Source organism: Pelobates fuscus, chromosome 5, assembly GCF_036172605.1.
Source record: "Pelobates fuscus isolate aPelFus1 chromosome 5, aPelFus1.pri, whole genome shotgun sequence".
NCBI lineage: Eukaryota > Metazoa > Chordata > Amphibia > Anura > Pelobatidae > Pelobates > Pelobates fuscus.
Window position 1 is genome coordinate 273639277 of NC_086321.1, and position 72089 is coordinate 273711365.

Sequence of the window (72089 nt, forward strand, 5' to 3'; positions counted from 1 at the left end):
TAGACGAAGGGTCCTCCATCTTCGAACCATGTTCACCAGGTATGCGCTCCGATTTTATCCCAAGATCGTAAAGACCGGAGAAGTCAAGACAAACGAGGATTCCTGATTTACCATATGACCCATACGTACGGTTTTACCTTCAGACCGGGCAATAGTCCTTCCTTAATGTTGTTACCCGAGCAAGGCGGTGCCTGTTTGCTCCATGAAGGTCTCCGTATCTCCCGACATCTTGACATGGGGGAAACTTTCTGCTCAGTTTGCTAGTAATGGTCTGGATATCTAAAACAGAAAGCAAACTCTGTATTATATGGTGCCGAATATGCCAAAAACCTGCACTCTCAAAATACCGGAGGACCATCCGTTAGTGTACCATCTCCAGGAGTGTGTGTAAATAAATGGGAGACCCGTTATACCTCTGAGTATTTCTCGCGTGTTTTACAGCAGCCCGGATCCAGTAGATCCATCACGGGAGATAGAATAGAGGGATCTAGTCCAAACATGTAATACTTGCATGACCAGGCAGTCCTCTAGGACGAAGCCAGTAGCGTGGATGGCAGCTCTAATTGAATTCCGGAGGGACGCCCCTCTATGTAGTCATCAATGTCTTGCACAGGCACAAGCCTGTGTGATGAACAAATGGCCGGTACTGTAGAGCGTCGAGTGCATGAAAGAGCCGCGCTCTCTACTACTGTGATCGCATACCGTGAGAGCGTCCGGGTGCTAGCCTGAGCGGGCCGCACCCATTAGTAACCAACAGCAGAGTCTACATCCGAGACCGGTTCTCTCTATGAGAATGGGTCCACCAACTTGTACTTTGTATCCAGCCCAGTATCTGGTTGATGACGAGTGAGGGACTGCGCCCTCTAATAACAAATCAGTATCCGGTTCCGTATGAGAGGATTCGCCCACTGCTCCTGAAAAGAAATATACTCGGATCGAGGTGATGGAGGGCCGCACCCTCCTGTGGTGCAAACTAGAGTCCCTAGAGATTCAGGGTGACCAAAACCGTAGGGCGCACCAATCACAAATGTCAGCATAAGGCTGAGGGCAATCTGGGAAACAAGGAATGGAAAACTATCAATCGACTATCCGGATCCCGTGCGCGCGCGCGCGGGGTCCTGGTAGGCTGTTGGTAGTCCGAGGAAAGCTGGAGACGTTCTCCGCAATCCACGAGTGCCCGGGAGGTCGGAGGAGACCAAGTCAGGCCTCACGACGACCCGAGCGAATAGGAAAAGGAAGTCATGAAAAAAACAAAACAAAACAAAAAAGCAACAATAAACGAAGATAAGAGAAAATACACCCATTCTATCTCGGATAGAATGTAAACAGCAGGCCGGAAGGTAAGAAAAGTAAATCCCACTGGACAGGGCCAGGAGCTAACCTAACGCAGGAAAAAACTACCGAACCTATAGGGACTCCGGGAGGCATATACAGAGTAGATGGTAAAGACAAGGGAAAAACACAGCTTTCTCCTGAAGGAGTCTGAATACCGGTCCCTGCCGGTGCGAAGTTCTCCTTGGAGACGTGCAGTCGCCGGTTTGGAGTAAACCGTGGATGTGTCCGGGGTCTTCATAAGAAACTTTGCCCTTCAGGCATGAGGTTTAGGGCCTTCACCCTTCCCGCCATATTCAGATGGCCGTATACTGGTGTCCTCTCGAACACTATGGCAATGGTGTTTGCCCGGACACCTGCCTATCTCCATGTCACTGGTGTGCACTGGGTTTTCCTCAGTGATATTACCCCAGGCCTGCGGCCAAAAGGGGTTCGGTACCAATAGCGTAGGCCCGTCCTTAGGGCATAGTCTCAGCAGGTCAAACGAATGGACACAGAAAGGTTAGCCAAGCAAATAGTCACAGGCATAGCTGGCCATCCAAGTAGGCACCGACATAGCAGGCTATCCAATGGGGCACAGACATAGCAGGCCCTTTTATTGGGCACCGGTATTGCAGGCCAATCTTATGGGCCAGACCTAGCAGGCCAATCTTATGGGCACAGACATAGCAGGCCAATCTTATGGGCACAGACATAGCAGGCCAATCTTATGGGCACAGACATAGCAGGCCAATCTTATGGGCACAGACACAGCAGGCCAATCTTATGGGCACAGACACAGCAGGCCAATCTTATGGGCACAGACATAGCAGGCCAATCTTATGGGCACAGACACAGCAGGCCAATCTTATGGGCACAGACACAGCAGGCCAATCTTATGGGCACAGACACAGCAGGCCAATCTTATGGGCACAGACACAGCAGGCCAATCTTATGGGCACAGACATAGCAGGCCGTTCTTATGGGCACAGACATAGCAGGCCAATCAATGGGGCACAGACATAGCAGGGCATACCCCGGTGTTGTATTCCGACAATAGCAGGGGGTCAATCTGTGTAGAGCCCCCTATATGTGTAATGAAAACCAGGGAACCTAGGGTGAAATAACTCCAATATGCAAACCCCCCTAGGCAGAGGTAATGTGTCTACAGATATACAGGAAACTGTTAGACCTTAATGCTTGTGGCCAAAAATAAGGATATCCTGTTGCAGGAAAACTCAGAAGTACAGGGTGTATTGCCTACAGGCTGATCTCCAGCCCTTGAAGAAATATAGAAGTAAAAATATATAATATATATGTTTGATCACATAATTGCTATATGTCTCTATATGGATATGCACCCTGAGCAGGGTGGGAGGTGGTCCTCCCAGACTGCCAGCGAATTAGGTTGGGGTCTGAATACACCCTGCCTATAGATGGGGGAGGAGAAAGCCCCTCCACAGACCTCCGCCAAGAACGGTACTGGCGGGGAAGGAGCTGCGCGTGGGCACACCCCCCGCACACACGCGGTCCGCGGGCGGAGGCGGCCGCAGTGAAGCCTCTACGTGGAGGAAACGATCCGACCACCGGGTACTCGCGCTCCTCGCGAGTACCCCTGCGACCGGGTAAAACACACGGGACCCACGGGGGGGGGGGGACGGCTGCAGCGAAGCAGCCACGTGGGAAAGAAGATCCGGCTGCCGGGTGGTCGTGCTCACTCGCGAGCATACCGGCAGCTGGAAAAAACACACTGGGCTGGCGGAGATTAACTCCGCGGTCCCAGATCTCGGGGGACAGAGGAGGCAAATGCTTTGGAGGTAGAAGCAGCGATGATCCGAAGTACAGACACCGAAGAAAAATCCCACAAGGCCTATAACCTACTGCATTTACAGGAAAAAAATCCCATAAGCACAAAACACACTGCATTATAAAAAATAAAATGCCACAAGGCCTATAACCTACTGCATTTACAGGAAACAAAAATCCTATAAGCACAAAACACACTGCATTATACAAATAAAATGCCACAAGGCCTATAACCTACTGCATTTACAGGAAAAAATCCTATAAGCACAAAACACACTGCATTATAAAAAAGTAAAATGCCACAAAGCCTATAACCTACTGCATTTACAGGAAAAAATCCCATAAGCACAAAACACACTGCATTATAAAAAAATTAAATGCCACAAGGCCTATAACCTACTGCATTTACAGGAAAAATCCTATAAGCACAAAACACACTGCATTATAAAAAATAAAATGCCACAAGGCCTATAACCTACTGCATTTACAGGAAAAAATCCTATAAGCACAAAACACACTGCATTATAAAAATAAAATGCCACAAGGCCTATAACCTACTGCATTTACAGGAAAAAATCCCATAAGCACAAAACACACTGCATTATAAAAAATAAAATGCCACAAGGCCTATAACCTACTGCATTTACAGGAAAAAATCCCATAAGCACCAAACACACTGCATTATAAAAAGTAAAATGCCACAAAGCCTATAACCTACTGCATTTACAGGAAAAAATCCCATAAGCACAAAACACACTGCATTATAAAAAATAAAATGCCACAAGGATAAAACACTGTATATAAAAATAAAATGCCATAAGGATAAAACATACTGCATTATAAAAATAAAATGCCATAAGGATAAAACCTACTGTATATAAAAATAAAATGCCACAAGGATAAAACACTGTATATAAAAATAAAATGCCATAAGGATAAAACCTACTGTATATAAAAATAAAATGCCATAAGGATAAAACCTACTGTATATAAAAATAAAATGCCATAAGGATAAAACCTACTGTATATAAAAATAAAATGCCAGAAGGATAAAACATACTGCATTATAAAATAAAATGCCATAAGGATAAAACATACTGTATTATAAACATAGAATGCCATAAGAATAAAAATATAGCATTTACATGAATACAATCCCACATGGATAGAACATACTGCATAATAAGAATAGAATCCCACAAGGATATAACATACTACATATAAGAATAAAATCCCCAAAGGATTACAACAATACTGCATTTATAAGGCTAAAAGACTGAATATAAGCAATAAAAACCCAAAGCCACCCACTATAAGCAGGAGGCAGTGGTACTCTGACCTGTACTGACTGCAGAGCAGCAAAGAAAGAGGAAATGATGCATGGGGAGGGGAGTTTTATAGTACCTAACTTTTTTCTGATTGGTTGTTTTTTCTGTGCTGCTGTGGAGTTCTAGTAAAGAGAGACTTAAGCAAATACGAAGCCTCCTGTCATGTTATAAAATTGCATATACCTCTAACATTACTCATTCACGAGTGAAGAGAAAGTATTCAGACCCTACTTTTTTAAATTTGCAGCCTTGTGCTACATTCGTTCAAATTTACTTTTTTTCCATCAATGTACAGTTAATACTTTATAATAACAAAGCAAAAACAAGAAATGTGTAAATCATGCAACGTTATTAAAAAGAAAAAACATAAATATCACATTACCATAAGTATATAGATCCTTTCCAATGACACTTGAAATTTAGTTCAGAACCATCCTTTATTCCTGAATCATCTTTGATGTGGAGTCCACTTGTGGCAAATTCAATCGACTGGACATGATTTCAAAAGGCACGTGCCTGTCTATATAAGGTCTCACATCTGTAAATATATCAGACCAAAAACCAAGTTATGAGGTCAAAGAAACTGCCTGCAGAGCTCGGAGACAGGATTGTGCAGACTGCATTGAAGGTTCTCAAGAGCACAATGACCTCTATTATTCCATGACACTTCATAGACTTGCCCCCCCCCCCCGACCATAATCCTAGGTTTAGAGGCAAAACAGAGTAGGAAACGTAACCTCATCCATATTCAAGTCAATCCTTAAATTGCATTCATTTATCTCCTTCATTTTCAAGCTCACAATATATCTCCTCAGCTCCCCATCTTTCGCCCCTTCTGATATTCCCCATATAATTCTGATACCTTCAAAGTCTTGTCTCTAATTGGATCTTTCGTGCTCTCTAAGTAGACTAATTTCTCAACACTTCAATCTTGTTTTCTTCTATGTGTGATCTGTGACAAAAATCTTTAATACTTTTTATCCCCAACCTTTTTATCTCCTAACCTTCATTCTTACTGTGGAACTAATGCCTTATCCTGCCTTTCTATTGTGCTTATAATGCTCTTCTATTGTGCTTATAGAGCTTCAAATTGTCAGTCTTTTTCAAATCTCAGATTCAATTATTATTACTGGTATTTGTATAGCAAATACAAGATAAAAAAGGTACGCTATACCTTTAAAAATATAAAGTGCAGCAAGGTGAAATCAGTGTCAGTGCAATGCACAATATAGATACACAATATCAAAATGCAATGATATTAAAATAGATGTGCAAATTCACAAGTGTATACTGTGATATAATGTACTAAAATAACTTACAAGAAGAGTAGGAATATCACACTACTCATTCCAGGGATATGTAGGAGCATAGTGCATAGAAAGAGACAAAAAGAAAAACCATAGCATAATACTGTATAGTATAAAATAAATAAATCAATGGATGAAATGAAATGAAACTCACAAGGAAAGAGCACTGAAAGTCTGCTCTAACTTTTCAGGCTTTAGTCCACAAGACAGGACTGTATATTGGCAGGTATTCAGGATTACAGCTGAATGTAAAATAGTATTTTATTTTCCTATGGTTCAAAATTCACAAAAAAAGTGTTATCGCTCTCTGTTCCATACCGAAGTTCATAGCCCTTAGCAGTACAATTCAAAAGAACCGCGTTTAGCATTAGCGGTCTTACACCTTCCTGGAAAAATTGAGCTACGTACAGTCACGTGATAGCGTGATGACGTCGTGCGTACATGGACGTGATGACGCGTTTTGCCTGGGCGGCTTCCTCAGATCACGTCACAGTTCAGCTGTCCAGTTCTTTTAAGGCTGTCATTATGGGCGTGGTATGTGATAATCCCTTCGCCATTGGTGCTTTTTGAAAACTCCAAATTTGAATGGCATATATTAGTTCTAAAGTCCACAATCTCTCTGGCTTATGAACTAAAGCCACAAAAACACTCACAAATCTCAGACATTACACAAGAATACATAGTATATATATCACAGTTTAAAAATAAATAAATACAAATCCCTCAAATATTTCTTTGTCGGTACAGTTCCTACAGAACTATCAACAATTATCCCAGAGAAACCTTTTATTACTTTTAGAGGTGCACCCAGTTTAAAACAAATTCTAACCTATAATCATCCTGGCGAAAGCCAGATTGAAGAGGATCGAGGAGGGAGTTGGAATTTAGGAAGTGAGTCATACGAATATAGACAAGTGTTTCTAGAAGCTTTGAGGAAAAAGGAAGCAGGAATATGGAATAGTTGGAAGGGGAAGATGGGTCTAGGGATGGCTTTTTTAGGATTGGTACAACAGTAGCATGCTTCGGGGAGCAGGGACAACACCAGATGAAAGAGAGCAGTTTAGGATGTGTACTAAGGATGGTACAAGACAAGGGGAGAGAGATCCAATAAGGTGGAAAGTTACTGGATCAAGCAGACAGGTTGTGGGACGAAAAGAGAAGCGAAGCAACCTCCTGTTCTGTAGCTGGGGTGAAGGCCTGTAGGGTAGGGAAGGTACGGTCCATGTGTGGTTGTGAGATGGAGGAGCAAAGGGGGGAGAATTCTTTCCTTAATTGTTCAATCTATCCGGTAAAGTAGCATGCAGGGCTATCTGCTGAAAGGTCAGTCTGAGAGGTGGCTTGAGGTGGGCAAAGGAGAGAGTTGAAGGTATTAAAGAGATGCCTGGGATTGCGTGAGCATGAACTGACAAGAGAAAAAAAGTAGGATTGTTTAGCAAGGGTGAGGGCTGTGCTATATGAACATAAAATTAATTTATAATGGGGAAAGTCAGACAAGGTGCTTCCTCCAGCAACGTTCAGCTGAACGGGAGCATCTCTGTAGGTAGTCGGTTTAGTGTGCCAAGGTTGGAGGCGCGTCTTCCTTGAGGTGCATCTTTAGAGCAGGGCTGCAGTGTCCAGGGAAGAGGTGAGAGTAGCATTATATTAGGATAAGAGTTTGAAATGGAGATCAGCTGAGAGTTGCTGGATATCAAGAGAATTCAGGTCCCTTCTGAGTTGAGGAGGGTTAGGGTGAGGCTGTTGGGTGAGGGGGCTTTCAAGAACAAATGATAAGAGGTTGTGATCTGAAAGAGGAAATGGAGTGTTGTGGAACTTAGAGATAGTGCATGCATTAGAAAAAATAAGATTGAGGGTATTGACAGCTACATGTGTAGGAGTATTAGCTCACTGTGATAGGCCAAGGGAGGAGGTAATATAAAGGAGTTTGGAAGCTACTGAGGTCAGGGGTGGGTCAATCGGAATGTTGAAATCCCCAAGAATTAGGAAAGGGATATTACTTGAAAGGAAGTAGGGAAGCCAAGCTAAAAAATGGTAAAGGAACAGACTAGGGGGGGCGATAGATAACAGCTATGTTAGCAGAGATGGGTTTGAACAGACGAATTGAGTGAATTTCAAAGCTGGAGAAAGATAGGGAAGGCGGGATAGGCAGAGTTTTGAAAGGAGCAGTGGGGTGAAAGCAGAAATCCTACACCACCACCTTTACTCTCAGCCTGTCTTGGGTTGTGGGTAAAGTGAAGACCACCAAAGGAAAGTGAGGCAGGGGTAGCGGTATCAGTTTCTGTTAGTGCACATAGGGTTAGTGAGTGTAAGATAAATAGGTCATGGATGGAAGTTGATTTAACGGTGCTGCACACAGAGAGTACATTCCAGAGGGCAGCTTTAAAGGAGAAATTATAGTGAGAGTTACATGGAATGGATATGAGATTGTTGTGGTTTCTGGTGTTAGCACCAGGTGGGTTAGTAGAGGAGGGACCAGGGTTTGGAGAGACATCACCATTTGCCAGGAGCCGTACGATGGAATGGAATAAAACCTCTACAAGCTCTTTGAGTCCCAAAGCAAAAACTGGCACTCTATTCAACAAAGGCTGTATCCCAAGCACTCAAAATTGTAGCGTTACTTACCTTATCCAGGGGCCGGTCGCGGTCCTCTCTTCGAGCCGCACGCGGTCCTGCTGCACAAGCCGCGCGCGACTCATCTGACGGCTTCAATACAACAAGCGAGAAGCGGTCACGTGTCCCGCCTGAATCTAAGAGCGCGCCGCGGGTCTCGGGCGCGCTCTTAAAGAGACAATGGGAGCCTAAATTGTCAAAAGGCTCCCATTGGCCCCTGACATGCCACACAACCCATACACTTACCTTTTGGGGGTGTGGATATGACAGGAGCCAATCACATTAGTTTAGAAGCTATTTAAACGTACCTTTCCCTTTACTCCCTGCCTTATCGTGGTTTCTGTTTCAGTTCCCTTTAGCGCTTGTTGTGTCAGTTGTGTTCCTTCGTATTGACCTTGGCTTTGTTTCTGACTACGTTATCTCTTTATCCTTATTTGTTCTGTTTGCCGGCTTGCTGTTTACTGTGTACCAGACCCCGGCTAGTCCTAGTTTACGCTGTCTCTCTGTGCCCTTGACCTCGGATTGTTTCTGACTCTGTCTCCTCTCATATACGTCGAGTCCGGCCATTCTAAGGTCCGGTAGACATATCTCTCCTCTGTGTTGTCTTTTGACGAGTTGAATCTGCGAGTTGGGGTATATATTCGTTACATTACGATAGGGCCATGGACCCCGCAGCTTTGGCTCAGAAAATGGCTTCTCATGAGGCAAGGTTTGTAGAGCAGGATCACCGTATGGATCAGATAGCTCAGGCTCTCCAGACGCTATTGTCTAGAACTATTCCTGCAACCGCACCTAACCCTCCTACACCTCTTCTTCCCGAAGTATCCAATTTACCTAATACTTCGCCCCATTTAACACCCCCTCCCAGGTATGGAGGGGAAGCTAAGACATGCAGAGGTTTTATTAATCAAATAGAATTCCACTTTGAGATGTATCCACGTTCCTTTCCCACTGATAGGTCTAAAGTGGGGTTTTTGATGCATCAACTTACTGACAAAGCACTTGAGTGGGCAAATCCTATTTGGGAGGCCAATGGACCTATGGTGCATAATTTCAATAGTTTTCTTACGGCTTTTCGTAGAACTTTTGACACAACAAAAAGGTCAAAGAATGCCGCACGAGCATTAATGAGAATTAAACAGGGTTTTAGGTCTGTGGCTGATTATGCTATTCAGTTTCGTACCCTTGCTTCACAGGTAGATTGGACCAATAATGGGTTAACTACTGCGTTCATGGAAGGTTTATCTGACACTATATTGGATGAGGTAGCGGCAAGGGAGCTTCCTATTCCATTAGAGGACCTTATTGACTACCTCATTGATATAGATAATAGGATTCGTGACAGGCTCTATACTAAAAACAGGAATAGACGTTTGGTTACACCTATTAACCCCAGAGTTGATAAACCTGAGAGTGTTAAAGTATCTGAGGAGGAACCCATGCAATTAGGGGTTGCCAAACTCTCGGATACTGAAAAATTACTTAGGAGAAGGGACGGACTCTGCCTATACTGTGTTAGGAGAGACCATATGGTAAAGGAATGTCCTTTGCTTCCGGAAAACTCTCGCACCTTATAGGGGGACTGGCCTTGGGTGTAATATCTAAGTAATATCTAAGTCTCCTAAATTGCCTCCTAACCGTTTGCTTCTCCCTGTTTCTCTTCATACGGGAGAGAGTTGTATAGCTGAAAGCATACTAGCCTTGGTTGATTCCGGGGCTACTGAGAACTTCATAGACTCTGGTTTGTTACGAAAAAACAACATTCCCATCAGAGAGAGGGAGATACCCAGTGGCGTACATACCAGGGTCGCAGGGGACGCGGCTGCAACCGGGCCCGGCCCACCAGGGGGCCCGGCCGCCCCTGCGACCCTGTATGTACCCACTGGGCCAGCCTCTTCTCCTGGGGGCCCCAGGAGCCGGCCACCTCAGGGCCCCCCGAGGCTGGCCCTGCTTACACCCGGCGGGCAGTCAGGCTGGCCGTTGCGCGAGGGAGCACTCTCCCCTGAATGCTTCCTCTTCAGCTCCCTTGCGCACCGCACTGATACCAGAGCCGGAAGATGACGTCATCTTCCGGCGACGGCATCCCTACGCGGCGCGCGAGGGAGCTGAAGAGGAAGCACTCAGGGGAGAGTGCTCCCTCGCGCACCGGCCAGCCTGGCTGCCCGCCTAGGAGCCCAGCAGCACCACTGGACCCCAGGGAATCACCTCAGCACTCCAAAAGGTAGGGAGGCTGGGGGGATTAAATTAAAAAAAAAAACGTGTAAGTGTGTGTGAGTGTTAGTGTGTGTGAGTGTGTGTGTGTGTGTGAGTGTTAGTGTGTGTGTGAGTGTTAGTGTGTGTGTGAGTGTTAGTGTGTGTGTGAGTGTTAGTGTGTGAGTGTGTTAGCGTGAGTGTTGATGTTTGTGTTAGAGTGTGTGTGTCTGCTATTGAGTGTCAGTGAGTGTGTTACTGTGTGTGTCTGTGTGTGTGTGTTAGTGAGTCTGTTTGATGTCTGTTAGTGAGTGTGTGTCAGTGAGAGTGTATGTTTTGTAAGTGAGTGTGTATGTATGTTTGCCGCTGAGTGTGTCTCTGTCAGTAAATGTGTGTGTCTGTTAGCTAGTGTGTATGCATTTGTTCGTGAGAGTGTGTGTGTCTTCAGCACTTACCTTTCTCCAGCACCGGACTCCCATGGCGCTGGGGATCTCTCCGCCTCTCAGCTCCGAATGCGCATGCACGACAAAAGCCGCGCACGCATTCAAACCGCCCATAGAAAAGCATTGCTCAATGCTTTCCTATGGACGTTCAGTGTCTTAAAATGGCGGAAGCGCCTCTAGCGGCTGTCAGTGAGACAGCCACTAGAGGCTGGATTAACCCTCAGTGAAACATAACAGTTTCTCTGAAACTGCTATGCTTTCAGCTGCAGGGTTAAAACTAGAGGGACCTGACACCCAGACCACTTCATTGAGCTGATGTGATCTGGGTGTCTGTAGTGGTCCTTTAAGTGTGTGTCGTAAGTGTGGCGTACATACCGCGGTCGCAGCCCTGCAACCCCTGCGACCAGGTGCCCGCCGCCATGTGTTGCTGCCCCGGCCCGCGCAGAGTAAGCGCGTGGGGGGGGGGCCCACGGATCAATTTTCGCACCGGGGCCCCATGGGTCATGTGTACGCCACTGGAGATACCCTTGACCATTGAGGCCATAGATGGTAGACCTTTAAGTACTCCAGTCGTTACCCATGAAACTGTACCATTATTCATGTACACAGGCGTTTTACACTTTGAGATCATTCAGTTCCAGGTTATCACCTCTCCCTCTTCTCATATCGTGTTAGAGTACCCATGTGTCACGACTAGTAATGTGGTCCAGCACGCAGAAACTATGTAAACATATACATAGGTAAGAAAAGGAAAATAACAGGATAGAGCGTAAACCGGACCTTAGAATGGCCGGACTAATACGCTAGAGACAGAGAATGGTCAAAGGGAAAGCCGAGGTCAAGGAAGCCAGAAAATACTCAATACCGATAAAACAAGCCAAGTCAGGGAAACCAGAGATCAGAATAACCAGGGAAACGCCAAGGATCAGGATACCAGGAAATCAGAATCACGGAAATAGCACTCTCAGGAAATCAGGAAACTGAAACCACGACATGGCAAAGTAATGGGAAAAGCTAGGGGTTTAAATACCCCTCTCTAGGCTATGATTGGTCAGAGGGCGACCTCTGACCCCAAAACGTGCGTGTGCGTTGACGTCGTGACGTCACGCACACGTTGGTATAATTTTCGGGGGCGGAGCTACTCTTAGGCGCGACCACGTGGTCGGCGCCATGTTTGATTCGGGCGTGATGCCCGGAAGAACGGAAGGAGCGGTTCCCGGCTCGCCGACGAGCAGGTAAGCTCGTGTTGTCGGCGTGGCCGTGCCGGTCGGGCACGGCCGTGAGGCTCGGCGGGCCGGTGACCGCAACAGTACCCCCCACTCGAAGACCGCTCACCGGGCGGGAAGGACCCGGCTTAACCCCTTAAGGACACATGACATGTCTGACACGTCATGATTCCCTTTTATTCCAGAAGTTTGGTCCTTAAGGGGTTAAGAGGAAAGCGGTTGTGAAATGACCGGATAAGACGGGGCGCATGGACCCGGTCAGCAGGAACCCAACAACGTTCCTCGGGACCATAACCCTTCCAGTCAACGAGATAGGACAAGACACCTCTGGATAATTTGGAGTCCATGATAGAACGGACTTCGTATTCTTCTTGATCACCCACTACCAAGGGCGGAGGAGGAGTGGATAACCTGGTGTAGCGATTGCAAGTAAGGGGCTTGAGCAGAGACACATGGAAAGTATTTGCAATTCTCATATGAGCCGGAAGTGCCAAAGAATAGGTCACTGGATTAATACGTTGGGTAACTCGAAAGGGACCTATGTACCGAGGGGCAAATTTCATGGACGGGACCTTAAGCTTGATATGTTTTGTGGAGAGCCACACCCTGTCACCTGGAAGATATACAGGATTAGCGCCCCGTTTTTTGTCAGCTTGGGCCTTTGCTCGTAATGAAGCTTTCTGCAGAGCTGAATGGACGGAATCCCAGGTATCATGAATTGATTCCAAACGGGTGTTCAAGGCAGGAATTTCCGTGTCTGAGAATTCAGAAGGAAAAACAGCGGGGTGATAACCCTGATTTACAAAGAATGGACTATGATTAGAAGATTCATGAGTGGCGTTGTTCCTGGCGAACTCAGCCATGGGTAAGAGCTCACACCAGTTAGACTGATTGGCATTTATAAAGCAACGTAAATAGGCTTCTAGAGACTGATTCGCCCTCTCTGCTGCTCCATTAGTTTGAGGGTGATACGCCGACGAAAAGGAGAGTTCAATGCCTAATTGCTTACAAAAGGAACGCCAAAACCTAGAAACAAACTGGGTACCTCTGTCAGATACTATGCTTTTAGGTACACCGTGCAACCGAAAGATCTCTCTCAAGAATATTTGAACTAGATCTTGAGCAGATGGTAATTTTTTAAGGGGGACAAAATGCGCCATCTTTGTGAACCTATCGATAACCATAAGGACTGTATTAAACCCGTTTGAACTGGGTAGATCCACAATGAAATCCATGGCTAAGTGGGTCCAAGGAGCACTGGGTATGGGCAGTGGTTGTAAGAGTCCAGGAGGCGATCTAGGAGGAACTTTAGAAACGGCACATATTTGACATGCCCCAACATATTCTTTGATATCGTTTCTAAGAGCAGGCCACCAAAACCTCCGGGAGATGGCAGAGAGGGTTTTATGGACTCCAGGATGGCCTGCTGTGAGGTTGTCATGGAACAAATCTAGTACCTTCTTTCGAAACTGAGGTGACACATACAGTTTGTCCGGAGGTTTTCCCACAGGTGCCTGAGTTTGATCTGCTATTATGGCACAGAAGAGTGGAGAAGACACTTCGGTAACTGTAGTGGCAATGAGGCATTCAGGAGGTATAATAGGATATATCACCTGTTCCGGAGCTTCATCTGTCTCAAACTGCCTAGAAAGTGCATCTGCCTTGGTGTTTTTAGTACCAGGCCTGTACGTAATTATGAAATTGAATCGGGAGAGGAACAATGACCATCTAGCCTGACGAGAGGACAGTCTCTTAGCGTCCCCAATATAAGCCAAATTCTTATGATCAGTAAAGATCAAAAGTGGCTCTTTGGAACCTTCCAAGAGATGCCTCCATTCCTTAAGGGCAAGTACAATGGCCAAAAGTTCCCTATTCCCTATGTCATAATTCTTCTCTGCAGGTGTGAGTTTGCGAGAGTAAAATCCACAAGGATGTAAAGGTGTATCAGGACTTTCTCTTTGAGACAGAATGGCTCCAACTCCTGTCTCTGATGCATCCACCTCTAGGATAAATGGTTTGGTTGGATCAGGATGGGTCAGGACAGGTGCTGAGGAAAATAAAGATTTTAACAGTTCAAATGCCTCTCTTGCTTCTTTGGGCCAAGATGTACAATTTGCTCCTTTTTTGGTTAAATTGGTTATAGGGGAAATCACGGAGGAAAAACCCTTTATGAATTTGCGGTAGTAATTCGCAAAACCTATAAAGCGTTGAGTGGCTTTAAGGCCCTTGGGTAATGGCCACTGTAAGACTGCCTCCAGTTTACGGGGATCCATCTGGAAACCAGACGGAGATATAACGTATCCAAGGAATTGTATCTCCGTTTGGTCAAACTGGCATTTCTCCAGTTTACAGTAAAGGCCGTTCTGTAACAGGGTTTTCAGTACAATTCTCACATGTTCGTGATGTGTCTCTAGGTCTGGGGAATAGATGAGAATGTCGTCCAAGTACACTAGAACGAACATGTGAAGGTACTCTCTTAGGACATCGTTAATAAAATCCTGGAATACCGCTGGAGCGTTACATAATCCAAACGGCATAACCAGGTATTCGTAATGTCCCATTCTGGTGTTAAATGCGGTCATCCATTCGTGACCATCCTTAATCCTGACTAGATTGTATGCGCTTCGGAGATCGAGCTTGGTAAAGACTCGAGCTCCCCTCAATCTGTCAAACAGCTCTGATATAAGGGGAATAGGGTAGGCATTTTTTATGGTAATCCTATTCAAACCCCTATAATCAATACAAGGGCGTAGGTCTCCTTCTTTTTTAGAGACAAAGAAGAATCCAGCCCCGGCTGGTGAGGAGGACCTACGGATATGACCCTTTCTGAGAGCATCTTTAATATATTCCTCCAAACAAAGATTTTCCTGGGGGGACAAGGCATAGACTCCTCCCTTGGGAGGCATAGTCCCTGGTAATAAGTTTATGGTACAGTCATAAGGTCTATGAGGAGGTAACCCTTCTGACTGGACCTTGTTAAATACCTCTTTCAAATCCATATACTGCGGTGGAATTTGTGTGGTCAAGGGAGGTGCAACAGGAACATTAATGGTACCAATAGGTTGTGGGATTTGCTTAAAGCAAACACCTTTGCATCTCTCACCCCAACTCACAATCTCTCCTTCAATCCAATCCAAACGTGGATTGTGTTTCAGGAGCCAAGGGAAACCGAGTATTATCGGAACTGTAGGTGAAGATATGATTTGAAAGGTAATTTCTTCAGAGTGGAGAATACCCACTGAAACAGTGATTGGCAGAGTTTCGTGTGTGATGAAAGGCTGGGTAAGAGGCCTTCCATCAATGGCCTCGACTGCTATCGGTTTCTCTTTATGTCTTAAGGGCAGGAGATGTTTTGCAGAGAATTCTTTGTCTAGGAAATTCTCCGCTGCCCCAGAGTCAATCATAGCCTCACACTGAACAGTAGTGTTCTTGAAAGATAAGGTTACTTTGACAAGGAAACGGTTCTTAGTCAATTTAGGGGACATATACATCACACCTAAGGTCGGTCCCCGTACGTGCCTTAGGTGTGCAAGTTTTCCGGCCGAACCGGGCATGACGATCTTAGATGTCCCTTCTTGCCACAATACATACATAACCCCTCGTTACGTCTGTGTTGTCTCTCTGCCTCAGTGAGTTTAGCGCTACCCAATTGCATGGGTTCAGGTTCTGGAAGAGGCGTTTGGCTACTCACCACTGGGTTAGAGAAACGAGGAGCTATGGACAAATTAGAACGTCTGTTACGTTGTTTGTTTTTCTCTCTCTCTCTGAGCCGGTTATCAATGTCTATCATGTAGGCAATAAACTCATTAAGATTAACCGGAAGGTCTCTAGCTGCAGTCTCATCTTGTATACTCTCAGCTAGACCTTCAGAGAAAGCAGCCACCAGACCACTATTGGTCCAATCAACCTCAGACGCTAATGTCCTGAACTCTATTGCATAATCGGCTACAGAACGACTGCCTTGCTTGATTCTCATAAGGGCTTTGGCAGCGTTCTTCTCCCTGCCTTTAGGTTCAAACGTAGCCTTAAAGGCCGTAAGAAAAGTACTGTAATCACGGGCTACTGCGTCACCACTTTCCCATAAGGGGTTAGCCCAGGTCAAGGCTTTTCCAGTTAATTGGTTCATCAGATAGCCTATTTTTGATCTATCTGTTGGGAATGAACCTGGGGAGGCCTCAAAGTGGTATTCAATTTGGTTTAAAAAACCTCTGAATTCCTTAGAATCACCTCCATAGCGAGGGGGCGGTGACAAGGTTATGGACGGTGGTTTATGTGGTACGGGAACCACTACAGGTGGCGGAACCACAGGTGGTACCGGAGGGACCTCTAAATAGGCAGTCCTCTGTAGCAAGGTCTGAAATGCCTGGGCAAATTGGTCTAACCTGTGGTCCATATCCTCCACCCTACTCTCACAGGCGATCATATGCTTGCATAGTTCTGCAGGATCCATGGCCATGTCGTAATGTCACGACTAGTAATGTGGTCCAGCACGCAGAAACTATGTAAACATATACATAGGTAAGAAAAGGAAAATAACAGGATAGAGCGTAAACCGGACCTTAGAATGGCCGGACTAATACGCTAGAGACAGAGAATGGTCAAAGGGAAAGCCGAGGTCAAGGAAGCCAGAAAATACTCAATACCGATAAAACAAGCCAAGTCAGGGAAACCAGAGATCAGAATAACCAGGGAAACGCCAAGGATCAGGATACCAGGAAATCAGAATCACGGAAATAGCACTCTCAGGAAATCAGGAAACTGAAACCACGACATGGCAAAGTAATGGGAAAAGCTAGGGGTTTAAATACCCCTCTCTAGGCTATGATTGGTCAGAGGGCGACCTCTGACCCCAAAATGTGCGTGTGCGTTGACGTTGTGACGTCACGCACACGTTGGTATAATTTTTGGGGGCGGAGCTACTCTTAGGCGCGACCACGTGGTCGGGGCCATGTTTGATTCGGGCGTGATGCCCGGAAGAACGGAAGGAGCGGTTCCCGGCTCGCCGACGAGCAGGTAAGCTCGTGTTGTCGGCGTGGCCGTGCCGGTCGGGCACGGCCGTGAGGCTCGGCGGGCCGGTGACCGCAACACCATGGTTATGTTCTCACAATCCCATTTTCGACTGGGAGTTGGGACAATTGAAATCATGGAGCAAAACCTGCCACAAATCTTGTATGATTAAAGTCACCCCTTTAAATACTATTAATGTTCCTACTACTCCTCCTTTGTCTACTGTTATACCTCCTCAGTACTTGTTTCTCAAGACTGTATTCGATAAAAGGGAGGCTGATAAATTACCGCCTCACAGACCCTATGATTGTGCTATCGATTTATTGCCTGGCACTATACCTCCAAAGGGCAGGGTGTACCCTTTATCTATTCAAGAAAACCGTATCATGGAGGAATATGTTAAGGAATCACTAGAAAAGGGGTTCATTAGGAGATCCTCTTCTCCGGCTGGAGCGGGGTTTTTCTTCGTATCTAAGAAAGAAGGTGATTTAAGACCATATATCGATTATAGAGGTCTAAACAAAATCACTATCAAAAATGCATACCCTATACCTTTAATTACAGAATTGTTTGACAGGCTGAAACATGCTACTGTATTCACTAAATTGGACCTTAGAGGTGCATACAATTTAATATGTATTAAGAAAGGTCACGAATGGAAGACTGCATTCAACACTAGATCCGGTCATTACGAGTATACTGTTATGCTATTTGGTCTTTGCAATGCCCCAGCAATATTTCAAGAATTCATTAATGACGTCTTAAGAGACTTTATTCACACATTTGTAATTGTATATTTGGACGACATACTAATTTATTCTACAGATTTACACACTCATCACAGACATGTTACAACGGTCCTGAAGACCCTTCTTGCTAATGGTCTTTATTGTAAACTAGAAAAATGTTTATTTGACCAATCTGAAGTCCAGTTTTTGGGGTATTTGATTTCCGCCAAAGGTTTTAGTATGGATCCCCAGAAGCTTTCTGCTGTCATAGTGTCAGGGTACCTGTAGTCTCTACCTCAGAGGAGGTGAGAGACTTAGACGTTTATCCTCCCAGAGAGGTTGTTTCTTCCGTTCCTCGCGGTTCTCTCGGCCATTTACAAGCCGACCGCGAGGGATCCACTTCCTTATATGACGCGACGCTCAGTAGTCGACGTCATGACGCCAACCCGGGTCGACCTGTCAGTCAAGTCCCGAGCACTAATCAGGACTCGTCGGGGGCGTGATTACCCTCTAGAATCAAGGTATAAAGTAAGGCTTTCGGCATCTGCTCATTGCCCTGTCGTGGTTCTAGCCTGTCTAGTAACTCAGTGCTCTTGTATTCTAGTTGTCTCTTTGGTTCTGACCCGGCTTGTTTGTACTACCCTGTTTATCTCTGTTACCCTTTGACTCGGCTTGTCTCTTGCTTACCTGTCCTCTCGTTCCCTCGACCTCGGCTTGTTCCTAGACCATTCTCTACTTACTCCTTACGTTAAGTCCGGCCATTCTAAGGTCCGGTATACGTACCTACCACCTGTTTGTACTCTGCGTGTTGGATCCCTGTCCCGATCCTGACACATAGAGTGGCCCCTACCACAAGGTTTGAAAGCAATTCAGCGTTTTCTTGGTTTCTTTAACTATTATAGACGCTTTATTAAGGGTTTTTCTTCTATTGTAGAGCCTATAACCCGTATGACAAAAAAGGGTGGTAATACTCGTGTCTGGTCTCCCGAGGCACTTTAGGCTTTTGAATTTCTCAAAACTACATTCGCCTCTGCACCTATTTTACAGCATCCTATCCCCTCACTACCTTATATTCTTGAACTTGATGCTTCTGATATCGGGGTAGGTGCTGTTTTGTCCCAAAGAGAATCGCCTGAAAAGCCATTGCATCCTTGTGGCTTCTTTTCTAGACAAATGTCCAAAGCTGAAAAGAATTATGATGTGGGTAATCGTGAACTCCTTGCTATTATCTTAGCTCTTAAAGAATGGAGACACTTGTTAGAAGGAACTAAGGATCCTATCCTCATTTTTATGGATCACAAGAATCTATCCTACCTTGGTGAAGCTAAAAGATTATCTTCTAGGCAGGCTAGGTGGTCACTATTTTTGTCCCGTTTCAATTATATTATCACCTATAGGCCAGGTGATCACAACATTAAAGCAGACGCTCTGTCCAGACAGTTCGAAACTGCTGACAAACAGGAGGTTGATGTTACTCCCGTCATTCCCCCAGACAGGATAATAGCTACTACTATGTTGTCTATTTCTTCATCCCTCTTGCAGACCATACAGGCGAAACAAAGCATGGCACCTAGCGAGAGGCCTATTGAGAAATTGTTTGTTGATGTTCCAGAGAGACGGGAGATTCTGTCATTATATCATGATACTAAGACTGCTGGACATCCTGGTATTACCAAAACGATGTCAGCTGTTTCTCGATATTTTTGGTGGGGTTCCTTACGCAAGGATGTCACTGACTATATAGGTGCTTGTACTACTTGTGCATGTATGAAATCTTCTCGTAGAGTTTCTTGTGGGCTTTTGCATCCGTTACCCGTTCCCGAGAGACCTTGGTCTAACCTATCCATGGATTTTGTTGTTGAATTACCCCCTTCAAATGGTAACACAGTCATCCTGATGATAGTAGATCGGTTTTCCAAAATGGCTCACTTTGTGTCTCTTCACAAGTTGCCCACATCCAAGGAACTGGCTCTTATCTTCGGTAGAGAAGTATTTCAGTTACATGGTATTCCCGTATCTATTGTGTACGATAGGGGTAGCCAATTTATTTCCAGGTTCTGGAAAGCCTTTTGTTCGGAAATGGGTATTTCTCTCGCATTTTCTTCCGCTTACCATCCCCAGTCTAATGGGGCTTCTGAACGTGCCAACCAGTCTCTGGAGCAGTACCTTTGTTGTTTTGTTTCTCACCATCAGGACAATTGGTCTGACCTGCTTCCTTGGGCTCGGTTTGCTCGGAATAACGCCACTCATGATTCTTCCGGCAAAAGCCCTTTTTACGTTGTCTATGGCCAGCATCCCGTTGTTCTTCCGGCTGCATTCTCCTCACAGGGCATGCCAGTTCTGGATGAGCATTTGGCTGGTTTGCGTAATACTTGGGAGCAGGTTCAGCGTTCTTTGGTGGATTCCGCTGCTCGCCAGAAGGCTCAGGCTGACAAGCATCGCAGAGCGGCTCCTTCTTATGTTGTGGGGGAGAGGGTTTTGCTTTCCACGCGGCATATTCGCCTCCGGGTGCCTTCTATGAAATTGGCTCCCCGCTTCATTGGTCCTTATCGTATTCTGCATAAGGTTAATCCTGTTTCATATGCCTTGGGTCTTCCTAAGAATCTGCGTATTCCTAATGTCTTTCACACCTCATTGTTGAAGCCTTACGTACGCAACCGCTATACCCGGCATACTCCCCCTCCACCTCCTGTCTCTGTGGAGGGTCATGAGGAATTCAAGGTTTCCGCTGTTCTTGACTCTCGTTTCCTTAAGAGTCCACTTCAGTACTTGGTGCATTGGAAGGGCTATGGGCCTGAGGAGCGCAGTTGGATTTCAGCTGATGCTGTTCACGCTCCCCGCCTTGTACGTTCTTACCATTCTCATTTTCCTGCCAGGCCTGGCCCTACCCGCCCGGAGAGCGTGTCCTCAGGGGGGGTACTGTAGCGTTACTTACCTTATCCAGGGGCCGGTCGCGGTCCTCTGTTCGAGCCGCGCGCGGTCCTGCTGCACGAGCCGCGCGCGACTCATCCGATGGCTTCAATAGGAAGGCGGGCAGTGACCGCGAGAAGCGATCACGTGTCCTGCCTGAATCTAAGAGGGAGCCGCAGGTCTCGGGCACGCTCTTAAAGAGACAGTGGGAGCCTAAATTGTCAAAAGGCTCCCATTGGCCCCTGTCATGCCACACTCCCCATACACTTACCTTTTGGGGGTGTGGATATGACAGGAGCCAATCACATTAGTTTAGAAGCTATTTAAACTTACCTTTCCCTTTACTCCCTGCCCTATCGTGGTTTCTGTTTCAGTTCCCTTTAGCGCTTGTTGTGTTCAGTTGTGTTCCTTCGTATTGACCTTGGCTTTGTTTCTGACTACGTTATCTCTTTATCCTTATCTGTTCTGTTTGCCGGCTTGCTGTTTACTGTGTACCAGACCCCGGCTAGTCCTAGTTTACGCTGTCTCTCTGTGCCCTTGACCTCGGATTGTTTCTGACTCTGTCTCCTCTCATATACGTTGAGTCCGGCCATTCTAAGGTCCGGTAGATGTATCTCTCCTCTGTGTTGTCTTTTGTCGAGTTGAATCTGCGAGTTGGGGTATATATTCGTTACAAAAATGAACACAGTACATTTAAAACACTCAGTACTGAAAATATTCTACTTAGGAAATCCAACTATAAGAAGAATTCCTTCAAACTCCAACTCTTTCTCTTTTTGCAAGAACTTGTGCACCATTCAACCACAAACATGTCTTTGCCACTTTCAACTAACTTCATTACCTACTGTCAACTTCTCAGCCATTTCAAATTGTGCTCTACATCTACATGAACTAAAGTTATCCACAAAACCGTGATGTCACAAACGTAACTTTATCCGGCACCCGCGCCACTCCTCTCCTCGGGTCATGCGGGTGGCCGCATTGCCTCAGTCCTGGGGCCGCGCGGCTAGAATGCTCCACGTGGCCGCGCGGCCTGAATAGAATGCTTACCTCGCGAACGGCTTCCTCTGCTGGTTCGCAAGACGAACTGCAACCCTAAAAATAAAATATAAAGCCATGATGTCATTACCTTAACCCCTTAAGGACCAAACCTCTGGAATAAAAGGGAATCATGACATGTCACACATGTCATGTGTCCTTAAGGGGTTAAAGGGGCCACGTCATCTAGACGACCCAATGCTATTTGGGCTCGCAGAGATGACCAATGGGATCTCTTTTGAGCCTCCATTCTTTGCCCTATCGTGGTTTCTGTTAAATCTTCGTTTAGTGCTCCTAGAGATTCCCTTGTGATTTCCTGTGTTTGACCTCAGCTTCGACTTTGAACTGTGATTTCTGGTATCCTGACCTTGGCTTCGTATTTGACTTGTGATTTCTGGTATCCTGACCATGGCTTCATATTTGACTGACCCGGCTTTGTCTTGCCTCTGAGTATTTATGTAATCCTAACCTTGATTTATCTTGTCCCGGTTTCTTGTTGTTTTAATACGTTACGTTAAGCCTTAATTCTTAAGGCTTGGTAATACGTCTTTCGGATCCACCGTTTGTGGGTTCCCTCTTTCATGCGTGTTGACCCGTGAATTGTTGAAAATGCAAAGTGAATTTAAAGTGTTACTTCAGTGATTTAAAGTGGTTGTGGTTCCTGGAGTCTGTAGGCACTGCTTCACTATGAAAAGCTTATTCCATATATGGACAATAACACTCTGCTGCTGGAGGTGTAACTGTGGCTACGCATGCACACCAAATACTTGTTGCCAATATGTACACTGCGTGTTAGTGAAGCACTTGTATATGGGCTTGAATACTCTGAAATGAATCAAACTGCAGCAGTGCTTACCATGCGCTTGCGCTACCCTTTCCCCCTGTCCTCCCAACACCAGGGACAGAGCTAGTTTGGAAGAAGGAATGGGAGGGGTTGGAAGAACTAAAGAAAAAAGCGCCATGAGGGAAAATTGTGTAACTGCGCAGGGAGTTTAATTTTATTTTGGATTACCTCTTGAATCTTTTTCTTCCTGCAGCACATGAATGCTATATATAACTGGGCAGCAGCTCAGTACCACCCTTCAGCAACTCTCTCTGCTCATTATTATACATAGCAAGCATTTTGTATACTAACTAATCTATATTACTAGATTAACAGATAAAGGGTCATAGCAGCAATAATGCTGGGTGCGCATGCGCATTTGAATACGTCTGAAAGCGCCAGAAGTTGAACTACGCATGCGCGGCAACGCGGGGTTTCCGGGCATGCGCCGTGCGGTTTGCGTGTTTCTGCGCATGCGCGCAGCACTCATTTGGTTTGCGCTTGCGTCTCGGCGCTTGGTAGTTCTGCGCATGCGCGGCAATTTAAAGCCTCTGCAGATCGAGATCAACGTCGGGGCTCTGGGAAGGCAGTACAGCGGGTGAAACCACCGGGGGATTGCCCCGAGAAAAGCGGGACTGTGTGTCCCCGGGGCACCATGAGCCTCCCGCGGCCGGAGGGAGACGAAGAGAGATGCGAGGAGCAGCGCACCGGGGGCGGTAGGTCGAGTGAAGATAGCACGGAGGATGCGGCTGATACCGAGACAATGAAACCGGAAGACCCGGCAAGACCCGCCCCCGCGGACCCGACCCAGCCTACAGAGCCGGAGAGCTCCGCCAGGGACGAGCATGCCACGTCTGCCAGCGGGTCCGCCTCGGGAGCAAACCTGTTCTGGTGGCTGAACAAGCGCTGTCTGGGCAGGGGGCTTTGTGTGGACCCCGCAAGGGACAATTACAGGACAATGACCAGCCTGTACAGCTCCATCCACCCTGCGGACTCTGTGAACCTCAGCACCAGGACCCACGGGGCGGTATTTAACCTGGAATACTCCCCAGATGGGTAAGGTATTAATATTAATATGTTTTATCCTCTCTGACCCCTGCTGTGCATTATCTACAGGGGGGATATAAGCTGGGCTCTATAGTACTCTCTTATTATAGTACTCTCTTATTATAGTACTCTCTTATTATAGTACTCTCTTATTATAGTACTCTCTTAAGAGACCACATGAGATATGTGCTGGACACAGGGGGGGCCACAGTAAGCAGACCGTATGTTTCTTACGTGGCATGCCCTTTATACCGGTGAGCTGTGCCTGGAGCCACATCAGTTTGGAGACAAGGGGATGAAATGCAATCCTTAAAATGTTTATTTTTGCTCAATAAGTGTCAACATTTAAAATAGGGATTCTCCTCTGAGAGTTGATTTGAAGCTAAGTCTAGATATCTCTAGTAAAGGCAACTGATATGGTAGATAAAATCCAAAAGAAAAGTAGGTGTGCATTGGAATTTTTTTTTTTCCCTTCAATTTAGTTGTACCTTGGTCCAAAAATGGATGGGAACTGCTGTTGTAGCCCACAATCAGACTGCTTGCTATTTTTGTGTTTAGAAAAACTAAATCAGTCAAATTTAACTGCTACAGATATTTTTGCACAGCCCAGTAGCGAACTAAAGTAAGCAATGGGTGGTTCTTGTTGTTAAAATTCTATTTCATAAAAATTCTTAGTAGTTTTAATTTTTATTTACGTGGCGTGCCAGGCTTGGCATGGCATATAAATTACATTAACCTGAGGAGTGCTGCACAATTTCTTAAATGCTTAAGTGTACATGTGTTCATTTGACATGTCTGTACATATGTTAAAGGGCGCATCAGAATCCAGGAGTTGCAAACCGCTTTTGTCACAGATTACCACACCGTCATCAGGTATCAAATATCTTTTATGAAAGCATTTACTTGATCACACCATAATTCACTGCCCTCAGCTTTGTCTTTACTGCTTTTGTGCAGTATTGACAAGCAACCAAGTTACCACGTACACTACATCTTGCATGCAACTAGGACTCACAGTAGAGCATATAATAAAGCTGTTTTAGAAACAAGAGGGACGCTTTTGTATTTTTTTTATTTTTATTTTTTTTGTTAGACCATTTGTCTGAAACACAATTGAAGGGATGACCCTTGAAAGGCAAGTCTAAGCACCATTATCCCTACAGCCTTCTGTTGGTATTGCGGTGGGTGGCTCAATTCCACTGTATGTTTTCAAGTTGTATGACACTTACGTTGGTCCCTTTTGGATGTTGCTAAAGCAGAAGTTTCAATTCCGCTTTAGCAATATTAACTGTGTCCCTCACCTGCCTGTGGTTTACGCCAGTTTTCTGGACTGGGATTACAAAAAAAAATTTAATTTGCAAATAATTCATGAGTGGTAGTATATTCCAGCTTTGTTCTGAACGTAGCTTTGAATTGAAATTGGGCACCTTTTCCCATTTGTATCTCGCCTGTATCATTTAAAGTGATGCTATAGTCACCAGAACTACGGCTTATTGTATTTGTTCTGGTGAGTAGAATCATTCCCTTAAGGCTTTTTGCAGTAAACACAGTCTTTTCAGAGAAAATGCAGTGTTTACATTACAGCCTAGTGATAACTCCACTGGCCACTCCTCAGATGACTGCTATAGGTGCTTCCTGGGGGAGTGCAGCACAGTGTGCAGCACTGCCATTCAGTGTTTCCACCCTCTGCATGGAGACACTGAACTTTTCTCATAGAGATGCATTGTTTCAAACAGTCTTAACCAATCCTATGGGAAAGCACTGTGATTGGCTCACAAAATTACTTCTGATGATGTCAGCCAAGCAGGCAGATCAGAGGCAGCAGCTGCAGACTTGAATACAAGTAAGATTTTACCATATTTAGGGAGACTGGGGGAATAGATGTTTGTGTTCCTGACCCTATAGTGTTAATTTAAAGTAGACATTTTGAGCCCTGAGTCTAAGCTTGTCTGTTTGCTAACCCCATATTGAAATATTCCTTCTATTTCGTCAATCAAACCAATATGTAAGGTTCTAATTACATTGTGTACAGTAAAAGCAATGACAAGATGTAACAGTAAAATAATTATTTACTAAACAGTGGTAACATGTTACTTTGTGTTTTCCTTAGGTCGGTACTAACTGTTGCATGCGAGCAAACTGAAGTCCTTTTATTTGACCCAGTGTCTTCAAAGCATATAAAAACCCTTTCAGAAGCCCATGAAGACTGTGTAAATAATATCCGGTAAGTCAACCTTGCTTGGTGTTGAGCCAGGAATGTTAATATGGGCCAAAAGCCCTGTTGTGTGTGTGTGTGTTTTTTTTTTTTTTTAAATGTCCTGTATTGTAGGGAAAACTGCAAATGGAAATATCTCAAAAGTGGGATGTAAAAAAGTATTTTTTTGGCTGTTCTATAACTATACATGTGTGATACCTTGCTAACCCTAAGCATCATTTGTAATTATACAACCCGTCTAGTCTAGCAGCACATAAGAATTTTAAAAACGTAGGTATTCAGGCTAAAGTAGGCATTTGTGTAAGTTTACAGTCCATTAAGAAATGTTTTTATATCTATATGTGATATAATGTTATAGTCTTATGCTACAATTGTTTTCATTCTCCCCCTCCCCCACATCAATGTATACGTGACACAAAAACCAAAGCATGATGCTAACACCACAGTGCTTCACTGTTGGGATGGTATTGTGCAGGTGCCTGTTTTCCTCCTGACATGATGCTTTGAATTGAGGCTAAACCATTTTATCTCGATTTCAAAAAAACAGAGAATCTTGTTTCTTACAGTCCAAGGGTCTTTTAGGTGATTTTTTATTTTATTTTATTTTTTGCAAATTCCAAGCAGGCAGTCACATTTTATGCAGTGAGAGGAGGTTTTTGTCTGGCCAATCTGCGGTAAAGGGAGTGTTGCAGTGATGGTTGTCCGTCTGCAAATTTCTCCCTTCACCTCACCATCGAGTTCTTGCTCGGCTCTCTCACCAAAGCACTTTTCTGCCTCCGCTTGCTCAGTTTGACCAGCTCTAGGAAGAATCCTGGTTGTTCTAAACGTCTTCCATTTAAGTATAATGTAAGCCATTTTGCTTTTGGGAACTTTTAGTGCAGCTGATATAGTTTATTTTTGTATATATTAGCCTTTTTTCACATCTGTGTCTCGACACAATCCTGTCTGAGTTGTTCAGGTAGTTTATTTGAACTCATGGCTTGTTTTTTTTTTTTTCCCTCTAATATTCATTACAGCTGTCAGACCATATTTAGGCAGATGTGAGCCTTTCCAAATCAATTGAATTGGCAACAGGTAGACTCCAGTCAAATTGTAGAAGCAGCTCAAATATGATCCAGAGAAATGGGATGCATCCAAGCTAAATTTCAAGTGTCATAGCAAAGGATCTGAATACTTATGGCCATGTGATATTTCAGTTTTTTTTTTTTTTATTAATTTGCAAAGGTTTCAAGAATGTGGTGTATGCAAACCTGCATCTACTGCGGTGTGCGGTTTAAAGGGGCTCTATAACTAAACTTCCCACCAGCCTATCTGTACCTCCCACCTTTCCCAATGACATTTGTTTCTTGCAAAATCATTTGTACTACGTTTCAAGAGGACCTAGTCATAACAGGAAACATACAGCTGTAGAACTGTGTGGGGCTAGAAAACACACCTTGCACGTACAGCTGTAGCCATCCACAGGAAAGGAATTTATCAGCACTGCATTACAACAAAGTTACACTATATCCTAAGTAATACAAATTACTTTACTTAAAGGAACGCTACAGGGTCAGGAACACAAATGTGTATTCCCGACCCTATAGTGTTAAAAAGATTGTTTATCTCCCTGCTCCCCTCCTTCATACTGCAGCATTGACCCAGGTAGTACATCTAGTAGCCATTTGAGGAGTGGCCACTGGAGGTGTACTTAGGCTGTAATGTAAACACTGCTTTTTTTTTTTTTTTTTTTTTTCACAGCAAAAAGCCTTTTAGGGACATACTATACTCGCCAGAAAAACTACATTAAGCTGTAGTTATTCTGGTGACTATAGTGTCCCCTTTAATAAAAAAATAACTAATATTTGTTTAGTTAGATACTAAAAATCATGATATCAATATAAAATCTTCACAAAGTGGAAACAATATACTCAAAATTCTGCTTAGGAACTTTCTTTCAGGAACTAATATAATTTGGTCCTGGGCTATATCTATACAGCAATAAACTATTTTAAACTATAGCAACTAGGACAGTTATTTTAATCCCTTAACGCCGTTACGGCGTTCTATGCCGTCGCGGCTTTAAAGGGCTTTAAAGCCGTTGCGGCGGCATAGAACGCCGTAACGGCTTGCAGCCCAGGAGGTCCGGCGGTACTCACCTCCGCCGCGATCCTCTTCTGGGGGGCTGCCTCAGAGCCCAGGCAGCCCCCCCACGGCAAATCAGGCCCCCGGGGGCCATGTGATCGCTCTCAAAGAGCGATCACATGGCCCCCTATAGCTGGCTGTGGATCTGCCAGCAGGGGGGCTGTCTGAAATATCAGACAGTCCCCCTGCTGGTGGGAAGAATTAAAAAAAATAATTAGACGTGTAAAATTAAAATAAATGCATTTTTATATATATAATATATATATATATATATATATATATATTATATATAATATATACATATTATATATGTAACGTCATGCGTAATGTATTTTAATAGTAATATTAGTATATATATTAGTATTAAAATACACTTAGAGTTACGTTACATATATATAATATGTATATATTATATATATAATAGATATATACACATATATTATATATATATATATATATATATATATATACATATAATTACAATAATAAATAAATAAAATTATTAAATAAATAAAATATTGAAACAAAATTTAAAATAAATTATATATTCATATGTAATTTTATTCTAACTGTATTTTGTTATTAAAAAATATATATTGGTAACAAAATACACTTAGAATGACATTCTATATATATCTATCTATATATAAAATACAAATAACCGCAAATATATATAGAGAGATTACATTAGTATACACGTAGAATTTAAATACCTATAAATGCATATATATTAAAATTCTACGTGTATATTTAAGTAATCTTTTAACATAATTATGTCATTTGATTCATTAAAATTTGATTGACATGCCTGACAACACCGGGAGAAAGTGCAGAGAATTTAATTCGCAAGCACTATATTTGACCCTGTAACTCTCCAAGACATCATAAAACCTGTACATAGGGGGTACTGTTTTACTCAGGAGACTTCGCTGAACTCAAATATTACTGTTTAAAACTGGTAAATTATATTACAACGATGATATTTTAAGTAAAAGTGAAGTTTTTTGCATTTTTTACAAACAAACTGCACTTTTATGGACTATATTATTGTTGTAATATGTTTTACTGTTTTAAAACACTAATATTTGTGTTTAGTGAAGTCTCCCGAGAATAACAGTACCCCCCATGTACAGGTTTCATGGTGTTTTGGAAAGTTAGAGTCACATATAAGGCTTGCATTTCATTTTTTTCACATTGAAATTTGCCAGATTAGTTATGTTGCCTTTGAGACCGTATGGTAGCCCAGGAATAAGAATTACCCCCATGATGGCATACCATTTGCAAAAGTAGACAACCCAAGGTATTGCAAATGGGGTATGTCCAGTCATTTTTAGTAGCCACTTATTCACAAACACTGGCCAAATATTACTTTTTTGCTTTTTTCACACAAAAACAAATATGAACGCTAACTTTGGCCAGTGTTTGTGACTAAGTGGCTACTAACAAAGACTAAACATACCCCACGTTCAATACCTTGGGTTGTCTACTTTTTCACATGGTATGCCATTATGGGGGTAATTCTCATTCCTGGGCTACCACACCGTCTCAAAGGTAACATTACTAATCTGGCAAATTTCAATTTAAAAATGGAACGTTCTATATTTGACCCTGTAACTTTCCAAAACACCATAAAACCTGTTAATGGGGGGTACTGTTGTACTCGTGAGACATCGCTGATTACAAATATGTGCATTTTATTGCAGTAAAACCTAACAGTATTATGACATTTACAGCTAAAATGTGAGGCGGAACTACAATTTTTTTAAAAAATTTAACATTTCTCACAGTTTTTTTAATTTTATTCATAATAAATTAGGTTTCATATATAAATATTTGATATGGAATGAAAGCCCTGTTTCTCCTGAACAAAATGATATATAATAAGTGTGGGTGCATTTAATATGAAAGATGGGAACTACGGGTGAACAGACTTATAGCGCAAATACCAGTTTTTGTTTACGTTTTGTTTTGATCAGAACGTGCACTATTGACTCCGTCCTGAAGGGGTTAAAGGACACTTGGGTTTTCTATTATTTTTGTAATGCATTATACCAAACAAGTAGTAAACATTAAAAATGAAAAAAATATATTCCCAGTTTTGTATCCAAACAAATTAGAGAATTAATGAGTGCAGTCTATTTTTATGCAACATCTGTATGGCTGAATGGAATCTGTCACTTTAAATGTAGTTCCTCTGAACTCTAAAAATATCTTGACTCTTTTACAGAAGACTTTTAAACTGCAAAGCTGCTCTGTCACATATTTTTATATATATGCTGCTTTTCCTTATGTATAACCAAAATTGACAATAGCTTAGGGAACCACTTCAGCTTGCTGAAGTGTTTTATGGGTAAGGAGAATCTCATTTTAATGGCACTTTATAAAAGTGCTATTGTTTGAGATTTTACGTCTGTGCTCAGTAAAAAGGCTTGTATAGATCAGCAGTTTTTGCAAGCTGTTTTGTTTGTTGTGTTCCTTTATACTAGGTTCTATGTTGGAAGCCAGTCGTATTTACCCGCAATCTGTCAATTAAAATAATCTCAGCAAAGGGAAAACCTCATCAGCAGAGTAGAAGAAAATGGCTGAACCCAGATATTGAGATCCTGCACAGGAAAGAAAAGATAATAAATATAAAGGCGGGTTGGGGGTGCGGGGGAGTAATTATGAACATAAAGGGGGCATAAAGAAAGCAAAACTAAAAGGAAAGTAAAAATGACACAGCCACTTCTCAAATTTTCAAGGAAGCAATCCAATAATGTGCTGAGCTGCCCAATATTTGAACACTTCTACAGCATTTACTCCCCAAAACTTAATGAACATGTAACATTTGGATGTATATTTTACTCTGTAACAATCCATATTGTCATGGAAATAGGGGAAGCATTCAAGCTTGGTTTATTAGGCTACAGTGACATCTAGTGACATCTTTCGCTCTAGCAATAAGTGACAAAATTCCACTAGCCTGAATGTATACTTTGACTCGAATGGCACAATTACCTGTAATTCCATCACTTCAGTAGTGTCTGTATGGCACTGGCATTGTCGTCATTGCTAGCTAAACATCAACAGTGCTGAACTAGTAATAACCGTACTAGCTCCACTCATCATAGCTATTCTTTGCTATATACATCACAAAATCAAGTTAATTGTCCTTGTTATTGGATTGAATATGCTTAATCATTATAAGAGATGAGTGACCACACTCATTGGCTGCATGATGCATATTTAGATAATAATGCTAGTAACATGTATTTGTTTATTTTTTTTATGTGCAGGTTTCTTGATAATAGGCTGTTTGCAACATGCTCTGATGACACGACCATTGCACTTTGGGATCTGAGAAAATTAAACACAAAGGTGTGTACCCTGCATGGCCACACCAGCTGGGTGAAGAACATAGAATATGACACAAATACAAGACTCCTGGTAACCTCTGGCTTTGATGGAAATGTAATCATTTGGGACACCAACAGGTAACAAATAATAATTACGTTAATAAAACACTCTAGGGTGGATTTAAACCATAATTATTTTTTTTTTTTTTTTATAGTCTGCTTTACATTGTAGTAACTGGCAGCTGAACTATACAATATGAACAATCTAGGAATTTAGCATATACCAATACTGTTCCAGTGGGGATACTAAGAAAACCTGTACCATTGGTATTTCTTGGGGGATATGTGGAAACCACTTCTCTAACCTACACTTAATATGTTGATATCTGGAGTGATCCATCAATAGCAAATACTTATTACGTTTATTAATATTCTGTGTTTTGGGATTTGCCAAATATTTATTGAGGACCATTATTCTTATGACTCACAGTCTAGGACAGTTTTTCTCAAACTAGTCCACAAGTGATTCAGGGTGACCTACAAGGATTGGAGAAAACAGAAAATATATACAAAAATATATTGAGGTAACTAAAAAAACAGGCCGAAATAGCACTGAATGACAAATAATCTAAAAAAAAACATACAGTGGATGAATAAGTGGGATTGAGAGCACCGATTTAAAACTGAGTATTTCTACTCATGCAGCACACCAAGTTGTAGTGGTTATGTTGCTTAGAGTGCCTCTTTTATAGGAACACTCCAAGCGCTAAAACTACTTTAGAGTGCTGTAGTAGTTATTGTATCAGGGGTGCTCTGGTGACTTGACAATTTACATGGCGTTTGCCAATAGCATGTCACTATCTCCAGCAACACCAGGCAAGCTCTGTGCATTGCTGGACTACGCTGTCTGGTTGAGTGCACAGAGCTGACGTTTTCAACCGATGAGCACACCCTGTACTGCATGGCTTAGCTCTCCTTAAGGCTGTGGTCGGCACCCAGTGTACCCCACTGGGTACAGAGGTGACTAAATACTTTGTTTAGGAGTCCAAATTTAGTATACTAGTCTGGGCATACAGCAGTGGATCAGAAGTGTTTTATGAAGTAGTCATGCCTTTCACATACAGACAGGAGAGAGGGGACTCTAGTAAATGTTAGTACTATGATTAAAGGTCTTCAGTCTTGATACATTTGAAACAGAGATACTGGTCTCTATATTCATTTTAAAGTCCAGTATTCACAGGTGAAATGATTGTCACCATCAGAGACTCCTACATTTTTGTCGTTATCAAAAGTTACAGTTGCTGCACAGACGCACTAATTCATGGTGGTGATCAAACATCAATCACATTAGTTGTAAAGAATTATTATTATTATTATTATTATTATTATTATTATCACTTATAAAGCACCACCATAAAAAGCGTATATGTAAAGCTGGAAGCTTGTTTTTCTAGAAATGACAAAGGATATAGTTTGTTTACTTCACTAACAATTTAGATAGATTCTTGCTTCTGTTATTACATTACTTGTAAAATGTTTTCTGTCAACAATCACAAAAAATGGTGCTCTAGGCAAATGAAATTTATGTCTGGCGTTCTGCAAAGATGTGTGGAAATGTAGTGTGTTCTCTAGGTGGGACAAGGGCATTACTGCAAAGTGTATGGTGCTGAGAATCCCTTATAGAGATCGGATAGCCCAAACAGGGCTGGCGATTGGGCATCCAGAACACTTAGATATGAGTTGCATTGTATCAGGTTTGTCCATGTCAATGAAACAGCCACTAGAGGCTGGATTAACCCTAATGTAAACATAGCAGTTTCTCTGAACTGCTATGTTTACAGCTGCAGGGTTAACCCTAGATGGACCTGACACCCATACCACTTCATTGAGCTGAAGTTGTCTGGGTGCCTATAGTGGTCCTTTAAGATATTGGGGTTTGTTTATGAACAGCTGGAAATGTGTCTAATTTCAAATGGAGTGGCATATTTTATATTTACTAAAGCCAGTTCCGGTCGGTATTTGGTCTACCCGACTGAATTTATATCAATTAGCTGGAAGAATTCAGTGTCTGGTTTAGAATATGTGCTTTTCTCATCTGAACCCTATGCAAAGTATTTGATCTGGAATATTTTCAAAGCACCAATTTGTAAATCAAATGGAGACCAAATGCATATTGGGGGAGGGAGGATTGGCCACCACGTACTAGCCAGCTGCTACATTAAACTGGAAACAAAAATGAAAAAGTCCTATGGTTTATCAATAACCCCTCCCTAATACCCCTACCTGCCATGTTGTGGGTGGGACATATCTATTGGACAAAGACAAACCAGTGGCTGCTTATAACTTTTTAACTCCTAAATGGCAGATAATTATAATGTTTGACTGCAGGTGTTATGATCTATACACCAAAACTGGTTAATTAAAGGGAAACTATAGTCAGCAGAACTACAGCTTATGGTTTTTGTTTTGGTTAGTAAAATCATTCCCTTTAGGCTTTTCTCCTCTGCATGGAGACTCTGAACTTTCCTTATAGAGATGCATTGATTCAATGCATCTCTATGAGGAGATGCTAATTAGCCAGGGCTGTTTGATTTGTGCTGGCTTTGCCCCTGATCTTACTCTTTGACAATCTTAGCCAATCCAATGCTTTCCTCTAGGAAAGCATTGTGATTGGCATTGATCAAGACTTCTGATGATGTCAGTCAAACAGGCAGATAAGGGGCAGAGCCAGCAGCAGCAGCGGACTAAATAAAGATAAAGGTAAGATATTACTATATTTAGAGGGGGGGGTGTTTATAACACTCACGGCCGGTGTAAGGACTGTTGCTGCCCCTCCCCCCCCCCCCCCCATGTGATATCACAATGCCCCACCTATATGATATGCCATATGAACTAACGTCAGTGCTGCACACAGTGTGTGTTTACATTAAAAAGCCTGCTGAAACAGGCTATAGACGCCAGAACCACCACATTAAGCTACAGTGGTTCTGTGGACTATAGTGTCCCTTTAATGTGAGGTAAATTAGAGATTAGTGCCACGAATAATATACTAGATTGCCTACTTACAACCAGATAAAGATGATGGGCTCTGGCTGCAGTCTGTGTAGAACAGGCTCTCTGGCAGCTGTTTGTAACTGTGGTCACAAAAATCAATGTTCTGGGGGAACGTGAAGCAGCTCCATTTTTTTTGGGTCCCCTTGCACAGCTCAAGGTCTGGGCCCCCAGGGTCTGATGGTGAGTATGCCCATAAGGCCCACCCATAAGTTCACCTACATGTTCCACCCATGCGTTCGCTCACAGGGAGTGGAGTGTGTAGGGGATGTTAGTGTAGAGGATCTAAAGTGTGTGCTTATGGAATGTAGTGTGTGTGTGTGTGTGTGTGTGTGTGTGTGTGTGTGTGTGTGTGGAATAGAAAGCAGTGTGTGTTTGTGTAAGGGATGTATGGTGTGTTTCTGGTTGGGTTTTTTTTTTTTAAGGAATGCATTGTGTGAATCTGTGTATATAAGGGATGCACTGTGTGTGTAGTGTGAAAGAGAGAGTTTGTGGGGTCCCTTAATGATCCCCCCCCCTGTCCCTTAGTGATCCTCCCTGCCCCCTTTCCCGTAGTGCTCTCCCCTCCTGTCTTCTAGTGCTCTCTCGTACCCTCCCCCCGTCCCTTGGTGTTGTCCCCCCCCCCCAATAGAGCTCTTCCCTGCTCTCTCCTCTCGCCCACCCTCCCAGTGGTCTCTACTCTCCTCCGCCTCTCTTAGTGTACTCTTCTCCTCTCCCCCTTAGTGGTCTCTGCTCCCCCCCCTCCCCTTTAGTGGTCTCTCCCCTCCCCTTTAGTGGTCTCTCCCCTCCCCTTTAGTGGTCTCTCCCCTCCCCTTTAGTGGTCTCTCCCCTCCCCTTTAGTGGTCTCTCCCCCCCCCCTCCCTAGTGGTCTCTCCCCCCCCCCCTCCCTAGTGGTCTCTTCCCCCCCCTTTCCTAGTGGTCTCTTCCCCCCCCTTTCCTAGTGGTCTCTCCCCTCCCCTTTCCTAGTGGTCTCTCCCCCCCCCTTTCCTAGTGGTCTCTCCCCCCCTTCCTAGTGGTCTCTCCCTCCCTTCCTAGTGGTCTCTCCCCCCCCTTCCTAGTGGTCTCTCCCCCCCCTTCCTAGTGGTCTCTCCCCCCCCTTCCTAGTGGTCTCTCCTCCTTCCTAGTGGTCTCTCCCCCCCCTTTCTAGTGGTCTCTCCCCCCCCCTTTCCTAGTGGTCTCTCCCCCCCCCCTTTCCTAGTGGTCTCTCCCCCCCCCCTTTCCTAGTGGTCTCTCCCCCCCCCTTCCTAGTGGTCTCTCCCCCCCCCCTTTCCTAGTGGTCTCTCCCCCCCCCCTTTCCTAGTGGTCTCTCCCCCCCCCTTTCCTAGTGGTCTCTCCCCCCCCCCCTTTCCTAGTGGTCTCTCCCCCCCCCCTTTCCTAGTGGTCTCTCCCCCCCCCCCTTCTAGTGGTCTCCCCCCCCCTTTCCTAGTGGTCTCTCCCCCCCCCTTTCCTAGTGGTCTCTCCCCCCCCTTTCCTAGTGGTCTCTCCCCCCCCCTTTCCTAGTGGTCTCTCCCCCCCCCTTTCCTAGTGGTCTCTCCCCCCCCCTTTCCTAGTGGTCTCTCTCCCCCCCTTTCCTAGTGGTCTCTCTCCCCCCCTTTCCTAGTGGTCTCTCTCCCCCCCCCCCCTTTCCTAGTGGTCTCTCTCCCCCCCCCCCCTTTCCTAGTGGTCTCTCCCCCCCCTTTCCTAGTGGTCTCTCCCCCCCCCCTTCCTAGTGGTCTCTCCCCCCCCCCCCTTTCCTAGTGGTCTCTCCCCCCCCCTTCCCTAGTGGTCTCTCCCCCCCCCCCTTCCCTAGTGGTCTCTCCCCTCCCTCTACCCTAGTGGTCTCTCCTCCACCCTCCCCTTCCTAGTGGTCTCTCCTCCACCCTCCCCTTTCCTAGTGGTCTCTCCTCCACCCTCCCCTTCCTAGTGGTCTCTCCTCCACCCTCCCTCCCCTAGTGGTCTCACCTCCACCCTCCCTCCTAGTGGTCTCACCTCCACCCCCCTCCCTAGTGGTCTCTCCTCCACCCTCCCTCCCCTAGTGGTCTCTCCTCCACCCTCCCTCCCCTAGTGGTCTCTCCTCCACCCTCCCTCCCCTAGTGGTCTCTCCTCCACCCTCCCTCCCCTAGTGGTCTCTCCTCCACCCTCCCTCCCCTAGTGGTCTCTCCTCCACCCTCCCTCCCCTAGTGGTCTCTCCTCCACCCTCCCTCCCCTAGTGGTCTCTCCTCCACCCTCCCTCCCCTAGTGGTCTCTCCTCCACCCTCCCTCCCCTAGTGGTCTCTCCTCCACCCTCCCTCCCCTAGTGGTCTCTCCTCCACCCTCCCTCCCCTAGTGGTCTCTCCTCCACCCTCCCTCCCCTAGTGGTCTCTCCTCCACCCTCCCTCCCCTAGTGGTCTCTCCTCCACCCTCCCTCCCCTAGTGGTCTCTCCTCCACCCTCCCTCCCCTAGTGGTCTCTCCTCCACCCTCCCTCCCCTAGTGGTCTCTCCTCCACCCTCCCTCCCCTAGTGGTCTCTCCTCCACCCTCCCTCCCCTAGTGGTCTCTCCTCCACCCTCCCTCCCCTAGTGGTCTCTCCTCCACCCTCCCTCCCCTAGTGGTCTCTCCTCCACCCTCCCTCCCCTAGTGGTCTCTCCTCCACCCTCCATTCCTTAGTGGTCTCTCCTCCACCCTCCATTCCTTAGTGGTCTCTCCTCCACCCTCCATCCCTTAGTGGTCTCTCCTCCACCCTCCATCCCTTAGTGGTCTCTCCTCCACCCTCCATCCCTTAGTGGTCTCTCCTCCACCCTCCATCCCTTAGTGGTCTCTCCTCCACCCTCCATCCCTTAGTGGTCTCTCCTCCACCCTCCATCCCTTAGTGGTCTCTCCTCCACCCTCCATCCCTTAGTGGTCTCTCCTCCACCCTCCATCCCTTAGTGGTCTCTCCTCCACCCTCCATCCCTTAGTGGTCTCTCCTCCACCCTCCATCCCTTAGTGGTCTCTCCTCCACCCTCCATCCCTTAGTGGTCTCTCCTCCACCCTCCATCCCTTAGTGGTCTCTCCTCCACCCTCCATCCCTTAGTGGTCTCTCCTCCACCCTCCATCCCTTAGTGGTCTCTCCTCACCCTCTCTCCATCCCTCCCTTAGTGGTCTCTCCTCACCCCCCTCCCTCCCTCCCTTAGTGGTCTCTCCTCACCCCCCTCCCTCCCTCCCTTAGTGGTCTCTCCTCACCCCCCTCCCTCCCTCCCTTAGTGGTCTCTACTAAATCCCCCCCCCCCCCCCCCCCATATATTAAACAGAACTTCCAATAAAGAAAGCCTAAATAGGGCTCTCTTTACAGGAAGTGTTTATGGAAGGCTGTGCAAGTCACATACAGGGAGGTGTGACTAGGGTTCATAAAGAAAGGGATTTAACTCCTAAATGGCAGAGGATTGAGTAGTGAGGCTGCAGGGGCATGTTCTATACACCAAAACTGCTTCATTAAGCTAAAGTTGTTCATGTGACGATAGTGTCCCTTTAAGTGCAACTTCCTCTTCTGACTTTTGGAAAACAATGTGCAGTGCTTTTTATATCTGCAGAAACCTTTGCAGATGCTGCAATTATATGCAAAGCAACTGTGTACAGTGAGACAGTGAAATTTGCAACATACTCTGCACAATATAGAGCTTAGAATTTACTTTTTAGACCTGTCACTTGTTGATTTGCCAGGGCTGTTATGACATAAAGGAATTTGCTCTAAATCTTGCAATATCTAACTATTGTGTTTCGTGTGTCTTTCTATGCAGGTGTACAGAGGATGGCTGCCCACATAAGAAGTTCTTTCATACGCGTTTCCTTATGCGAATGAGGTTAACACCTGATTGTTCTAAAATGTTAATTTCTACATCCTCTGGGTATCTGTTGATTTTACATGACTTGGATTTGACAAAATCATTAGAAGTTGGCAGCTACCCCATATTAAGAGCAAGGAGAACAGCATCCACTTCAGGTAACTGCAAAAATATGAATATTTACAGGTTTAAGCTTGATAACAATTTAATTAAACTCTTTAGATCTTTGTTACCACTCTGTCCTAAATGGGACTATGTATGACTAGTCAGTTGGACATTACCAGAACTATCCTGGGCATTTAACCTTATTTTATGCTTAAAGAATTACAGGAGTCTTCTATGTTAAAGGAACACTATAGGCACCCAGACCACTTCATCTCATTGTGGTCTGGGTGCAGGGTCCCTATAACAGGGACCCCTTAACCCTACAATCTAAAACATTACAGTTTTAGAACACTGGTGGGGGTGCATGGTGGGGGATGGGGGCAGAGGTACACTTATATCTAGGAATCACTCAATAATCACTGACTGGTCACACCAAAGAACTATTGCATAAATAGATTTGCTAGGTAGGTGATTTCTAAGGAACATAACCGAAAGTTAAATATTATCTTACATCAGCAATAAAATCATGATTTTCTGTCAAATCAACAGATTCCAATTTGACTAGTATAAACCTCAGGTCACCTCAGTTGCCTGGGGGATCCAGGACAACCTACCAATACTGGGACTAGTCCGTGATTGAGTGATTCCTAGATATACTTTCTAATAAGATTAAGTCTTGGTTTGAGTAATCTAGGCTATTTCAGTATACTAATTTTTTGAATCCATTACAGCTGTATCTTACTTGTGATTTAACAAGGGTGCTACGAACTCCCTATATTGAAGTGTAGTGTACAAATAGGAATGAAATATTAAATAGTTCAATATCTTATTTTCTGACTTAACATTTAATAGGTCAGATAAAAAAGTCCAACTAATATGGACTAGGAAAAAACAAGAACTAACCACAAAAAAGAAATGAAAAAAGATACCATGTTGAAATTGTTAAAACAACACAAATGCATATGGTATAAGATGTAATGGCTATAATAGCCCCTGTAGTGTAAGTGTAGGTTAACGCTAGGATAGAATGCTAGTTAGAGCAATGAACCCCTGACGCGCAATTCGCCTGTTTAGCTCATCAGAGGGGATCATTAGGGGCATCGTTGCTCTAACTAGCATTCTATCCTACTAGCGCTACCAGGCCGACCAGGTATTTTTGCCATGTGACCACTATTTTTTTTTTTTTTTTTACGGTCCTTTGAGCAGCAAACGGTTGCAAACCGTTGCTGCAACAATGTGTCAATTGATTATTTAGCACCAAGTTTTTTCCTATTGTTTGGGAGAGGGGGCTCTTTCACCGCCTGTTGCAACTCTGTGATTTGTTGTGTGTGTTCTAGTGTGGTACTCTCCACTACGCCAAGGTGGCCGGTCAAGCGCCGCGGGTCCTCCCATATCAGGGCCACTTCCGCTGAGATTTTCTTTTGGAGGTCCTCCATGAGCTCTTTAATGGCCGCTAGTCACTGGTGCAGCGTCGGGCACCGGAGGTGGGGGCACCGTACGTGCTGCTGTTTGCAGCACCACTGTTGGTTTGAGGTCTCGCTATGCTTCATCCGACGTCCCGTCTGAGCAGCCACCATGGAGGGACGCCATCTTGGGCTCGTGGGTGAAATGGGCGTGCTGCCCCAGATCACCAATGCTCATACCCTGCCGGGGTTTGTTGGGTTTTTTGTTTTTTTGTCTTTCTGCCCACGAGGTAAGTGGGTAGGTAAGAAGGGCTTCTTTTGAGCGCAGATCGTCCCGATTATTTGGTATTTGCCCTCTATTATTCCGGAGCTCAGAGGCCATGCGACGGTCTGCTTTGGTGTTAGGCCACGCCCCCCCCCCAAAAAACTAACTTTTAGACACTAAAACAAAAAAGAAGAAAGGATGAGAACTCTGAGATCGGGCACAAGCTAAGAGAGACTCAATAGCTTTCCCTTCAGTAAATCTCCGCTCAGGTCTCAAAATAGTTTTGCTCACTTGTGCCATTACAGAGATAACATATCTGAAGCATATCAGATTGGTCCCATTCATACGGGCAGTCCAGATCCAAATGCTAGCAAGTTTCCTCTGCTCGAGAGATACAGCAACCCCAGACGATCGTTTCTGCCTTCAGTGAGGTGTAACTGATATCCCTCTAGGCACAGTGAGCACTGGGTCCACGTCTGGATTACCCTTTTAAATTGGGGTTAGCCAAGTTAAACTAAAGCACTAAAGCAAAAAAGAAGAAAGGATGAGAACTCTGAAAATGGACAAAAGCTTAGAGAGACTCAATAGCTTGCCGTTCGGTACATCCCCGCTCAGGTCTCAATCTTTTGGGGTTTTTTTTTTTTTTTTTTAAGACACTTTCTCAGTTTCAGACACTTAACTGGTTTGAATTATTAGCTGACAACTTATAGATAGCTTGTTTTAGTTTCCTCACTGATACATCGTTTATACCTCTATGGTAAATATGGTCATGTAGCATTAATTTCTTACCAGACAGGAGAACTCTTAAAAGAACACTATAGGGTCATGAACACACATGTATACCTGTCTCCCCCTCCGTTACTCCAATAAATGTAGTAAATCATGCTTGTAGTCAAGTCTGCAGCTGCTGGCGCTGCCCCTGATCTACCTGCTTGGCTGACATCATCAGAAGTGTTGTTCTGAGCCAATCACAATGCTTTCCCATAAGACTGGCTGAGACTGTCAAGGAGGCAGATCAGGGGCAGAGCCAGCACAAGTCTAACACAGTCCTAACCAATCAGCAGCTCCTCATAAAGATGTATTGAATCAATGCATCCCTACGAGGAAAGTTCAGTGTCTGCATGCACTGCCCCAGGAAGCAGCCACTACAGTGTGCAGCAACTACATTCTGCGTCTAAATACTGAATGCTCCCCATAGAGATGCATTGATTCAAAGTATCTCTATAAGGAGATGCTGATTGGTGCAGCAGACATTTTGCCACGCTTTTTGCAATTTCCTCCCAATGTTTTCCTATGAGAAAGCATTGGAATAACTGAGATCATCAAAATTGGTAATCTCTGCTCTGCAGGTGGTACTAGTGAGGTGGTAGAAAAGGCAAGTAAATTCACTTTTTTTTCTGCAATTGAAGGGGGGCTGCTGACCTAAATAGTTAAACACTACAGTGCCAGGAATACATTTGTATTCCTGATTCTCTAGTGTTCCTTTAGCATAGAACACTCCTGTAATTCTTTTAGCATAAGTTTAAAGGATCACTATAGGGTCAGGAACACAAACATGTATTCCTGACCCTATTGGGTTAAAACCACCATCTAGCCCCCCTGACCCCTTTTGCCTCCCTAAATATAGTAAAATCTTATTCAAGTCTGGAGCTGTTTACTTTGTCCCCGTTTCCTTTTGATCTGCCCGCTGACATCATCAGAAGTGGTAGCCTGATCCAATCACAGTGCTTCCCCATAGGCTTGGCTGAGACTGACAAAGAGGCAGATCAGGGGCAGAGCCAGCATGATTCAAACACAGCCCTGGCCAATCAGCATCTCCTCATAGAGATGAATTGAATCAACGAAACTATGAGGAAAGTTCAGTGTCTGCATGCAGAGGGAGGAGACACTGAATGTTTGGATGCATTCTTGGCAGCCATGACCCAGGAAGGATCTCTAACAGCCATCTGAGGAGTGGCCAGTGAAGTTATCACTAGGCTGTAATGTAAACACTGCATTTTCTCTGAAAAGACAGTGTTTACAGCAAAAAGCCTGAAGGTAATGATTCTACACCCCAGAACAAATTCAATAAGCTGTAGTTGTTCTGGTAACTATAGTGTACCTTTAATTTGAACAATATTCATGGAGAAACAAGTGATTTTCAGTTTTTTGAGGAGAAAGCCATGTATCAGTGTTTGCAGATGACACAAAACTTTGTAAAGTAATAAAATGTGAGCAGGATATTGCTTTGCTGCATAGGGATTTGGATAGATTGGGGGACTGGGCACTAAAATGGCAGATTAAATTTGACGTAGAGAAATGCAAAGTTATGCACTCCGGGGTTAAGAATTCACAAGCAACGTACACACTAAATGGTGGTGAATTAGGGATAACCACACACGAGAAGGATTTGGGAATTGTTATAGACAACAAATTAGGCAGCAATATGCGATGTCAGTCTGCAGTTGCTAAAGCCAGTAAGGTTTTGTCATGTATAAATAGGAGCATAAATTCTCGGGATGAAAATATAATTTTGCCTCTTTATAAATCGCTGGTGAGACCACACCTTGAATATGCTGTGCAATTTTGGGCGCCTGTTCTAAAGAAAGATATCATGGCACTAGAAAAAGTGCAGAGACAAGCTACAAAATTGATAAAAGGAATGGAGCATTTTTAGTTATGAAGAAAGGTTAAAAAAAAATCTGTTTTAGTTTGGAAAAACGGCGCCTGAGAGGGGATATGATAACTTTATACAAATATATTCGGGGCCAGTACAAACCTTTATCTGGAAATCTATTCATAAACAGGGCTATAAATAGGACACAAGGTCACACATTTAGGCTGGAAGAAAGGAGATTTCATCTAAGGCAAAGAAAAGGTTTTATACAGTGAGAGCAATAAGGATATGGAATTCTCTGCCTGAAGAGGTGTTTTTTTTTTGTCAGAGTCACTACAGATGTTTAAACTGCAATTGGATAAATACTTACAAAAACATAACATACAGGGATATAATTTCTAATTAGTGGGGTAACAGCTGCTTGATCCAAGGAGACATCGGACTGCTATTTTGGGGTCAAGAAGGAATTTTTTTCCTAGTTTGTGGCAAAATTGGAAGCGCTTCAGACTAGGTTTTTTGCCTTCTTTTGGATCAACAGCAACAACCTATGTGAGGAAGGCTGAACTTGATGGACGCAAGTCTCTTTTCAGCTATGTAACTATGTAACTAACAATGTGCTGATCTTTTCCAGTTAAATGTTTAATATGAATTATGGTTTTTAACTAGTTTGCTAACAAGCATGCATGTAGTACATACTTGGTCGAACAAAAATAACTTGGCAAACATTCCGTATGTAAGGGGAGGACATGAAATGTGCTTTGCTTTGACTGGCCACATTACAGATTGCTTTATTGTAGATTGAGTGCCAGATGTATCCTATGTAAAATATACTTATTCAGTCAGAGAGGCTGAGTTACTGAAAGAGTTTATTATAGATCTTATAATATATTTAAAGGGACACACAATTAAATTCAGTGATTTGAAGTTATCATGGTACCTGGAGTCTGTATGTATGGCATTTCACTATGAAGCTCTGAACATTTGAAGATTAGCCCCTCTGCTGCCGGAGGTGTAACTTCACCTTCAGTACAGTCAGTGCGTATCACTTCAAAAATGTGACAGAATGCACCAATGGTGCCCCCTCCCCATGTGCTCCAGCTCTAGCAAGGGGGAGCGATGTCAGTAGAGGAAGATGGGTCTGAGGTAGAACTTGGACTTGAAATATGAAAGTTAGGTGTGTTTTAGCGGCTGGCTTAGGAAGGGTTACTGCAGCCAAAATTTGTGTTTCTTTTGGGTGAAGTAATTTTTTAAGCACCTCAGCTTGCTGAATTTCTTTAGGGGTTAACTGCATGTTCCTTCTGGCAAAGTTTATAGAAACAAGAATAAATGTACTATTATGAATCCCCTTACTAATTGCTCATGGCTTCAAGCATACACATAGGAGGACCTTCTGCCTCTGCCTGTTACTTACCTTAAAGCTGTGAACAGAAAAGTCACCCGCTGTTTGACCTTACAGGAGTTTACTTTTTTTTTTTAACCCTTTCAGTGTTTAAATGGGAGTGGATCAGTAATCTAAGCACAAAATGGTACCCACCAGTTATAGGGGGGGGGAAACCCTGTATTTTATGTTTTGCTATTCTAGCTTAAGGGAACATTTTACATTCATAACCCACCATTTGATGTGATCCTTCAGTCCATACTGCCATTTTTTTTCTAAAAAGCTATAGAGATCTCAAGCTTCATCAACCTTTCTCCTTCCATTCTGGTGTGATCTTCCCATCATACAGCAATGATGAAGGACATTCCGGGCCAGACAGATTTATTTATACAGCAATTTGTTGTTAAGGATTCTTTTTTTTCTTCCACTAGCACGTATGGCTCCTGCATTACTGATTTGTCATCCCATCTAGAATATTTTTGTCTAAATTTTGCCACTCAGGTTGTCGGTTCAATACTATTCACTATTGTGTATATGCTGTGGCCTGTGATATAAACCTGTTACCCCAAGAGTGTTTTTTTTTTTTTTATTATTTTCATATTAATTTATTTTTTATGTAATGAACAAAGCTGTGCACTACTTCTTGCAGTGCTACAAACAATTAATGCATTCTGTAATTACCAGTACGGCGTAACATTTAACCTGATGCACACCATTGTACTGTTTTGTTGATGACCGTAGTATGTTCTTTACAGATATGACCACTTCACCTACTTCTGAATCCAGAACAGGTCCCCAGTGTCAAAACAGTGACTTGGGCTCACTGTTTGAGAAACACACTTCACGGTCTTCACAAAGAGAAGGTAGGTCAAAGGGGTCCCTCTTTCCCTCTCTCCCTCCGTGGATTGCTTTCTAGTTTAGGCAGGTTATAGTACAGTGTTTACAGTATTCTGCAAAATATGTATTGTACAAAAACTATAAAGATTTTAGTATGCAAACAAATACAGCATATTAATGAGGCCAAAACCAATCCAATGCATTAAAGTTGCACCCAAGTCCTTTTAATCATTCCTATTATTGACAAATGATGTATGCCTTGCCTAAAGATACACACTTGCCTCCATAGCAACTTCATATCAATGCAGGTGTTCTGGTGCCTTAAGGTATACCTTTTACAAGTGGTTTAACCAGTGGCGGTACTAAAAGAGAGGGCTCTGGTGCAAAAATGTGTGTACAACCCCTCTTTCTCCCCCCTCCCCCCCCCCATTGTAAGGGTGGCCAAAAGGTTGATCCCCATCTGTCACACAACTCCCACAATGCTTTGACAGATCTACCATTTTCCCATCCTTGTATGGTTGTATTTAGCAATGGGCAGTGTTTGTGTTTGAATGTAAGCAGGGCCGGTGGTATTCGCGCGGGGCTGTGGCTCCTCTCTGCAACCGATTACCTGCTCAGGGTAACCCCAGCACCTGAGCAAAGCACACTGCTTCCTGCAGACCGGCCCCCAGTCTGTGAACATCGGAAACACTCTGAGGGGAACAGGAAACAGCTGCGAGTATGTGTGTGTGTCTGTCAGTGAGTGTGTGTGTGTGTGCGTCCCACATACACTTAAACCCCCAGCAGAAAGAAGTGCCAATTGCTACAAGCTGGACACTTCTCCATTCATAGCAATAGGACAGGTATGTCACATCTGGAGGCTAAAGGAGACTGGCTATCCTGTGCATGGTTGTAAATTGGTGTGTTAAATTACTATGTCTGTGAATAAAGTGTGACTTCTGTAAAGTGGTTTGAGTTTGTGTTTGAGTGACAGTGTGTATGTCAGTGTGTGTGTTATTGAGTGTTTAAGTGAAACTGTGTGTATGTCAGTGGAAGTGACACTGTCAGTGAGAGTGTGTAAGTGACTATGCATGAGTGTAAGTGTGTTAGTGAGTGTGTAAATGATAATGTGTAAATCAGTTAGTGTGTGTATCAGTACTGTGTATGTTGGTGAGTGTGTAAGTGACAGTGTGTGTGTGACCATATGAAGAGATCCTAATACATTAAATTATAAATATAGTATATTAATTTCCATTTTAAACCGAAAAAAAAACTACTTTTTACTTAAAGTTCACTGTAATTTAAATCCCACCATTATTATAACTTAAATCCCACTAAATGCATTGATGTATGTTTTAGGCAGAATGAGTGTATGGATGTATATATTGGGCTGTGTGTGTGTGTCTGCTTTCACTTAATGTCTACCCAGTGCATCTTCTTTCCTAAATGTATCCTCACTGCAATTCAGAGTTTAGTGAAAAAACCTCTGAGGAAATGTGAAAGACGAAAAAGTGTTCTGTGCAATGTATAAGGCGCTCAACAATAAGTACACATTAAATATAAGTTTACAGCAGCTCAACACACGTGTAAATATCCCAAATTTACACAGATATGCCAAGAAAAGTGAACCCTGTGGAACACACCACCAAAAAAAGACTCACTCAGTGGAGCATTAATATATATAAAATACGCTTACCCCACAATATACTGAGGGGGTCTAGATGACTGTATTCCCCCCCCACTTGAGGAGATATATAGAAACAATATTTTCTAGAACAAAGAAAATAAACACAAAATAGTGTAGTATATCAATGAAATCAAGATGTGATGTACAGGAAATATAGACCGAACTCGCATGGTACAGAGCCTATAAGGATAGGCTCAGGTCTCGAAAGCATTCTTGACGGAATGGTTCTCCGATATATGGAGACAAAGTGCCCTAGTGCAAAATTGTAGAAATAAAATAATATCCAAAATGTCAGTGCAAAGACCTGCTCGCCTTCGTGTCAGAGCGTATGTGTCTTTAAGGGAGGCACTACCCTTCTTGTATACAGGAACAGGAAACCGTTAAGGTCCACTGGATTGGTAATTGCATAAAATAACACTTTGTTTAAAATACAAAATAAAAACTTATATAAGTAATACCAGTCCCAGAAATATGATATGAAGTGGACTCTCCGCTCTCTCCGAGACGCATTTCGCTGGTCAGCTTTCTGTATTCATATACCTGTTTTTTATCTGATTGGTTGCCGTGCTCCTTCGGCGGCTAATCAAAGCGCTGGTAGTCAGGGGTTGTATTATTGCAGTTGCTAAAAGCTCTTTCATCCAAAACCGGAAGTGATGTCGCGTGCCAGATGCGACGTACTTGATGGTCCGCCCCTTTTAGTGTCGTGACACTGAGTCTGCGCCTGGCTCATTGAAGACCAGGGAACCATCTTGTGTGTGGGCAGTTCTTTCTTAAATGTACATATCCATTCGTCAAGAATCCTAGCAGTGTATTCCACAGAATTTGTAGTCCGTCAATGGGATACATAGAGCAAAAAGGAAAGATAAAAGACAAAATAAGTAAATATGGAAGAAAAGATTAAAAGAGAGATTCTATTGGATTCTCGCTATTTTTAACAGTAGATTCTAATCCGCATGCATTAGGGATAATGACTTATAAACATAATCAATATCTAAGTGAACTCAAATACCGTGCGTGTGGAATAGCTAGCTGTGCATAGATATACCTTCTGATATAGATCATGGAAAAACCCATTTAATGCATTAGGGAAGTCATTATCCCTAATGCATGCTGATTAGAATCTGTAAAAAATAGCGCGAATGTTTGTATATAGTGTTGAATGCAGGGGTGTATTTGTGTTGGCATTTTGAATGCTTATATGTCTGCACATGTACACACATTTTGTGATACAACATTGTAATACAGATACACATAAAGCAGGGCTCGACAAATTTGCTTGAAATCTGGGAGCCAGCAAAAAGCGTTAGGAACCAGATTTTTTTTTTATGTCAAAAATACAGTTCTTAAAGGGACACTATAGTCACCAGAACCACTACAGCCTAATGTAGTTGTTCTGAAGTCTATATACTGTCCCTGCACTCAGCATCACCAGCACGGTGTGGGAAAATGGTGAGTAAAAACACATTTTCCCTGTGATTGGAGAGGGGCAGGTCACCTAAACATACACATTCACTGACCGACAACATAATTGTAGTCCTGTTTTTAGCTATCCCTGACTTAAATCACAGAATCAGTAAAGGGTGGACGGGGGTGATGATGATTTCCCACTGCAAAATACTCTAACATATTACTTTATAAATGTAACCAAATATTGCCATAAGCTGCAATATCATTTATATCAAGCATGTCAAACTCGCAGGCTGCATGCAGCCCACAAGGACCATCTTTGCAGCTCGGTGAGCTGTGAGTGCATGCTGGTGTTACAGCAGTGTAGGCACCTGCTTTCCCCACATTGCAGGTGCTTACTCTGCTAAAACTTACCCGGCCGGGGAGGAGGGCCGCGAGGGAGCCTAGTGTTCCGGCACACGCCGTCTGAAGTGAAGCTAGGCGCCGGAATATGACTTCCTATTTCAACATCACTAAACCGCGCGCGGGAGCAGATAGAAGGACCCTAGGGAGATGCCCCCCATCGGCTCCAAAAGGTAGGGAGCAATAAAGTAAAGTGTGTGTGTGTGTGTCAGCAAGTATGTGTCTGTCTCTGTCTGTGAGTGTCTGTCTCTGTCTGTGAGTGTCTGTCTCTGTCTGTGAGTGTCTGTCTCTGTCTGTGAGTGTCTGTCTCTGTCTGTGAGTGTCTGTCTCTGTCTGTGAGTGTCTCTCTGTCTGTGAGTGTCTGTCTCTGTCTGTGAGTGTCTGTCTCTGTCTGTGAGTGTCTGTCTCTGTCTGTGAGTGTCTGTCTCTGTCTGTGAGTGTCTGTCTCTGTCTGTGAGTGTCTGTCTCTGTCTGTGAGTGTCTGTCTCTGTCTGTGAGTGTCTGTCTCTGTCTGTGAGTGTCTGTCTCTGTCTGTGAGTGTCTGTCTCTGTGAGTGTCTGTGTCTGTCTCTGTGTGTGTCTGTGTCTGTCTCTGTGTGTGTCTGTGTCTGTCTCTGTGTGTGTCTGTGTCTGTCTCTGTGTGTGTCTGTGTCTGTCTCTGTGTGTGTCTGTGTCTGTCTCTGTGTGTGTCTGTGTCTGTCTCTGTGTGTGTCTGTGTCTGTCTCTGTGTGTGTCTGTGTCTGTCTCTGTGTGTGTCTGTGTCTGTCTCTGTGTGTGTCTGTGTCTGTCTCTGTGTGTGTCTGTGTCTGTCTCTGTGTGTGTCTGTGTCTGTCTCTGTGTGTGTCTGTGTCTGTCTCTGTGTGTGTCTGTGTCTGTCTCTGTGTGTGTCTGTGTCTGTCTCTGTGTGTGTCTGTGTCTGTCTCTGTGTGTGTCTGTGTCTGTCTCTGTGTGTGTCTGTGTCTGTCTCTGTGTGTGTCTGTGTCTGTCTCTGTGTGTGTCTGTGTCTGTCTCTGTGTGTGTCTGTGTCTGTCTCTGTGTGTGTCTGTGTCTGTCTCTGTGTGTGTCTGTGTCTGTCTCTGTGTGTGTCTGTGTCTGTCTCTGTGTGTGTCTGTGTCTGTCTCTGTGTGTGTCTGTGTCTGTCTCTGTGTGTGTCTGTGTCTGTCTCTGTGTGTGTCTGTGTCTGTCTCTGTGTGTGTCTGTGTCTGTCTCTGTGTGTGTCTGTGTCTGTCTCTGTGTGTGTCTGTGTCTGTCTCTGTGTGTGTCTGTGTCTGTCTCTGTGTGTGTCTGTGTCTGTCTGCGAGCGTGTGTGTGTGGGTGTGTGTGTGTGTGTGTGTGTGTGCCCCGCCCACATAAACTTAAACCTTGTGCCACACTTTGAGTTTGACATGCTTGATTTATATCATTTAATATCTCTGAACATCTTAATTCATATTTCATCCTAACTGAATACTGCTTATCAGGATATAAACTAAACTCTTTACACTCTATCTTTGCCACAAACCACATTTGTAAAAGTCTAAATTTATTTTATGTAAATAGTCAGCCAGCCCGTGAGGCATAGTGATTATTCCCTCTATCTAGTCACATGCAGTAGCAGCAGTACTTACATCATGGGGATCTCTGTGTCCTGTCCGGAGGGCTGTGATCAGGTTGTTATATAATTCAGGTAGTATCTACCTTCTCTGGATGCCCAGCTTGCCACGTTCTCTGTGCTCACTTCTGCCCCACTACCTGTTCTGTTCTTTGACCCCTCCCCTTTCCCGTACGACTTCCCCACTCACAGGGCAGGGGGTGGGACGCACAGACTCTGCTCCCTCGCGCTGCTATTCTGATGCAGTCTGAATGTTGAGCACCGGGCGCTGGCGGCAGGCAGATAGCATATAAATGCAGCATTGTAAGTAATCAAAGGGCAGGTCCTGCAGGACTACTAACTGGAACGGCGTTCCTGCGGTTGAAGGACTTGCTCATCTCTGCCTTTTCCTGCACTCTTCTGGGTAGCTACATGTCTGCTATCTGCTACTGATAAGAAAGGAGCCACGGCGAACAAGCCCCTGCTGATACATGTCCACTGGGTGGCCCTAAGTGCATGGGCCACCCAATGGGCACCCTTAGTGTGCAGGCCTCGGTGCCGCCACACCGGCAGTAGTTCCGCCACTGGATTTAATCCTGAAGTTGTGCAGAGAGTGCACAAAAGCTTTTCTTTTCAAGCTGATGCACTCTATCACTAGCTTCACATTGAGATAACAGCATGAGAAAGGTACTCACCCCATGGTTTTTAGGTTTGACTGTTCAAACAATGCATAATCTGTGAGTGCACAAATACGGCCTTTAGAGAAAGCTTTGTTTGTTTTGTGTCCTCTTATTCACAAGGTGAGCATTTATAACCCCACCAGCCTTGCCTTGCACAAGAGTAAAAACATTTAGTTCTTGAAATAGAAATACAATTTTCATTATAACTAAAGTTTCTCTATTGTAAATATCTGTTTTAGAGGGTGAATTGGATCAGTTTGCTTATCTCTGAAACCACTAAGAGGTCTCTGACCTTCTTTGTTGCCAAACCTGTATGCCAAATCCTGGAGTAATGCACTTTTATCTCTGTGATCACTTTCCACTCCGTTTACCTTTCTGTAATTTGAAAATAATGACCTGGCAAAGAATAGAAAGTAATAAAGATCCAGAGTATTGTATTTACACACATCTGCTGTTGCAGCAGGGAATTTCTAGTAATTCTAAGCTCAAACAGCAAAAACTGCAATTTTGTATACAGCATGTACAGTAAGTGAGGACTATAGATAACTCAATACATTTGGCACTACTCCTGTTTTATGTTAAGTATTCACTTGGAACATTTTTGTGTATTTTTAATGTGTGGCAGGTGCCTCCCCCCGTAATAGTCTTGAAGTCTTGACACCAGACGTTCCAGGAGAGCGAGACCGGGGCAACTGCATCACATCACTACAACTTCACCCAAAAGGATGGGCCACACTGCTTCGATGCTCTAGTAACACGGATGATCAAGAGGTAGGAGTTATTCAACTTCATTTTATGCAGTTTAATTTGAAGCTGGAAGGAAAAATATATAGTGGATGGAGCTCCCAATAAACGCAAATAACAATTAACATAAAAAACTAAACAAAATACTATGCGGGGAGATCTCTACCCATCAAAAAAACACTTATTGTGGTCTAAGGGATTTATTTCATACCTTAAACCCTTTTCTTTATCAGCTTATCCCCCAACATGATTAGCACCCATTATGTAGGATAAGGGGAAATGCTGAATAAGCCAAAAGTGACCATATCACGACTGCTATCAGCTTATTCATAACCCAGCTCCACGTTGTAAATCTGGATGCGACTGTGCATATGCATGGCCTTAGCTCAGAGCTGCAGGAAGGAGAAGACAGAGGGATCCATCTCATTTCTGTGTGCATGCACCATACACAATATAGGACGCGATTTAATGAGCTTTTCAAATTATTTAGCTAGAGAAATCACTATTAAAGTCAATGAGAACTCTGTCAATAATGTGGAATTATTTTTTTTTTAAAAACCATATGAAATCATTTGGAAAGCTTATTATATCGAGGTCTTGGAAAATCTTCTTCTGACATCAGAAAGCAGGGAGGATAATTTGTAACTGCAGCAATTTTTGGAAGGAACCGCAATTCTAAGCCACCCCGAAAATGCACCATACAGGATTCTTCACTAAAGTGAAAATATAGATTTAATTCAAAGTGAATTTTAAATTTAAGGTAAAAAAAGCCAATTTGGAAAAATTCTGTCACCTATGCTTTCAGCCTGGCCACTCTGGCCTTAAAATCCAATTGAATTCACTTTGAATTCTCACTTTAGCTAATAACCCTGATAATCTTTGTATTGTTTGTGCTCAGAGTGACATTTTAACAAGAAAGTGGTTTGTCGGAAAGGACTCCTTATGTTCACATCCTAGAAGCACTGCTGTTTATTTTAGTTTGATTCAAAATATCAGTGATTATTTTTTCCATTTTTTTTTGTCTTTAAAGGACCACTCTAGGCACCCAGACCACTTCAGCTTAATGAAGTGGTATGGGTGCCAGGTCCAGCTAGGGTTAACTAATTTTTTTATAAACATAGCAGTTTCAGAGAAACTGCTATGTTTATCAATTAGTTAAGCCTTCCCCTTTTTCCTCTAGTGGCTGTCTCACTGACAGCCGCTAGAGGCGCTTGCGTGATTCTCACTGTGAAAATCACAGTGAGAGCACGCAAGCGTCCATAGGAAAGCATTATGAATGCTTTCCTATGCGACCGGCTGAATGCGCGCGCAGCTCTTGCCGCGCGTGCGCATTCAGCCGACGGGGAGGAACGGAGGCCGAGAGGAGGAGGAGAGCTCTCCGCCCAGCGCTGGAAAAAGGTAAGTTTTAACCCTTTTCCCCTTTCCAGAGCCGGGCGGGAGGGGTCCCTGAGGGTGGGGGCACCCTCAGGGCACTCTAGTGCCAGGAAAACGAGTATGCTTTCCTGGCACTAGAGTGGTCCTTTAAACTTCCCTTTTGAATATTCTAAGCTTTTCTATTTAGTGAGTTAGCCCCTGTGTAGCCGTAACTTGAAAGAAAGGTTCCAAAGCACAAAGTTTGCTCATAGTAGGCAGTAATTGGCTGTATGTGATGCTTTAGGATATAGGGCATTGTAACTAACATCTATTGTGCTGTCCTTTTACAAATATTAATTACTGTATGATAATAGGGTGGATATCATGCAGCCATTATTAGCCAGTTATATACGTAACTTGTGTTTAACTGGCATATTGCAGGCACTAGGGCTATGTAGCAAAATATTTTCAACAGAATAACTTTTTATCTGATTGCTATTCATATGCATAAATATAATATAATTTTCATAAATAGAAATGTTTCTCAATTAAAATTACTTTTGTGATCCTGCTGCTGATTGGCTTATCTATTTAAAATGCAACTATGCCACGGGTATGAGAGCGTGTATTTACTCTGTTATCCTCTGTTCCACATTATCTATCCAGCATCAGGGCATCGTCAACCATTTCTATATACAATATGATATAACGTTACCTGCTAGCCACAGCACAATATTGCCAAAGGACTGTTCACTAAACACACCGTTTGGCTTTGTTGACCTGAGACGTGATAATTCTCGATAATTCACAAAAAGTATTGGGGGTACCTCTTCAGTTACAACAATGGCGGATCCAGTTTGTTAGGCTCACCAGCTGCTTAGATTACAGCTGGGACAGGTGACATGAGAACTTGGCTGAAAACAAGGAAAATAGATCCTAAAGTCATCCTAACAATTCCTAATTATTCAGGGATTTGTGAATGTTCTTCAATTCATATTTCTAAAAGCATGATTTACTTTCCATATAGTACAATAACTGTAAAATGTAAATATTTTCATGCTTAAAGTTAATGTTTGCTCTGTTTGTTTGTTTTATCTAGTGGACCTGTGTGTATGAATTCCAGGAAGGGACTCCAGTCCGACCAGTGTCCCCTCGCTGCTCATTGCGACTTACTCACTACATTGAAGAGGCCAATGTAGGTCGGGGTTACATCAAAGAGCTGTGTTTCAGCCCTGATGGACGTATGATCGCCTCGCCACATGGTTATGGTATTCGTTTATTGGGGTTTGATTCCCAGTGCAATGAACTAGTAGACTGTTTACCCAAAGAAGCTGGGACTTTGCAGGAAATTCGCTCCCTGTATTCTCACAGAGATGTGGTCCTAACAACAAAGTTCTCTCCCACACATTGTCAGATAGCTTCAGGGTGCCTTAGTGGACGCGTTTCCTTGTATCAGCCGAAGTTTTAAGCAAAAAGCATCAAATTTTTTAAGGGTCAGAATTGGAACAGGTACATCGAACACAGTCTTGATTTGCATCTTTTTACCTGGATGATTACATCACAGAGATGCATAACGGCACAGATTATATTTTGGCTTTGATTTTTGGCAGAGCAAGTTCCGTGCACCTTCTTGCCTCTTCACCTTTTTATATATCTGTATTCTTGATATTCACCAGCCATTCTCCACTTTTTGTGCCGTATTGCCTGTCAAACACTAAGAACATTTATATAATTTTATTCATTGATTGGATTATACCATGTATAATATTTGTTTGGTCCCTCTTGAAAATAATGCATTTGAAATGAAATCTGTAATTTTAAGGCAAGATGTTCTTTGACATTAAAAAGAAACAAAACTTCACTGTACTGGTAACTTTATATTTCAAAATAATTTAACACCTATAAATATGATTAAATAAAGTCACACGGAGTACATGATCTCAGTAGTGTGGAAGCTAGAGGTCTCTTCATGTAATATGTCCCTCCTGGTCATTTATAGTTACTGTTTGTGCCTTTTGTCTACATCACAGGGAAGTAAGATATCAACTGTGGATAATAAACTGAAATATGGAAACAGACACAGATATCGTACGGGTTCACTATCTAAGAATATCAGGGTGTAAGCCCGCAAATCCTTTGAATATTGATAATGGTGTAGGGCTGGGAAGCCGACATAATTAAATTCCTGTTTTTTTTATTAGTCCAAACTTTATAAAATAGCTGTAAGCAGCAAAACCTATTTGGCATTTATCATTTAATTTCAAAGAAGCCAGATAATATGCCTTGTTTTAGTGTCCGATAAGATGCTATAGGCAGTAAAAAGAGAGATGGCCTTTTTTTTTTTTTTTTTTTATTTGTTACACAATTTGGACATCAAGGTGCATAATAGCTTTTTGTCACTGGGTAAGACCATTACTAATTACAGCAAACCACAGATCTTGGTTGATTAATTTGTGATCACTATCTTTACACTGCCCTATTTGTTCTGTTTGTTGTTGCTTTGCAATGTATATATTCTAAAGTTTTGTAATATTCTTTTAAAGTGTCTCTTTCAAAGAGTATTACATCTTTAAATCTTTAGGGGTATCGGCATATTTTGCCATGAGTCTGTGATGGCCCTGGTATGCAGCTGCAGCAGAATTGTACTTACCTTAAAATGGCCCTATGAACGCTTCTTCAACTCCCTCCTCTTTATTCAAGAGCAGTTACATCACTGCTGTACTCTTGCACATTTTAGGGCAGGTGTACCTAAAATGTAGATCCCAGATGTTGTAGAATTACATCTCTCATGGTGATTTGCCTGCATTATAGAATGACTAAGCATCGTGGAATTTTTAGTTTTAAAATATCTGGGAATCTACCTCTTGGGCAATCCTGTTCTATGGGATCTCCTGTTTGATTCTATAAGGGATTACATGGAAAGTAACTCATTTTAGAAGTTTGAAGCTTGAATGCGGAGGAAGATCTCATCTATATAAACAAAACCGTATATGAAGTGTACTTGCCACAGGTGATAATTATTGGCTTGTCAAATGTTAAAACACTGTAAAGTAAAAAGAAATCAGATACAAACATATAGGTTTATTCTTTTATATAGCTCTACGTGACATACTCTACCCCCTAAAATGTATTTTAATGGTTTATTCTAGGGATCGACCAATTATCCGTCTGCCCGATATTCTGTATTTTTGGCAATATCGATATCTGCCTATAGAGATACCGATATTGCCAATAATACATACCAGGACCGCTGGGCCCATGACAAGAAATTTAGAAATGGTTTATTTTTTTTCAAAATGGTAAATGTACAAAATATCAGTAAATTATCGGCCTGAAAGTTTAGATTATCGGTATCGGCTCTAAAAAAAAAAAAAATTGGTCAATCCCTAGTTTATTCTAATCTAACAAGCAGTTCTATATGATATAAACTACTACTACTAGCCCATCCCAATTTATTTATTTTGTGCACCGAAAATGCTTGAGAGGAGATTTTTGGTTTGGACTTGTGATTTGTCTGTTGCTTTGAAAAACCGTTTGGGTTAAATTAGTGATGTTTTTAGGTTGTGTGTGTGAATTCCAATAATATGAAAAGTATGTAGAGCTGTATCTCTTGGTGGACAGTTTGCGTGTGTATTAAAAGCATCAATCCACAACCTACAATCCTGTATTCAGTGTGTGTGTTGTGAATCCAAATGTCAACGATGAGAAATTTGCAGAGCACGAGTACCGTATATACTTGAGTATAAGCAGAGTTTTTCAGCACATTTTTTGTGCTGAAAAACCCCAACTCGGCTTATACTCGAGTCAGTGTCTGTATTATGGCAATTTACATTGCCATATTACAGACTGGGGGCTGTGGGGGCTGCAGAGCGGTTACTTACCTCTCCTGCAGCTCCTGTCAGCTCCCTCCTCCTCCGCGCCGGTCCGTTCAGCACCTCGGTCAGCTCCCAGTGTAAGTCTCGCGAGAGCCGCGGGGTCATAGTGCGGCTCTCGCGAGACTTACACTGTGAGCTGACAGAGATGCTGCACGGACCGGCGCGGAGGAGGAGGGAGCTGACAGGAGCTGCAGGAGAGGTAAGTAAGATCTCTGCAGCCCCCCCCACTGAACTACCAATGCCACTGGACCACCAGGGAAGGAGAGCCCCCCCTCCCTGCCATGTATCAAGCAGGGAGGGGGGATGAAAAAAAATAATAATTATTATTATTTTTATTAATATTTTATTAATTAAAATAACAATAAAACATAATTGTTAAATAATTAAAAAATAATAAGAAAATTGCCCACCCCCCACCAAGGCTCTGCAACACACACACACACACACACACACAGTAAATAAATATTCAATTAATATAATTTTTTTAGGATCTAATTTTATTTAGAAATTTACCAGTAGCTGCTGCATTTCCCACCCTAGTCTTATACTCGAGTCAATAAGTTTTCCCAGTTTTTTTGGGGTAAAATTAGGGGCCTCGGCTTATATTCGGTAACTATTTTGTGGATTGCTTCCTAATGTGAAATGTTAGCCCATAATCAGTTGTGCACTTAACATTGCTTGACTTTTTCACTGTAAAGTTTAAGACCTAACCAACTGCACAATATATGGGTATAATTACATAACTGAAGAGACTTGCGCTCATCAAGTTCAGCCTTCCTCACATTTTTTTTGCTGTTGATCCAAAAGAAGGCAAAAAACCCAGTACTTCCAATTTTGCAACAAACTAGGGAAAAAATTCCTTCTTGACCCCAGAATGGCAGTCAGATTTATCCTTGGATCAAGCAGTTATTACCCTACATTGAAAGATTATATCCTTGAATATTCTGTTTCTGCAAGTATGCATCTAGTAGCTGTTTGAACATCTGTATGGACTCTGATAAAACCACTTCTTCAGGCAGAGAATTCCACATCCTGATTGTTCTTACAGTAAAAAAAACCTTTCCCTTAGACGAAATCTTTCTTCCAGTGTCAACGCATGACCTTGTGTCCTATGTAAAGTCTGGTTTGTGAATAGATTTCCACACAATGGTTTGTATTGGCCCCGAATATATTTGTATAATGTTATCATATCCCCTCTCAGGCGATGTTTTTCTAAACTAAATAGGTTTGAATTTACCCTTTCTTCATAGCTGATATGTTCCATTCCTTTTATTAAATTTGTACCCGCCTCTGCACTTTTTCTAGTGCCAATATCCTTCTTTAGAACAGGTGCCCAAAATTGCACATATTGAATATGCTGTGGTCTTACCAGTGATTTATAAAGAAGCACAATTATATTCCCGTCTCGAGAATGAATGCCCTTTTTCATGCATGACAATACCTTAGTGGGCTTGGCCACTGCTAATTGACATTGCACATTGTTGCATAGTTTGTTGTCTATAACAATTCCCAAGTCCTGTTCGTGTATTGTTATCCCTAATTCGCTTCCATTAAGGGTATACGTTGCTTGTGTATTCTTTACGCCAAAGTGCGTAACTTTGCATTTTTCAACATTAAATTCCATCTGCCATTTGAGTGCCCAGTCTATCTAAATCACTCTGCAGCAAAGTAATATCTTGCTCACATTGTATTATTTTACAGAGTTTTGTGTCATCTGCAAACACTGAAACATGACTTTCAATGCTTTCTTCAAGATCACTTATAAACATGTTAAATAGAAGGGGTCCCAGAACAGACCCCTGAGGGACACCACTTGCCACCTCTATCCAGCTTGAAAATTTTCCATTAACGACAACTCTTTGTACTCTGTTTTTAAGCCAATGTTCTACCCAAGAACAAGCATTTTCATCTAGACCGATTTCCTGGAGTTTGAACACTAATCTATTGTGTGGAACTGTATCAAATGCCTTGGCAAAATCCAAATAGATCACATCCACTGCAACACCCTGATCTATACTTCTACTTACTTCTTTGAAGAATGCAATCAAGTTAGTTTGACATGACCTGTGCTTCATAAAACCGTGCTGATTTTTGCTGATAACCATGTTCTTCTCAAGGAATTCCTGAATATTATCCCTTAATAACCTTTCAAATATACCAGCCACAGAAGTTAAGCTCACAGGTCTATAATTTCCAGGCAAGGATTTTGAACCCTTTTTGAATATAGGAACCACATCTGCCGTCCTCCAATCCTCCGGAACACTTCCTGAAAGAAAAGAATCTTGAAAGATTAAAAAGAGAGGTTCTTATTTCTACACTTAGTTCCTTAAGTACACGTGGATGGATACCGTCAGGCCCTGGAGCTTTGTTTATATTAACTTTCTTTAGTTGCTGCAGAACCTTGTCTTGAGTTAACCAATTACAATTATTCTGCAAGTTTTTAGTAGCAATCATTTGCACATCTATTGTCATAGGTTCTTCCTTAGTATATACGGAGGAGAAATAGTTATTTAAAATTCCTGCCTTTTCCTGGTTTATATTAACTAACACCCCCCTTTCAGTTTTTAGTGTACCTACACTTTAATTTTTAGTTTCTTTTTTTAAGAATTTTTGTACTAAAAAAAAAAAGCAGCTTTGGGGTTGGTTTTGCTCTCTTTAGCTATAATTTTTTTCATTTTGAAGTTTAGCAAATCTAATCGCCTTTTTGCATGCATTATTGGCTTCCTTATATCTTTTATAAGATGCATCTGATTAGTCATTTAAATGCACTTTTCTTATTTTTAATCTCGTTTTACTTCTCTACTAAGCCACATTGGTTTCTTTTATATTTATTACTCAATGGTACATACTGAGAAATGTACCTTACTAATATTTGTTGGAAGACGTTCCATTTATCCTCAGTGTTCTTTTCACTAAAGAGTTTATGCCAGTCATAATATTTTAAAGCTGCCCTTAACTTATAGAAATTGGCCTTTTTAAAATTATATGTTTTAGTATACCCCATGTGCTTTTGTTTTTTTGAATTTATTTCAAAGGACACTATATTGTGATCACTATTTCCCAAGTGCTCACCTACTTGAATGTTGGTCAAAAGATCAACGTTGTTTGTTAAAACCAGGTCCAGACAAGCGTCCTTTCTAGTTGGTGCTTGTACATGTTGTTAAGTGACACCTTCATGTCACAAGTTTAAAAATCTAAATTCCCTTTGCTGAGCTACTAGTCCCTCTGTCCCAATTTATTTCCGGGTAATTAAAATCTCCAATAATTAAAGTGTTATCCAGATTTGCAGCTTTCTCAATTTGCTCAAACAGCTGTTGTTCCTCGTCACTATTAACATTAGGTGGTTTATAACATATCCCAACCAATAGTTGGTTTCCCTTCTTTTCCCCCCAAGCAGATATCTACCCATAAAGCTTCCACATTTTCCTCATCACATTCCACTTGCTTAAGATTTGGCTTTAACTCATGGTTGACATACAAACATACCCCACCATCCTTCTTGTTTTTTCTATCCTTCCTAAATAACATGTACCCATTTAAGTTAACTGCCCAGTTATGTGTCTTATCCCACCATGTTTCAGTTATGCCTATTATATCATATTGTTTAGTGTATGCTACTGCCTCTAGTTCCCCCATTTTGTTATTTAGGCTCCTTGCATTAGTAAGCATACATTTAATATCATGAGTCACTTGTACTTTTTGTTAATTATCAACATTACATACCTCCTCTGTTCTGAGCTTGCCCCACCCCCTTATACTGAGCTGAAGCCCATCTCCTTTCTGTCTTGATTGCTATGACCCTGAAGGAATCAAGAGCATATTTCATTAACCTATATATGTAGCAAGCTACTAATTCTTAAGAGTGATTAATGTGAAGACGATCAAGGACTATTCATTCCTAATCTCTAACTTTTCTGTTGTGTAAAGTGGCATAATCTTTGCCACATGGGAAAGGTCAGTCATGAAGGTTATGCCCAAACTATCGTGCAACCTTCCAAAAGGCTAGAAGTGTTTGGAGCTTGCTGCCATTCTTGCTCCCCTATTTTCCTGTGCCGTGTAAGACCATGTCAGATGGAATTTTTCTGTCCAGCTCACAAATTCATTACTTTATTATGCTTTTCAGGATCAAGAAAGAAAAACTCTAGGGTTTCTGTAGCAATGTAGACAGGGTTATGTGTTAAAGGAACACTATAGTCACCTAAATTACTTTAGCTAAATAAAGCAGTTTTAGTGTATAGATCATTCCCCTGCAATTTCACTGCTCAATTCACTGTCATTTAGGAGTTAAATCACTTTGTTTCTGTTTATGCAGCCCTAGCCACACCTCCCCTGGCTATGATTGACAGAGCCTGCATGAAAAAAACAAACTGGTTTCACTTTCAAACAGATGTAATTTACCTTAAATAATTGTATCTCAATCTCTAAATTGAACTTTAATCACATACAGTAGGCTCGTGCAGGGTCTAGCAAGCTATTAACATAGCAGGGGATAAGAAAATCTTAATTAAACAGAACTTGCAATAAAGAGCCTAAATATGGCTCTCTTTACAGGAAGTGTTTATGGAAGGCTGTGCAAGTCACATGCAGGGAGGTGTGACTAGGGTTCATAAACAAAGGGATTTAACTCCTAAATGGCAGAGGATTGAGCAGTGAGGCTGCAGGGGCATGTTCTATACACCAAAACTGCTTCATTAAGCTAAAGTTGTTCAGGTGACTATAGTGTCCCTTTAAGATGTACAATGTGAAAATGAAGTATGTTTATCAATCCTTGATAACAGGGGTAAAACTGATAAGAGACTACATTAATATAGTAATCATTACACAGAAATTTTAGGATGGCTCAAATAAATTTGGGACTGCACGCAGACCACAAAAATAGGTACTTTGAAAAGAGTAAGTACTATAGCAGGGGTAAGCAACCCACAGCACTCAAGGCTACTACAGCCAAACAGGCTCTGGCCTATCGGAGTCCCAGTGAATCTTCAGATATCTGCTAATACGAAAAGGTGGTGAAGGACAATCCTCAATTTATGCATTGCAGCACATAGAGTAAGTGATCTCAGATCATTTACTCCCAGCACTTGTGAATGGGAATCCACACTATAGTAGAGCAGCCTGCAGCTGCTGTTGCAGCTCCTGTCCTTGACCTGTTCCTGGCCAGCCTGGTCCCCACTGGAACCCAGGGAAGCCACCCACACTGCTCGATTTACACAGAAATGCACAAAAACCCTCCCCTCATACAAATAATACGAACAGCCCACAAACATACAATCCGCACAAACGTAACCCGCTAACAATCCACATACATGCACACAACCCCACGTGCAGCCTCTCAATGCAATACCCCCAAACAGCCCCCACACATACACACACTACCAAACACACAATGTGACATATCTATCCACACACACAATTCCACAAGCAGCCCCCATACATAGGTATCATACACGATACCACAAACTACTCATGAACATATGCAATATAATAGCTCATACGCACAAATTCAACGATACAAACCAATTACAGTATAAATAACAAGCAGAATACGGCAGCATACACACCTCAATTTAAAAAACTTCCTATATCGGCACAGTGCTGCTAAAAGATTGCCTACCCCTGTACTATAGGCTCATAAAACATTAGGTTACACAGGAGCTGTAAAACAAACGTAAAATGAAAGCACAATTTAGGTGATAAAGCCCCAATCAGAAATCTAAACAATATTGCATCTGCAACACAGCAAATTATATTAAAAAGTTATTTGAAAGGTTTACTCCCCAAACATGTAAAAATTTAAAGTCAGCACTATAGAATCCTATATAAGGGACCAGTAGTGCAATAACAAGCAATAGGGAAATTGTAACATTATATATGAAACAAAGTAAAATGGAAACACAAAGTGTCCTGTATTGCAACAAAATGCCTTGCAGACAGTTCAGCTGATACAGTGAGATTGTGGAAATCTTATTAGAATAAAGGGCTCGCAAATCTTTAGTAATGTACCTCAAAACCAGAAAATGTTCCATAGATGGTAACCCTGCCCATACTATTTTAAAGTCGGTGAGGAGCTTACAATAGTACAATGTAAGGGTCTCACATTTGTACATTTACAGTGTTACTCTATGGAGCTAAAACAGTGATTTACAGTTTTGTGTTTAGATTTGCAAACTTAAGTTAACAGATTTTGACAGGTGCAATTGTTGTGCTTAGCCATTTATACTTTATTTAAAAACACATACATAAAATACAATCAATTATCAGTAACTTTACCATTCATAGGTAATTTTGTTTAGCTGACATATGGCAATATGGATGTATATGTAATTTAACAAAACAATAACAATCAATTGCATTGCAGTAGTCTATACCACATCACGTAGTGCAGAATAGAAGTTAAAGCCACATTGTCTGTACAAATATGATTATGGTGCTATGGTGTATATTAACTGGGCCTGCTATAGCATGTTGGCAAGTTAATCAATTTACATCCTCAAAATACACTTTAAAAAATGTCATCAGAACACTTATACAAACTATACATTAATATGGTCAGTAAAGCAGTACTGGAGATATATGAACAAATAAATTCTAAGCAAGACCAGCCCAGCTTGACAAAGTTATAAGCCAGATGACAAACATTACTCATGTATTTATGTATACATCAGATTTGAGATGGGGAGTGGGAGGGGGCGGGGGGTACAAAATTATAAAATTATTTGGGCAGAACTAGATATATTGAGAATAGATATAGCCTGACTCCTAACTTTGTTATTCTTTCACGACTATAACCAATAAAAGTAAAAAGAGCACAACATTTAGGCTTAATGGTAGCAAGTGCATGTATATATTAAAATAGCACTGTCACTTTGCACGGGTTATTTATTAATGTGTTTCCCTTTATTATTTGTTCCTACTTTATTTTAAAAAAATGTAAACATAGGTAAAAGTAGGAACTATGTTTGCTTATGCATAGCAACATGTTTGTTAATCTATATCAATGGATGGAGCTTAAAGGACTACTATTAGTGCCTCCCCCCTCAGGTACTAAGGGGACTGAAGTGGTCTGGGTGCACATAGTGTCCCTTTAAGGTTCCTTTTCAGTTGCCCAGGTAACTTCCCTATAATCCATCAGTCAAAAGCGTTTGATGGATTTGCTTACCTCTGTCCTGGCTGCCCTTGTGACGTCTGACTCAAGCTTAAAGAGACTCTCCAGTGCCAGCAAAACAAACCGTTTTCCTGGCACTGCAGGTCCCCTCTCCCTTCCACCCCCCATCCCAAGTTGCTGAAGGTGTTAAAACCCCATCAGTGACTTACCTGTATCCAGCGCCGATGTCCCTCGGCACTGGGTCAGGGTCCGCCCACGCTCCTGCCCGGCCGACGAGACCTATTGAGCATGCGCGGTCACCGGCGGGGGGGAGACCTAATGCGCATGCGTGGCAATGCCGCGCACGTGCATTAGACCTACCCATAGGAAAGCATTGAAAAATGCTTTCAATTCTTTCCTATGGGGATTTCAGCGACGTTAGAGGTCCTCACATAGCATGAGGACGTCCAGCGACGTTATAGCACACTTTTCATGTGCCATAAACACGGAAGTGCCCTCTAATGGCTGTCTAGTAGAGGAGTTAACCGTGCAAGGTAAATATTGCAGTTTATGAAAACTGCAATATTACACTTGCAGGGTTAAGGGTATTGGGAGTTGGCACCCAGACCACTCCAATGGGCAGAAGTGGTCTGGGTGCCTGGAGTGTCCCTTTAAAGTGTTACTCTAAACACTATGACCACTTCAGTGTTCTGAAGTGCAAGCACTAACCTTCAAATGCACAGTCACAGAAGGACAAAAAGCAGACATCACAAATTTAAAACAAAATAGATGTACTCAGATATCAAGACAGGAAAATATGTGTTGCTTTAAACCAATTTTAGTTGGCAGCATTACAGAGTATTTAACCTGAATTCCGATTACCAATTAGTCGCCACTCTGATGGGTCACTGTCACAAGCATGTGGAGTCAAAGAAGAGCAAAGGATTAATGCGGACAGACCAGAGGTGGGTGTTACAAAAGTGTAACAACCTCCTTTGTAAGGAGATTGTGGAGGTCCAGTTAAAGGACCACTATAGTGTCATTAGGTCCCCCCCCACCCTCAGGGCCCTCCTGCTGGGCTGAATGGGTTAAAACACCTTCAGCCACTTACCTTTCTCCAGCGCCGGGGAACTCTCCACCCCCTGCCGACATCAGATCCAAATGCGCCTGAAAACAGCCCATATGAAAGCTTTACTCAGTGCTTTCCTATGGACGTCCAGCTTCTTCTCACTGTGATTTTCATAGTGAGAATTGCGTAAGCCAGTGAGAATCGCGAAAGCGCCTCCAGTGGCTGTCAGTGAGACAGCCACTAGAGGCTGGATTAACCCTCTCTGAAACTGGTAACTTTTTAGCTGCAGGGTTAAAACTAGAGGGACCTGGCACCCAGACCACTTCATTGAGCTGAAGTGGTCTGGGTGCCTATAGTGGTCCTTTAAGGCATGACAGTTTCCATTTATACATGATGATACTCTTCACTCTAAAAGACATTGCTTATGCACATATAGATGTATATTTTTCACATTTCTTCAAAAGAGCATGCTGTTATTTGACTCCCCCTAAACTACAATATTTGAAAAATGGAACTAGCATTATATAGCAGCTAGTAGGTTAGGTTGCCATTTATAGATACTTACAAAGTTAGAATACAAAATAGTGTCAGAGAGCAAAAATAAACAATTACTGACGGGGAAGGGGAGAACATGCAGGGACATATGCCCGCAAGGCTTGGATGAGTTGTGAGTCTATGCTGCCGCTTCCTCAGGAGTGACAAAACATTTCCAGCCGTATGGGCCCATGTCTGTCATGCACGCCGACCCCAGTCAGTAATATTACTTATTTTGCTATTTATTATTGAAAGTTAATAAAGGAGGTGATACTTGTCAAACACAGTCATGCTGTTTCAGTTTTGAGTGCAAACAACACGTGGATTTTTTACAACTGTTTTGAAAGGTGTTTTTCTGAATGATGCACAGTGCATGCAAATATTTGGGATAGTGCGAATAGGAAACATCTATGTATATTATTCAAAAGTATAGCTGGGGTAGCAGTGGATACTTTGTATTTTGTTCAAAACGAAAGTTAAATGGGCATTATGTACTACACCCCGTGATGTATATGCATGCGCAGTTGTGATGGAAAAGGTAAATAAGATGACAGCTGTGCGAGTGCTAACATTTCTGAATTCTATCCCCTGCCTTCTCCTGTAATATTCACCAATCATATTTCTGCATCCAACAGAGCCAGGTAAATAGGTTTAACCTTATATTAAAGGAACACTCCACACACATAAAACACTTCAGGTTGCTGAAGTGCTTTATTTGCAGAGGCATCTCCTGTATAAAACTTTACAAACACCTTTTTCTTCCTGATTCCAATAGCTACACAGGGCTATCAGAAGTTGCAGGAATGCGCTCCTAAAGCATAACTACCTACTCCTCCAAGTAAAAAACTTCCTGTGGGCATTTGCATGAGCACACTTAAGCACTGTCCTTGGACCACCTGCATTTTAGCCAGGAGAATTTAGGCAACTCAATAAGAAGCTTGAATTTTTCTAGCACAAACAGGGCTTGGATTTAAGTAATATGTAAAACAAAATAATATGCAGCACTAAATGCAATCATGTTTTCCTTAAAGTTATATCTACTAAATTGTTAAAAGCCTCTAGTCTCTGTCACTACAGTCACTTGAGACGCTTCAGCAGAAAGACGCTTCTCAGATGGTCTAACAGAGAACACATGAATGGCATTTCTCCACATGTGTGCACTACCCTTTCAATGTTTTCCTACTGAAAAGCATTGGATTGGCTGAGATCATCAAGACTCATGATCTCAGCGAAGTAGGTGGGCCAGCCGCAGAGAGAAGCACGGCATGCAACAAAAGGACAGTAAATTAAATTTTTCACCCTTACTGTACTGGGGGCGATGATCACAAATAGTGACTAGGACACTTTAGCGTAAGGCATACACTTGTTTTCCCAACGCTATAGTGTTCCTTTAAGCATTGAGTTCACCAGTGGCCCAGTCTAGGGCTTGTTCTTCCCATCCACAAAGCTGCAGTGCTTAACACCTCTCTGTCAGTTTATGTTCAGTGAATGCAATCAAACATAAAACTGAAATCTGAACAAGTTTTTTAGTGGTTACTTGGTTTTCAATTTAATAACGCCCCCCAAAAAACTGTTACGTCATCTTAAGTCTCTCTGTACAATAGCAAGCTCCACAGACATGAAAGGTATACTTCCAAGTGTTTTCCAATCCATCTGACCATAAGCGTTCCATATATTGCACACACACCAGCCCCTGGATTACTGAATGGAGAGATCTGAGTACACAGATCTCAACGAAGGTATTTCTTGATCACCTTGTTTAGGAGTATTGTGCAACTAAAGGAAGGTTCGCTTAAAGTCACAATAAGACAAGTAGCCAAGTCATCTCATGACCTAATTGCCAGTATGAATCTTCATCATGCCTCCAAGTCTTCCTGACACAAGACAGGCCACAACCATTAAAGTATGTATCCAACCTGTTACTGCAATATTTCACTTCTCTAACAGATACCTTATTTTATTCTTTTGGATTTGCAAGATGTATTAAGATAAAATGTGCAAAAGGGGGTTACCTTCCAGTACCTTTAAATAGCAAATTCTGTAACAGGTGTGTGAGTTGTCATTTAAACTAATGTCAAAGTTTTGATAAATGTTTCTGGTCTTTTGCCAATGTATAAACCTTCTTGAAGTTGTAAAACTATTGAGAACAATGTTACAATAACCCCCCTTTGAGAAAAAAAAAAAAAACAGAAAAAAAAACCCACACACTTTCCTCCTTTCACAGCATTTTTGCAAAGATAGAGCAGTTACATACACTTCCCTTTGTGTTTCTTCCTAAGGTAGTTACTACTGATCAGAAAATTTGATACAACATACTTTTGTCCAAATATCACAATTCAAATTTAAGCAATTAAGGGCATTAGTGCAACTCCTTAAATAAATAAAACTGAGGGTCTTGGCTGTGCTTTTGGTTAGCTGGTCTTCTGTGTTCATCCAATAAACTAGCATAGCAGCTAACTTTTATTTTTTAGAAAATATATTTTGCCAGGATTCCTACAAGAAAACTGATCAGCAAGGTCACCACTCAGTTCTTACATAGGTTTCAAACTTTTAAAGCCTTTCTATTTTTGCTTTATTGATGCAGCATTAGGAATAAATGGATATATAACTGTCCTACCAAATGACCTCAAGTAGCGTCATGTCCTTCACAGCTTGGATTTTGTATTCTGAAATCAAATTCCTCATGGCATGGCATGTCATCACATGCTTAGAGATAAATTATCAGTGTTGTGACATCCCACGAATCACCACTGTTTTAATTAAAACACTGGTGCTTCTGGTTAGGCTTTAAACGCTCTACATGGCTTAATCTCCTGATCTATCCTGAGTAATCATGAAATGTCAGTGGAGCAAAGCTTTGCTCGTTGTGGTCTACTATACCAGATGGGTTGGACGTATTTCAATATGAAGAAACCCTTGCAGTCTATTCCCAGACCGAAGAGAACTTGTTGGGAAGCAAATACCATATATACTCGAGTATAAGCCGACCCGAATATAAGCCGAGGCCCCTAATTTTACCCCAAAAAACTGGGAAAACTTATTGACTCGAGTAGAAGACTAGGGTGGGAAATGCAGCAGCTACTGGTAAATTTCTAAATAAAATTAGATCCTAAAAAAAATTATATTAATTTAATATTTATTTACAGTGTGCGTATATAATGAATGCAGTGTGTGTGTGTATGAGTGCAGTGTGTGTATGAGTGATGCAGTGTGAGTGTGTGTGATAGCCGTGTGAGTGTGTGTGATGCAGTGTGAGTGTGTGTGATGCAGTGTGAGTGTGTGTGATGCAGTGTGAGTGTGTGTGATGCAGTGTGAGTGTGTGTGATGCAGTGTGAGTGTGTGTTGCAGAGCCTTGGTGGGGGGTGGGCATTTTTTTTATTTTTTATTTTTTTTAAATAATTTTTTTCCAATTATTATTATTATTAAAATATTATTTTATTTTAATTTTATTTATATTTAAAAAAAAAAAAAATTCGTCCCCCCTCCCTGCTTGATACATGGCAGGGAGGGGGGCTCTCACTCCCTGGTGGTCCAGTGTAGGAGGGGGGCTGGCAGGGCTTTTACTTACCTCTCCTGCAGCTCCCTCCTCCTCCGCGCCGGTCCGGTCAGCTCCCCTGTCAGCTCACACTAAGTCTCGTGGCCGCACTATGACCCCGCGGCTCTCGCGAGACTTACACTGGGAGCTGACAGAGGTGCTGAACGGACCGGCGCGGAGGAGGAGGGAGCTGACAGGAGCTGCAGGAGAGGTAAGCGCTCGCTGCCAGCCCCCAGTCTGTATTATGGCAATGTAAATTGCCATAATACAGACATTGACTCGAGTATAAGCCGAGTTGGGGTTTTTTAGCACAAAAAATGTGCTGAAAAACTCGGCTTATACGGTACTTTGTTTAATTCATAATTTGATGTTCTCTTCTACACGTCTACTTGCTCCATTACATTTGAACACACAGATTTTTCAGAAGTCAGTATAGTTACATAGGCTGAAAAGAAATGCGTGTCTATAAAGTTCAGCCTTTCAGTTTTATGTCTAAGGTGCCAGAGATGTTTCTGACCAAACTATATCTACATATATTACTAAAGAATTTGGAGAGTATGAACTCTTAATTGACCGCAGCAGCTGTACAGGCTAGAGCCAGAGAATACATATTGTACTTTGTTAGAGAAACACGTTCTCTGTGATGTCTCTAAAAATATCTAAGTAGTGTCAGATATTCAACAAACACATTTTCAAATTATACCTTCATTGGTAGAAGATCTGGTTACTATTATTTTTAAAACAGATGAGGTCAAATAGGAAGGATCTATGATGACCTATAATAGGGACAACTTTTTTGAGGAGCCAGCAACGTACATTGTAGGTCCAGGTTTTACATAATGCCCATTCGTAAACAAAATACAAAATGTCCTAAATATTAATATGGAATATACACATCAAAAATGAATATATCAATGAATTATCCATTACAAAGACTTTCTACCTTATGGACAAGCATAATTGTGGCATTTTATACATTAAAATGCCAAAGGTGTCCATCTAGGTTACATGTTTAACATTTTCCTGGGCCTGAGATGGATTTGGAAAAAATAAGCATGCCACCAGTTCAAACTGAATTTTTTTAATTACATTTAAGCCAGGAGAAATTTCTTGAACTTGTAAAGACCTGTCAGTGATGCAATCATTTCTCAATGAAGAGTATATTTAGAGTAAATAAGCAATAAAATTAAAGTAACTACTAGGTGCAATAAAAGCTGTATGGCAAACAAGTATTCTATACTTTCTAAAACATTAGGGTAGACACAAGTAATGAAAAACACGAACTAAAAGAAGTATTTTAAAAACATAGCTGTAGGATTTGAATAAGCAAATATTGTAAACATCAATGTATACTATACAAAAGCTAAACATGTGTGATGGCAATGGCTTCTTACAAGTTGTACTGTTGTAACACAACTAGAAACACTTTAAAAAGTAAATAGTCTGATCTTACAAATCTAATCCTAATTAAGTTTAGATTATGCAAAACATTATTTTTAATGATAACTATAAAAATCTGGCTATGGTACCCATTTGACAATCAGACATTGAATGATTACAGCAGACAACAATATACCCAAAGTTCAACTAATTGAATACTAAAAGTTTAATATGTTACATTTAATGTAGTGTTTTGGTTATAGTTTTTTTTTGTTTGTTTTTTAAACCCCTTTTTGGCATTATGCTCCTGGATTGATAAAGGACTGTATATAGGAATTACTCTCAGAGTAGTAACTTGAACGTTGTATATACACATGTATTAAATAACAAAAAAGAAAATGAAAAAAATAACACTGTGACCTTCCTTCTATGCTCCAAAAAAGTGATGGTTTAAAATGTGCATTATTCTATTCACTGTACCTGCTTCGAAGATAGTGCAAGGACTTGGTTTAAATAAACTGAGTATTTAGCATAGGTGCCAGGAAACTAGTTTCCCCACATTGAAGAAGAAAAAGCAGCAGGGTCATCTGAAAACAAGGGCAAAGTTAATTTGTCATGTTCATATGATGCAAAGTCAGCCACTTTTAAATAGCTTATCTTACAATTCTGAAAATATTGTCAGACGAAGGAAGCACAGTAATGCACTTTATTGTGAAATATAAACCAAATAAATTATTAATTTTTTTTTTTTAATAGTTGGTTTCCTTACTCTGACAGAAAAAAAAAAAAAGTTATTTGCACATGGGAGGTGAATGCAATAAAATAAAGTGGTCATGCCAATACAACAATTATATTTTATACCTGTTTTATAGCAAATATGGAGTGGTGTTTAATTGGATTGCTTTCCATTTGTCAAAGGCATGAGTAAAGTACAGTATCCTCTCATTTTACAAGGAACAAGGAATAAGGAGTGCTTCTTACTTAACCATCATGGGACAATCAAAGTTGGGTTATGTATTAAGACTTATATTGAGCTCTCAATATATTTCTCCTTTGTGGCTGGATTTAGCATTTTATTACTTATGTAAAGACAATGGGAAAAGGAAATAAGAATATCTTAGAAATTAGTTTTGTATAGAATAAACCTTGTCTGTCTCTTAAAGATATAATGGCACTGCTGCTTTGCTTTTTTATAATAGAGCTAAATTATAAACTAAAATGCTTGTGTTTACAAAAACTGTATAAGCCTATTTTGCACATAGGCTGCTCTTAAACAGTTCTACTTAACATTTAAAGAGTAAAGCATTTCAAGAACAACTCATACAAAAACATTTGTAATTTTATATATTGGCACCATTAACCTGCACATAAAAAAAACCCTGAAAATAAATAGACCGAATGGTGAGCACTTTACACAAAAAATGGAAAAAAAACTTTGATCCCTCGACTACAAAAAAATGAACAAACTGGCAGTATAATTTGCTAGGAAATCCCAGTCCTGCTCAGAAGAGTTTCAACAGAAGCTCGTATGTTGCATTTATAATCCCCCAGGATAAAATAGAGCGATGATAATTCAAATGGGCACCACGAAAAAGATGAGTCAGTTTCCCATTACGCTCTGTCCATATTGTTGTAAAGACTTTTCCAAAAGATATGAACTCGCCTCCAATTTGTGACTGCATACGCGCTTTGACCACATTAACAGGGAAAAACAGAAATCCCAACATGGCTCCAAGCAGTCCACCACAAACAAAATCATTGATTAAGTTAGCGCTGTATGTCTTGGTTTCAGGCAGGCACTGCTTGATTGGGTGACGTAGACCAAAGAATAGTGCATTACTAGGTCCATTTCTGATTAGTATAGGAATGAGCCCACGATAATATTCTCTAATGCCATACGGTCGGAGCACTTTGAAGGCCTGGAAAGTATTTG

The 72089-nt window shown here is 42.3% G+C and overlaps 2 protein-coding genes across 3 annotated transcripts in view; one reads left to right on the top strand and one right to left on the bottom strand.

The window, feature by feature from the left end:
- Nucleotides 1-23237: 23237 nt before the first annotated feature.
- DCAF10 (DDB1 and CUL4 associated factor 10) lies at nt 23238-54576 on the top strand. Its single transcript, XM_063455317.1, has 7 exons — nt 23238-23780; nt 25882-25995; nt 31386-31583; nt 38230-38432; nt 44777-44884; nt 51208-51353; nt 53779-54576. Exons 1-7 carry the CDS (start codon nt 23380-23382, stop codon nt 54145-54147), a joined length of 1539 nt encoding a protein of 512 aa, XP_063311387.1. The 5' UTR covers nt 23238-23379; the 3' UTR covers nt 54148-54576.
- Nucleotides 54577-69640: 15064 nt separating this feature from the next.
- SLC25A51 (solute carrier family 25 member 51) overlaps nt 69641-72089 on the bottom strand; it is a 12997-nt gene continuing 10548 nt past the window's right edge. For both annotated transcript variants that reach the window (XM_063455321.1, XM_063455322.1), the window contains exon 2: nt 69641-72089. This exon is cut by the window's right edge and continues 515 nt beyond it. In XM_063455321.1, coding sequence (XP_063311391.1) covers nt 71659-72089 — 431 coding nt within the window. In that variant the 3' untranslated portion in view covers nt 69641-71658.

Coding starts and splice junctions, on each gene's coding strand:
- DCAF10 (XM_063455317.1), top strand. CDS start 23,380: ATGAGCCTCCCGCGGCCGGAGGGAGACGAAGAGAGATGCGAGGAGCAG. Junction 31,584..38,229: donor ATCATTTGGGACACCAACAG/GTAACAAATAAT, acceptor CTTTCTATGCAG/GTGTACAGAGGATGGCTGCC. Junction 51,354..53,778: donor GTAACACGGATGATCAAGAG/GTAGGAGTTATT, acceptor TGTTTTATCTAG/TGGACCTGTGTGTATGAATT.